General features: G+C 45.2%; 2 protein-coding genes and 1 long non-coding RNA gene across 5 annotated transcripts; 2 read left to right on the plus strand and 1 right to left on the minus strand.

Annotated features, from left to right (window-relative positions):
* Positions 1-18735: 18735 nt before the first annotated feature.
* LOC123159928 (uncharacterized) lies at positions 18736-56605 on the minus strand. 2 transcript variants are annotated; one of them, XR_006479922.1, is made up of 4 exons: positions 56336-56605; positions 54929-55145; positions 18967-19000; positions 18736-18881 (listed from the first exon to the last, which is right to left on the minus strand). It is a non-coding gene; the product is annotated as an uncharacterized lncRNA (long non-coding RNA). The 2 variants fall into 2 exon arrangements; XR_006479921.1 differs by lacking the exons at positions 18736-18881; positions 18967-19000 and adding an exon at positions 38191-38561.
* Positions 32179-40082, plus strand: LOC123159927 (uncharacterized). Its single transcript, XM_044577734.1, has 5 exons — positions 32179-32525; positions 32655-33240; positions 35359-35766; positions 39109-39302; positions 39587-40082. Exons 2-5 carry the CDS (start codon positions 32745-32747, stop codon positions 39830-39832), a joined length of 1344 nt encoding a protein of 447 aa, XP_044433669.1. The 5' UTR covers positions 32179-32525; positions 32655-32744; the 3' UTR covers positions 39833-40082.
* Positions 46072-51624, plus strand: LOC123159926 (protein ROLLING AND ERECT LEAF 2). 2 transcript variants are annotated; one of them, XM_044577732.1, is made up of 6 exons: positions 46072-46277; positions 48062-48124; positions 48213-49827; positions 49917-50134; positions 50218-50441; positions 50770-51624. In XM_044577732.1, exons 3-6 carry the CDS (start codon positions 48270-48272, stop codon positions 51371-51373), a joined length of 2604 nt encoding a protein of 867 aa, XP_044433667.1. In that variant the 5' UTR covers positions 46072-46277; positions 48062-48124; positions 48213-48269; the 3' UTR covers positions 51374-51624. The 2 variants fall into 2 exon arrangements, with proteins under 2 accessions (XP_044433667.1, XP_044433668.1); XM_044577733.1 differs by lacking the exon at positions 46072-46277 and adding an exon at positions 46320-46533.
* Positions 56606-72089: the final 15484 nt, after the last annotated feature.

Raw genomic sequence — 72089 nt, forward strand, 5'->3', positions numbered from 1 at the left:
CAGATCTCATTTTTGCAAGTGGCCGTGAAGGGATTGACAACCCCTTTATCGCGTTGGTTGCAAAGTTCTTATTTGTTTGTGTAGGTACGAGGGACTTGCGTGTGGCCTCCTACTGGATTGGTACCTTGGTTCTCAAAAACTGAGGGAAATACTTACGCTACTTTGCTGCATCATCCTTTCCTCTTCAAGGGAAAACCAACGCATGCTCAAGAGGTAGCAGCTGGCGCCCGCCTGGCCTTGGTCGTCACGGCTTGCATCACTGGAACCTCATGAGGTGCCTCTCGCCTTGATCTCTCCGCCCCTCGTGAGCCAGCCTAGTGAGGCCGCCCTTGAGGAGGTCTTCGTCGCCCGCCTCACGAGGCTTGGCCCCTCGCGAGGGTCTTGAAGGTTTGTTGCTGAAGATGGGCCATACTAGGCCGCTGGTGAGCCATGCCGCGGGCTGCAGGCAGGCAAGTCTGGGACCCCCATTCCCAGAACACCGACACTAACCTAGCTTTGGAGACATTATAACTTAGTCCTTTGGGTCCTAGGGGCTCCCCTTTATATAATAAGCGGAGTCCCTAGATTTACAAAAGATTTCAGGTCGTACTCTCAGCCCGTATCCTACTCTAACTCTTATTAATCTTGTTATCTAAGTTAGGGAAAATCCTCTCCTGGGCCTTCTGTCGGGTCTCGCTCTGGGATCCTAGCCCATCTTGATCGCCTTTGTCATGAACCAGTAGCGATGTGGCTCACAGAGCCTCAAGGCTCGGGGCCGGGTCAGTCTCATGCTGGGTCTCAGTTGTGGGGAACATCCCCAAAATTTGTACTCTCTATACTTGGCCCACCTTGACCTCTGTTGAGCGTCGTCGGAGTCGGTCTGATTCATGGCCTAGCGAAGGACATCGACTGACATAGAACCCTTGGTTGGGTCAGGAATCAATGTCTTTAACTCCTCCGGTGTCACCTTCTTCACCACCATGTCCGACTCTTTCTGCATGTCTACCATACTAGTGAAGTTGGAGCAGACTTCCATGGTGTTTTCGAACTTGGTGTGGGCACCAAGAGAGCAACCAAGGAAGAAAGTCCTCCATCCAATGCCCCAAGGAAAGGGGTTGGGGATGGGGTTGGAGTTGTTGCTGGAGTTCATGGCGGTAGATAGGAGGAAGAGTGAGAGATACAAAGATGACTGAGTGAGATGGTGGGTAAGTACTGACCATGAGGATGGATAAATAAAGGGGTTATGGATGATAGGTTTTAATGGCGATCAACCTTCAAACTTTGTGCTCTTCATAATGCGCTCTCTTCGTAATGCAGAACAACATGGACAACAAGGGCAAGGAGGTGGTGCCTCCCATGGAGAAGGGCAAGGAGGTCATTGTCAGTGTCAAAACCGACCGATCTCGGGTAGGGGTCCTGAACTGTGCGTCTGAGGGTCGAAGGTAATAGGAGGCGGGGGACATGATGTTTTACCCAGGTTCGGGCCCTCTTAATGAAGATAATACCCTACTTCCTGCTTGATTGACTTTGATGAGTATAAGGGTTTCAAGAGTTGATCTACCTCAAGATCGTAATGGCTAAACCCTAGATAGCTAGTCTGTATGATTGTCCTTTTCTCTACGGACTAAATCCTCTGGTTTATATAGACACGAAGAGGGCCAGGTTTGTACGAAGTCAGTTTACAGAGAAAGGAAACTATACAACTAGCCTCCAAGCTTGCTATCCACGCCAAGGAGAGCCCCATCCGGACACGGAGAGAGGCCTTCTATCTTGTACCTTCACGGTCCATTAGTCCGGCCCATCGAGGACCCCTTAATCCAGAACTCCCTCAGTAGCCCCCGAACTTGCCTTCAATGACGATGCAGTATCCGGTTTTATGTCTTCGGCTTTGCAAGGTGGGTTATCCACTGTGCTTCGAATTGACGATACTTCGGCTGCCCATTAAATACCGTGTCTTCACTGCCGTCGCCTCGGCTTCCACCTGTCAAATGAATGTGAACAGTCTTGGTGTTTTTACAAATAACCCCTTGGCTAGGCGGGAAAAGTGCCTAAATAAAGAGATTGGATCTCAGCAACCATTCCCCACCGTGCAAAAAACCTTAGAGCTTGCCATAGGAAATCGCCCAAACATGGCCGGCGCCCCTAGCTCTTCCTCACGCCCCAACGGCCCCCAAAAAGGCGATTGGAAAGTTGTTTGGTATCTCATGCCCATCTGAGGAAACTTCAGAGTTCAGACGTAGGGGTACCTTCCTCCCGCGGATCTAGTCTCCGTTCGGGCTGGATTAACTTCCATCGATGGCGAAGCCATGGCGGAAAATTTCCCCAATCCTTCTAAAGAGGAGCGGGTGTGCTTTGTTTCCTTCCTCTTGAGGGGCATATGATTTCCTATTCATCCTTTCCTCAGAGGTCTACTGGAGTATTATGGCCTTCAACTGCACAGCCTAACGCTGGGCTCCATCCTGCATATCGCGGGTTTCGTTGCTCTTTGCGAGCTGTTCCTGGGCTGCGAGGCCCATTTCGAGCTATGGCGGAAGTTTTTATGCCTCGTCCCCCACTCCCAAAAGGGATCTATATTCGAGGTGGGCGGCGTCGAAGTATGGTGCATAGCCGGGACTGGATACATGTCCGACACTCCGAAGAATAGCCCTCGGAGTGGTTTTATATTGAAGACGTTATTCTCCCGGACCCAATCCGGCGCGGTCTTCCTGAATTCTCCAGCGCTCAAGATGCACGCCAGCTGGTGTACCCGAAGCCTCAAAGAAGAAGACAGTGCGGAGATTTCGAGACTAGCAAGCAAGATCAGAGTACTTACCAACTATGGGATGTCTATTATTGAGGTAATGGCAATATCCATAACCCGATGCGTCCAGCCGCTCCAATCTAGAGGTCTCCCATGTGGAATTATAATGAGGAGGAGGATGCGTCCCGTTGCCTGCGAAAGGTCCAGATAATTTTGCTGCCTTGGCCGTCATCTTAGCTGATTTGTACAAATGGGAGAAGGAAGACTTCGCTCGTTCAACATGTCGGAAAGGCTTTTCCATGTACAACCCCATCCCCTGGGTGAGTTCTCAATTATTGGCTTTACTCAACATTTTTCAAAAGTCTATGCTTAGTCGAATTTAATCCGGCTGCTTTTTGATAGGAATGGAGAAAGGTCGTCGAGGGGATCTACAGCCCCGCTCCGCATCCAGAGGACCATATTCGGGACTTAGATCCTGGATATGAATAAGATCCGAACATATTTATAGAGCTTAAGGAGGGAGTTTTTTATCAGGCGACTTATGACGGAACGGAGGTAGCCATTACAGCCGATTACCCCGGCCTTCTCCCTTCCTCCCATGTAAGTGCCCGGGAGACGTCTCCTCCAAAAGAGTTTTCCCATTGCGCCTCACCCACCGCACTGTCTCGTGCTCCAAAGGGGCGACGTTCGTCTCACCGAGCTGTATCAAAGGTGTCTTCTAAGAGGGCGACACCTGCATGGGGCGAGTCTTTAAAAAGAAAGGCCGACGGTGATACTACCGAGCCCTCGCTATCACCGAAGAGGTATAGTTTTTAACACGCACCCGATGGACAGATCAAATCGTGACGTTTTTGGCTGGGCCATCACGCGGGAAGGGCATACGCCGGACTATGTCTGGGGACCTCGCCGGTGGTGCATCGACCAATCCGGCCCCGGACCCTGCCGTAAGGACTAGGGTCGATACGGGTAAAATGCCGGATTGTCATCTCCAAGAGGATTCGGATAATGTATCCGTCACCAATTCCGAAGTGGAGAGCGCGATGAATCATCGGCGGAGGAAAGAGGCCATGCACGACCCCAGTTTCACCGAAGATGCGTTCAATGTCCTCAGCTCAGCGGATGCATACATTCGAGCTGCTCGAGATGGACTTGCTAGAGCCACTCACCAACTTTCAAAAGATATGGGGGTAAAAACTTAATGTGGATTAAATAATCACATGCTAGTAGCCCCTGAGACTTGAAGCAGTTGACCCAACTGATTTAACGGTCGCTTAATGTTATCAGGTACTCACGGCAAAAAATAACACGCTGTCTCAGGAGCTTGAAGAATGTCGGACCAAGCTAGTTGTTGCTACCGCCAAACTGGAAGATTTGAAGAAATCCCAGAAGGCTTCGGATTGTAAGCACAACAGTGTCCGGAGAATACGATCCTGTGCTGACAAGGATTTTTGAATATTCATTGTTTTATTTACGGCAGTAGGATCGGCAGATCAGTTGGAGGAGAGGCTAAAGGCCGCTCAGGCGGACAAGCAACATGCCGAAGGACAAGAAGCTGCTGGTCAACATGTATTAACACGGATCATTAATGAGAAGAACAAACTACAGGATGCCAACATCAAGCAAGCTGAGGAGCTAAAGGACATAAGAGCCCAACTGTCGGACGCTTTGAAGGAGAACAGAAGCCTGAAAGGCAGCATATGTAGTATGTCCCTGAACCTTACTTTCATAAGATCCCTTGATGGAGAATTTTTACGAGATTTGTTCCTGTAGGTTTGTTAACTGGGCGGCCTGAAGGAGAAGTGTCTGGATTTCAAGGCAACTTGCTGCAAGAGTTATCCAAGGTGCTCGAGCGAGCTCGGAAAGCAATGAGGAATATGGCTAAGGCTTTATGGCCTTCCGATTCTCCTCCAAGACTAATTGGGGAGCTCGCAGAGCTATTCAAAGGATCTCGTCTTTCTTTTGAGTTGTGGAAGGCATCAGCATGTCAGGAGGGTGCCCGGGTGGCCTGGGCCATGGTGAAAATGCGGTATATCGGACTTGATCCGAATCACATGGCCCAGGTCAGACCTCGGGGACCGGACGGACAAGAAATTCCGGTTAGCTTGGTGTATGATCAAGTAAAGATAGCTGCCAAATTTTCACAGTAGGACTGTAAACTAGACAGCCTCATAGATGGCATAGATAAAGAGTAGGCGTGCGATTTTATGTGACAATACACTTAATCGGCAAACTTATTTCCGGCCGAATTGTAAAAGATTGTCATGGCAGACCTTCCGCTTCAGCCTCCGAAACCCAAGGGTGGAGCGTTTCCGGATATTGTACCAGTGGAAAACACCAAGTATGTTCAGAAACCAGGCGATCCGGTCATAATTCTTGAACAGACAAGCTGTATTTGGGGAGTTATGTTATATTACATTTTAATGTAAGAAACTTCTTCGAGGAAGAATAGTTCCATTAAGGGTTCCTCTCCCTAGGTCGGCATGCGTTTATGCATGACTAAGCTCTGATGCAAAAGAATCACGGGAGTCCGTGTATTTTTCGGTAGTTTATATTGCTATAAAGGCAGTTCGTCGTTCATCCGCCGACCAATTATTCCCTTAAGAAGGCCAGCTTTCGGCTTCACCCGTCTGAGGTACATATCCGGATGACCCGGTTGTAACAATCACAGAGGTTCTCCCTTTATGCCCTAGCCGAACAAGCAGGAACGTAGGGCATAAGCACAGGAGCCAGGCAACCCAGCTTGGCAAAAACTTAAGTTATAGAGGTGCATATAAAGGCGAAGACAGGACATGTATGAGTAAATGATACCCATATATATGGTGACCTTTATGCTTGAAATAATTGTTGGAAATATGCCCTAGAGGCAATAATAAAATAGTTATTATTATATTTCCTTGTTCATGATAATTGTCTATTGTTCATGCTATAATTGTATTAACTGGAAACCGTAATACATGTGTGAATACATAGACCACAACATGTCCCTAGTGAGCCTCTAGTTGACTAGCTCGTTGATCAATAGATGGTTATGGTTTCCTGACCATGGACATTGGATGTCATTGATAACGGGATCACATCATTAGGAGAATGATGTGATGGACAAGACCCAATCCTAAGCATAGCACAAGATTGTGTAGTTCGTTTGCTAAGAGCTTTTCTAATGTCAAGTATCATTTCCTTAGACCATGAGATTGTGCAACTCCCGGATACCGTAGGAATGCTTTGGGTGTACCAAACGTCACAACGTAAGTGGGTGGCTATAAAGGTGCACTACAGGTATCTCCGAAAGTGTCTGTTGGGTTGGCACGAATCGAGACTGGGATTTGTCACTCCGTATGACGGAGAGGTATCTCTGGGCCCACTCGGTAATGCATCATCATAATGAACTCAATGTGACTAAGTAGTTAGTCACGGGATCATGCATTATGGAACGAGTAAAGTGACTTGCCGGTAACGAGATTGAATGAGGTATTGGGATACCGGCGATCGAATCTCGGGCAAGTAACGTACCGATTGACAAAGGGAATTGTATACGGGATTGCTTGAATCCTTGACATCGTGGTTCATCCGATGAGATCATCGTGGAACATGTGAGAGCCAACATGGGTATCCAGATCCCGCTGTTGGTTATTGGCCAGAGAGCTGTCTCGGTCATGTCTGCATGATTCCCGAACCCGTAGGGTCTACACACTTAAGGTTCGGTGACGCTAGAGTTGTTATGGGAATTAGTGTGCAGTTACCGAATGTTGTTCGGAGTCCCGGATGAGATCCCAGACGTCACGAGGAGTTCCAGAATGGTCCGTAGGTAAAGATTTATATATGGGAAGTCCTATTTTGGCCACCAGAAAATGTTCGGGATTTTTCGGTATTGTACCGGGAAGGTTCTAGAAGGTTCCGGAGTGGGGACCACCTGCATGGGGGGACCCACATGAACGTGGGTAGTGGGGGAAAGTCCACACACCCCTGGTCAAGGTGCACAAAGATTCCCCCTTGGAAGGAATAAGATCTTATCCCGAAGGGATAAGATCAAGATCCCTAAAAAGGGGGGATAACAATGAGTGGGGAAGGAAATGATGGGATTTCTTTCCTCCCACCTTTGCCAACACCCCAATGGACTTGGAGGGCAAGAAACCAGCCCTCTCCACCCCCTATATATAGTGGGGAGGCGCATGGGAGCTTCACCCTTGCCCCTGGCGCAGCCCTCCCCCTCTCTAACTCCACCTCCTCCTCGGTAGTGCTTGGCGAAGCCCTGCCGGAGAACTGCAAGCTCCACCACCACGCCGTTGTGCTGCCGGAGCTCTCCCTTAACTTCTCCTCTCCCCTTGCTGGATCAAGAAGGAGGAGACGTCCCCGGGCTGTACGTGTGTTGAACGCGGAGGCGCCGTCCGTTCGGCGTTAGATCAGATCTTCCGTGATTTGAATCGCTGCGAGTACGACTCCCTCATCCGCTTTCTTGTAACGCTTCCACATCACGATCTTCAAGGGTATGAAGATGCACTCATCCTCTCCCTATCTTGTTGCTAGAATCTCCATAGATTGATCTTGGTGATGCGTAGAATTTTTTTGAATTTTTGCTACGTTCCCCAACAGTGGCATCATGAGCTAGGTCTATGCGTAGATTCTATGCACGAGTAGAACACAAGTTGTTGTGTGCGTTGATTTTGTTCAATATGCTTACCATTACTAGTCTTATCTTGATTTGGCGGCATCGTGGGATGAAGCGGCCCGGACCGACCTTACACGTACTCTTACGTGAGACAGGTTCTACCGACTGACATGCACTTGTTGCATAAGGTGGCTAGCGGGTGCAAGTCTCTCCCACTTTAGTCGGATCGGATTCGATGAAAAGGGTCCTTATGAAGGGTAAATAGCAATTGACATATCACGTTGTGGCTTTTGCGTAGGTAAGAAATGTTCTTGCTAGAAACCCATAGCAGCCACGTAAAACATGCAAACAACAATTAGAGGACGTCTAACTTGTTTTTGCAGGGTATGCTATGTGATGTGATATGTCCAAAAGAATGTGATGAATGATATGCGATGTATGAGATTGATCATGTTCTTGTAATAGGAATCACGACTTGCATGTCGATGAGTATGACAATCGGCAGGAGCCATAGGAGTTGTCTTAATTTATTGTATGACCTGCATGTCATTGAACAACGCCATGTAATTACTTTACTTTATTGCTAAACTGTTAGCCATAGTAGTAGAAGTAATAGTTGGCGAGACCACTTCATGGAGACACGATGATGGAGATCATGGTGTCATGCCGGTGACGATGATGATCATGGAGCCCCGAAGATGGAGATCAAAAGGAGCAAAGTGATATTGGCCATATCATGTCACTTTTTGATTGCATGTGATGTTTATCATGTTTTACATCTTATTTGTTTAGAACGACGGTAGCTTAAATGAGATGATCCCTCATTAAATTTTCAAGTAAGTGGTCCCCCTAACTGTGCACCGTTGCGAAAGTTCGTTGTTTCGAAGCACCACGTGATGATCGGGTGTGATAGATTCTAACGTTCACATACAACGGGTGTAAGCCAGATTTACACACGCAAAACACGCAGGTTGACTTGACGAGCCTAGCATGTACAGACATGGCCTCGGAACACAAGAGACCGAGAGGCCGAACATGAGTCGTATAGTAGATGCGATCAACATGAAGATGTTCACCGATGATGACTAGTCCGTCTCACGTGATGATCGGAGACGACCTAGTTGACTCGGATCATGTAATCACTTAGATGACTAGAGGGATGTCTATCTGAGTGGGAGTTCATAAGATGAACTTAATTATCCTGAACATAGTCAAAAGGTCTTCACAAATTATGTCGTTGCATACGCTTTAGTTCTACTGTTTAGATATGTTCCTAGAGAAAATTTAGTTGAAAGTTGATAGTAGCAATTATGCGGACTGGGTCCGAAAACTGAGGATTGTCCTCATTGCTGCGTAGAAGGCTTATGTCCTTAATGCACCGCTCGGTGTGCTGAACCTCGAACGTCGTCTATGGATGTTGTGAACATTTGACATACATGTTTTGATAACTACGTGATAGTTCAGTTAAACGGTTTAGAGTTGAGGCACCAAAGACGATTTCGAAACGTCGCGGAACATATGAGATGTTTCGAGGGCTGAAATTGGGATTTTAGGCTCGTGCCCACATCAAGAGGTATAAGACCTCCGACGATTTTCTTAGCCTGCAAACTAAGGGAGAAAAGCTCAATCATTGAGCTTGTGCTCAGATTGTCTGAGTACAACAATCACTTGAATCGAGTGGGAGTTGATCTTCCAGATGAGATAGTGATGTTTCTCCAAAGTCATTGCCACCAAGCTGCTAGAGCTTAGTGATGAACTATAACATATCAGGGATAGATATGATGATCCTTGAGATATTCGCGATGTTTGACACCACGAAAGTAGAAATCAAGAAGGAGCATCAATTGTTGATGGTTGGTGAAACCACTAGTTTCAAGAAGGGAAAGGGCAAGAAGGGATACTTTATGAAACGGCAAATCAGTTGCTGCTCTAGTGAAGAAACCCAAGGTTGAACCCAAACCCGAGACTAAGTGCTTCTGTAATAAGGGGAACAGCCACTGGAGCAGAATTACCCTAGATACTTGGTAGATGAGAAGGCTGACAAGGTCGATAGAAGTATATTGGATATACATTATGTTAATGTGTACTTTACTAGTACTCCTAGTAGCACCAAGGTATTAGATACCGGTTCGGTTGCTAAGTGTTAGTAACTCGAAATAAAAGCTACGGAATAAACGGAGACTAGCTAAAGGTGAGCTAACGATATGTGTTGGAAGTGTTTCCAAGGTTGATGTGATCAAGCATCGCACACTCCCTCTACCATCGAGATTGGTGTTAAACCTAAATAATTGTTATTTGGTGTTTGCGTTGAGCATAGACATGATTGGATTATGTCTATCGCAATACGGTTATTCATTTAAGGAGAATAATGGTTACTCTGTTTATTTGAATATTACCTTCAATGGTCTTGCACCTAAAATGAATGGTTTATTGAATCTCGATCATAGTGATACACATGTTCATGCCAAAAGATATAAGATAGTAATGATAGTACCACCTACTTGTGGCACTGCCATGTAAGTCATATTGGTATAAAACGCATGAAGAAGCTCCATGTTGATGGATCTTTGGACTCACTAGTTTTTGAAAAGTTTGAGACATGCGAACCATGTCTATTGGTGTATATGCATGAAGAAACTCCATGCAAATGGACCGTTTGGACTCACTTGATTTTGAATCACTTGAGACATGCAAATCATACCACATGGGCAAGATGACTGAAAGCCTCGTTTTCAGTAAAATGGAACAAGAAAGCAACTTGTTGGAAGTAATACATTTTGATGTGTGCAGTCCAATGAGTGCTGAGGCACGCAGTGGATATCGTTATGTTCTTACTTCACGGATGATTTGAGTAGATACTGAGTATATTTACTTGATGAAACACAAGTCTGAATTATTGAATGGTTCAAGTAATTTCAGAGTGAAGTTGAAGATCATCGTGACAAGAGGATAAAATGTCTATGATATGATCATAGAGATGAGTATCTGAGTTACGAGCTTTGGCACGCAATTAAGACATTGTGGAAATTGTTTCACAATTAATGCCGCCTGGAACACCATAGTGTGATGGTGTGTCCGAACATCATAGTTGCACCCTATTGGATATGGTGCGTACCATGATGTCTCTTATCGAATTACCACTATCGTTCATGGGTTAGGCATTAAAGACAACCGCATTCACTTTAAATAGGGCACCATGTAATTCCGTTGAGATGACACCGTGTGAACTATGGTTTAGAGAAACCTAAGCTGTCGTTTCTTGAAAGTTTGGGGTTGCGACGCTTATGTGAAAAAGTTTCATCCTGATAAGCTCGAACCCAAAGCGGATAAATACATCTTCATAGGACACCCAAAATAGTTGGGTATACCTCCTAATTAAACGGGTCCTTTCTCGAGGAAAAGTTTCTCTCGAAAGAATTGAGTGGGAGGATGGTGGAGACTTGATGAGGTTGTTGAACCATCACTTCAACTAGTGTGTAGCAGGGCACAAGAAGTTGTTCCTGTGGCACCTACACCAATTGAAGTAGAAGCTTATGAAAGTGATCATGAAACTTCGGATCAAGTCACTACCAAACCTCATAGGTCGACAAGGATGCGTATTGCTTCAGAGTGGTACGTAATCCTGTCTTGGAGGTCATGTTGCTAGAAAACAATGAACCTACGAGCTATGGAGAAGCGATGGTGGGCCCGGATTCCGATGAATGGCTCGAGGCCATAAATCCGAGAGAGGATCCATGTGTGAAAACAAAGTGTAGACTTTGGCAGAACTACTCGATGGTCATAAGGCTGTTGAGTACAGATGGATTTTAAAAGGAAGACAGACAATGATGATAAGTATCACCATTAAGAAAGCTCGACTTGTCGTTAAGATGTTTTCCAACAAGTTCAAGGAGTTGACTACAGTGAGGCTTTCTCACTCGTAGCGATGCTAAGAGTCTGTTGGAATTGGATTAGCAGTTACTGCATTATTTATGAAATCTTGCAGATAGGATGTCAAGACATTGTTTCCTTGACAATTTTCTTGAGGAAAGGTTGTATGTGATACAACCAGGAGGTTTTGATAATCCTGAAAGACGCTAACAAGTATGCAAAGCTCCAACAATCCTTCTAAGGACTGGAGTAAGCATATCGGAGTTGGAATTTATGCTTTGATGAGGTGATCAAAGATTTTGGGTTTATACAAAGTTTATGAGAAACTTGTATTTCCAAAGAAGTGAGTGGGAGCACTATAGAATTTCTGATGAGTATATGTTGTTGACATATTGTTGATCAGAAATGATGTAGAATTTCTGGAAAGCATATAGGGTTATTTGAAAAGTGTTTTTCAATAGAAAACTTGGATTAAGCTGCTTGAACATTGAGCATCAAGATCTATGAGGATAGATCAAAAAACGCTAAATGGTACTTTCAAATGAGCACATACCTTGACATGATCTTGAAGGTGTTCAAGATGGATCAGTCAAAGAAGGAGTTCTTGCCTGAGTTGTAAGGTATGAAGTTAAGACTTAAAGCTCGACCACGACAGAAGAAAGAGAAAGGACGAACGTCGGCCCCTATGCCTTAGCCATAGGCTCTATACAGTATGTCATGCTTGGTACCGCACCTGATATGAGCCTTGCCACATGTCTGGCAAGGGGGTACAAGAGTGATCCAGGAATGGATCATTGGACAACGGTCAAAAATTGTCCTTGGAGTAAAATAAGGACACGTTTCTCGATTATGGAGGTGATAAAGAGTTCGGCGTAAAGGGTTACGTTGATGCAAGCTTTAACACCTATCCGAATGACTCTGAGTAGCGAACCGGATACGTATAGTGGAGCAACCATTTGGAATAGCTCCAAGTGGAGCGTGGAAGAAGCATTTACAATATGACCTAGAGATTTGCGAAGTACATACGGATCTGAATGTTGCAGACCCGTCGACTAAAAACCTCTCTCACAAGCAAAACATGATCAAACCCCAGAACTCATTGAGTCTTCATCACATGATGATGTGAACTAGTTTAGTGACACTAGTAAACTCTTTGGATGTTGGTCACATGGCGATGTGACCTGTGAGTGTCAATCACATGGCGATGTGAACTAGATTATTGATTCTAGTGCAAGTGGGAGACTGTTGGAAATATGCCCTAGAGGCAATAATAAAATAGTTATTATTATATTTCCTTGTTCATGATAATTGTCTATTGTTCATGCTATCATTGTATTAACTGGAAATCGTAATACATGTGTGAATACATAGACCACAACATGTCCCTAGTGAGCCTCTAGTTGACTAGCTTGTTGATCAATAGATGGTTATGGTTTCCTGACCATGGACATTGGATGTCATTGATAACGGGATCACATCATCCGGAGAATGATGTGATGGACAAGACCCAATCCTAAGCATAGCACAAGATCTGTAGTTCGTTTGCTAAGAGCTTTTCTAATGTCAAGTATCATTTCCTTAGACCATGAGATTGTGCAACTCCCGGATACTGTAGGAATGCTTTGGGTGTACCAAACGTCACAACGTAACTGGGTGGCTATAAAGGTGCACTACAGGTATCTTCGAAAGTGTCTGTTGGGTTGGCACGAATCGAGACTGGAATTTGTCACTCCGTATGACGGAGAGGTATCTCTGGGCCCACTCGGTAATGCATCATCATAATGAGCTCAATGTGACTAAGTAGTTAGTCACGGGATCATGCATTATGGAATGAGTAAAGTGACTTGCCGGTAACGATATTGAATGATGTATTGGGATACCGGCGATCGAATCTCGGGCAAGTAACGTACCGATTGACAAAGGGAATTGTATACGGGATTGCTTGAATCCTTGACATCGTGGTTCATTCAATGAGATCATCGTGGAACATGTGGGAGCCAACATGGGTATCCAGATCCCGTTGTTGGTTATTGGCCAGAGAGCTGTCTCGGTCATGTCTGCATGATTCCTGAACCCGTAGGGTCTACACACTTAAGGTTCGGTGACGCTAGAGTTGTTATGGGAATTAGTGTGTAGTTACCGAATGTTGTTCAGAGTCCCGAATGAGATCCCAGACGTCACGAGGAGTTCCGGAATGGTCCATAGGTAAAGATTTATATATGGGAAGTCCTATTTTGGCCACCGGAAAATGTTCGGGATTTTTCGGTATTGTACCGGGAAGGTTCTAGAAGGTTCCGGAGTGGGGACCACTTGCATGGGGGGACCCACATGAACGTGGATAGTGGGGGCAAGTCCCCACACCCCTGGTCAAGGTGCACCAAGATCCCCCCTTGGAAGGAATAAGATCATATCCCGAAGGGATAAGACCAAGATCCCTAAAAAGGGGGGATAACAATCGGTGGGGAAGGAAATGATGGGATTTCTTTCCTCCCACCTTTGCCAACGCCCCAATGGACTTGGAGGGCAAGAAACCAGCCCTATCCACCCCTATATATAGTGGGGAGGCGCATGGGAGCTTCACCCTTGCCCCTGACGCAGCCCTCCCCCTCTCTAACTCCACCTCCTCCTCGGTAGTGCTTGGCGAAGCCCTACCGGAGAACTGCAAGCTCCACCACCACGCCGTTGTGCTGCCGGAGCTCTCCCTCAACTTCTCCTCTCCCCTTGCTGGATCAAGAAGGAGGAGACGTCCCCGGGCTGTACGTGTGTTGAACGCGGAGGCACCGTCCGTTCAGCGTTAGATCGGATCTTCCGCGATTTGAATCACCGCGAGTACGACTCCCTCATCCGCTTTCTTGTAACGCTTCCGCATCACGATCTTCAAGGGTATGAAGATGCACTCATCCTCTCCCTATCTTGTTGCTAGAATCTCCATAGACTGATCTTGGTGATGCGTATAAATTTTTTGAATTTCTGCTACGTTCCCCAACAATAATAATAGGCTTCTATTGAAGGAAGCCCCCAGTTATGGTAGGGTGTGTACATTTAAGGATGTGTACCTCTCAGGTGTGCGGCTTACCCAAACACACGCCACAAGTCGTGAAAAAAACGAAAGGAAAAGGGGGAAAATAAAAAGGAGAAAAAGGCAACGAACAATGTGTCCGGACTTAGGCGTAGAATCTTTAGAGTCTGGCTGCGTTCCATGGGTTCGGCTCCAAGCAATTACCGATGCATTGCGAAGGCGATAGGCTCCTCTAGTGAGAACTTCATCTATAATGAAGGGACCCTCCCATTCGGGCTTGAGCTTGTCCTTTTCTTCTTAGGTAGGCATAGAATGAGCTCACCGACATTATAAGTCTTGGCCCGCACTTCTTTGCTTTGGTATCTTCGAGCTTGCTGTTGATAGAATGCGGAAAGGGCTTTTGCGACATCGCGCTCCTCCTCCAGGCCATCTAAGTCGACCTGCCGATCCAGCTCGGCCTCTCTCTCTTCATACATGCGCGCCCGAGGTGAGTCATCAATAATATCGCAGGGCAAGACAGCCTCTGCGCCATACACCATGAAGAACGGTGTGTATCCGGTCGTGCGATTGGGTGTGGTCCGCAGCCCCCACAGTACGGAGTCGAGCTCCTCAACCCAGTGTTTATCCGACTCCTTTAAGGAGCGCACTAGTCTGGGTTTAATGCCGCTCATGATCAGGCCATTGGCCCGTTCGACTTGACCGTTAGTTTGAGGGTGATATACAGAGGCGTAATCTAGCTTGATGCCCAGATTAGCACACCAAGTTTTTACCTCGCCGGCTGTAAAGTTAGAGCCGTTGTTAGTGATGATGCTGTGTGGGACACCATAACGGTGTACGACATCGGATATGAAATCTATCACTGGTCCAGCTTCAGCCGTTTTAACTGGTTTGGCCTCTATCCACTTAGTAAATTTATCCACCATAACCAGCAGGTATTTTTTTCTTATGGCTTCCCCCTTTGAGGGGTCCGACCACGTCCAACCCCCAGACCACGAAAGGCCAAGTAATGGGGATTGTTCGTAGGGGGTAGGCGGCATATGGCTTTGATTGGCGAAAAGCTGGCATCCGACACAGCATTGGACGAGGTCCTGTGCATCTGCCCGAGCCATGGGCCAGAAAAAACCAGTACGGAAGGCCTTACTTACAAGGGCCCGAGCCGCAGCATGATGGCCACCAAGACCGGCATGGATTTCAGCCAAGAGCTGCCGCCCCTCCTCTTCAGAGATACATCTTTGAAGGACTCCAGTAGTACTTCTCTTGTAGAGTTCTCCTTCATGAACCTTGTAGGCTTTCGAGCGTCGAACGATGCAACGAGCCTCATTCTGGACCTTAGGGAGCTCCCGCCTATTAAGGTAGGCCAGGAAGGGTTCAATCCATGGAGCGATTACCACCATAATTACATGGGCGGAAGGCGTTGGTTCTATGCCCGAGCCCCCCTGATGTCTGAATTGTGTTCGACATCTGGGGGCGTGGTCGGCGCCGGACTGATATTTCCGCTCTCGTCCTGCCATACCATGGATGGCTTAAAGAGCCTTTCCACGAAGGTGTTAGGCGGGGCGGGGTTGTGTTTAGTGCCCATTCGAGCAAGGATGTTCGCTGCTTGGTTACTGTCTCGGGCCACATGATGAAACTTGAGCCCTTCGAACCGAGCTGATATGTTGAGCACGACATTGCGGTAAGCTGCCATCGTTGGATCTTTTGCATCGAATTCTCCGTTTATTTGAAATATTACGAGGTTTGAATCCCCACGCACCTCGAGGCATTGCATGCCCATAGAAACAGCCATCCGGAGACCATGCAATAGTGCCTCATATTCGGCTGTGTTATTGGAGTCCGTATACATGATTTGCAATACGTAATGGACTGTGTCCCCTGTAGGGGATGTTAGGATGACACCGGCCCCCAATCCGGCTAACATTTTAGAGTCGTCGAAGTACATCACCCAGTTGGAGTATGTGCCATACTCTTTAGGGAGTTCGGCTTCTGTTCATTCGGAGACGAAGTCGGCCAACACCTGAGATTTAATGGCTCGGCGTGGTTTATATGCTATTTCAAATGGTAGGAGCTCGATGGCCCATTTTGCAATATAGCCAATGGCGCCTCGATTGTTTATGATGTCATTGAGTGGTACCTCGAAGGCCACCGTGATCAAGCACTCTTGAAAGTAGTGCCGCAGCTTCCGAGATGCCATGAAAACCGCATATGCTATTTTTGATAGTGCAGGTATCGGAATTTGCATGGTGTGAGAACCGCTAATACATAGTATACGTGTTTTTGGAGTGGGAATTTATGTCCCTCTTCCTCTCGTTCGATGACGAGTACTGCGCTCACCACCTGGTGAGTTGCCGATATATACAATAGCATAGGTTTGCCGATGTTGGGTGCGGCAAGGATTGGGTTGTTTGCTAGCAGAGTTTTTATTTCTTCCAATCCGGCTGTTGCCGCGTCCGTCCACTCAAAGTGGTCGGTACGCCGAAGCAGGCAATATAGTGGCAACACCTTCTCTCCCAATCTGGAGATAAAGCGGCTCAGGGCTGCCATGTACCCAGCTAGTTTTTGGACCTATTTTAGGTCTGTTGGTATTGCCAACTATGACAAGGCTCAGATTTTGGCTGGGTTTACTTCGATTCCTCTATTGGAAACGATGAACCCGAGCAGCTTTCCGGCTGGAATGCCGAAAACGCATTTTTCCGGATTGAGCCGTATGTCATATGTTCGGAGGTTGTCGAATGTAAGACGTAAGTCATCCACCAGTGATTTGACATGTTTAGTTTTGATGACTACATCATCTACATATGCCTCCACCATCTTGCCAATTTGTTTTTCCAGGCATGTTTGAATCATGCGTTGGTATGTGGCACCAGCGTTTTTAAGTCCGAAAGGCATAGTGTTGAAGCAGAAGGGCCCATACGAGGTAACGAATGCCGTTACATCCTGATCGGATTCCTTCATCTTGATCTGATGGTATCCGGGGTATGCGTCGAGGAAACACAGTGAGTCGTGTCTTGCAGTTGCATCAATGATTTGGTCAAGTGGGGCAGTGGGAAGGGGTCCTTAGGGCAAGCTTTATTGAGGTCTTTAAAATCGACACAAAGGCGCCAGGATTTGTCCTTCTTTGGTACCATGACTAGGTTTGCCAGCCAATCCGGGTGTTTTATCTCTCGAATAAACCCGGCTTCCAATAGTTTGGCTAGCTCCTCTCCCATAGCTTGTCGCCTGGGTTCGGAAAATCGCCGTAACGCTTGCTTAACTGGCTTGAACCCCTTTATTATGCCGAGGATGTGCTCGGCCAGTCTGTGTGGGATTCCTGGCATGTCCGAAGGGTGCCAGGCAAAGATCTCCCAATTCATGCACAGGAATGCTCTTAGAGCAGCGTCAACCTTATGATCTAGTTGTGCTCCAATGGCTACTGTTTTATTAGGATCCGTCGGGTGGACTTGGAATTTGACTATTTCGTCTGCTGGTTTGGAAGAAGTGGATTTAGGCCTCTTATCGAGGATTACGTCGTCTCTGTCCACTGTGGAACGCATAGCGGTGAGTTCTTCGGCTGCAATGGCCTCGGATAGTGCCTCGAGGGCCAGGGATGCGGTTTTGTTTTCGGCACGGAGTTCTATGTCTGGATTACTGGCGATAGTGATAACTCCGTTGGGCCCGGGCATTTTGAGCTTCATATACCCATATTTAGGTATGGCTTGAAAGTGTGTGAATGCATCTCGTCCCATAGGTGATATCTGCTGTTGAAGGTGCACTGGTGCGTGTCGGTGCTATACAAACGGTTTTGAACCTTTTCCGCGACTGCGTTTAGAACTGTCACCTAGTGAGTGTGGGTGATAGGGGTGTCCTTCCCACACGACCCAAAAACCGTCGGGGATATGCCCTCCTGGCACACACGCTCGGCAAAATGAGGTCGTGTGCGACCGGCGATCACTCAATACAGAAATACGTACAATAGTGCTAAAAAATACAATTATATAGGCGAAATCATTTGCGGTCGTAAGTACATCCCACACAGTCACTCCAAGGAAAATGTGTGCGCAAGGTGGCGTAACGCAAATAGTTTTCAAGAGAATGTCATGTGTGATTGTTCATTGATCCAACATGGTTTATTCCTAGAAAAGGTGTGCGTTGCCTGAGGTCATCACCCACAGTGTTTTCTCAATAACCGTTTGCAATAGGAAAACCCAATTAGCAAGCTAATTGGCTAATTAGCAGGCTAATTGCCCTATTATTAATAATCCATTTACTAATCTAATTGACATTCATATTAAGCACATAATATATTCCATTTCTATATTAAGGAAGCAGGATTTCATAATTGAAATACATCGGAGTACAACATGATATAGCTTCAACACTCAGCTACCCCATTACACGACTGCACCAGCAGCAAGTTTCACATGCAACATCTAGAACCTTTCAAAATTAGAATCATAGACGGTACATAGACAGATGCATCTCATCTGGAAAACTGCTGAAGCGGAAGGCGAATATTGAGCCTTCACTCATGTTGAAGGTCTTTGCAACTTTAGGCCAGTGCCTGTGAATGATTGACCGCTCATCCTTCGACCTCTTCAGGAACACTTCAATATTGAACCGTGGGTGTTGTATGAAAACTTTCCTCGCCTCGTGATCACAAACTTGGTTTGAGGGGTAATCATCAGTGAACCCTGAAACAAGGATGTGAGTAAATATCTTCTCTATATTGGAAATGGAGCAAATGAATAAAAAGGCAAGAGGTATAATATTTAGTACCATCTTGTAAACCTCACTGCTTCCCATTGTTTCCCTGCAACGCATATAAGGTAGTTAGTCATCAGGTTAAGTAAGTGTTCGCATGCTATCAGTAAAATATGTTGATGATAAATAAGCACATTACAGATTCATCAGATTAATTCAAGCCACATGGAAAACCCATTTATCCAAACCAAGCATGATTAAGAACTAGGAAATATAGCACTTGTATATGTTTTTCATGTATTAAGTGCAACCAAATTCGATCTATTCCTCACATGGTATACAATAATAGAATGCAGCCACAACAATTGAACATCGCATTGCAGAATTGAACCAAGCAGTTAACTAAACACCACAACAAATGAACCAAATGTTAACTGAGCACCACATTGCACAATATAACATACTCCTAATACAAGATCAGACAGTTAACCAAGCCAAGCATGCTTAACAACTTGGAAATATAGCAACTGTATTTGTTTCTCATGTATTTAGTACAGCCAAATTTGATTTATTTCTCACATGGTATACAATAACAGAATGCAGCCACAACAATTGAACATCGCATTACAGAATTGAACCAAGTAGTTAACTAAACACCACAACAAATGAACCAAACGTTAACTGAGCACCACATTGCACAATATAACATACTCCTAATGGAAGATCAAACAGTTAACCAAACCAAGCATGCTTAACAACTTGGAAATATAGCAATTGTATTTGTTTCTCATGTATTTAGTCCAACCAAATTTGATTTATTTCTCACATGGTATACAATAACAGAATGCAGCCACAACAATTGAACATCGCATTGCAGAATTGAACCAAGCAGTTAACTAAAGACCACAACAAATGAACCAAACGTTAACTGAGCACTACATTGCACAATATAACATACTTGTAATAGAAGATCAGACAATTAACCAAACCAAGGATGCTTAACAACTTGGAAATATTGCACCCTAAAGAATTGAACATACATTTGTAGAATTGAACCAAGCAGTTAACTGAACACCACATTGCACGACATATAGAACATATACACTATAGCAGAAGATTGCATGGTAAAAGTAGATATCACAATTCACTAGAATTTGTTAAGGAAAGACAGTAGCTAGCAAACTGAACATGGGTCCTTATAGTGAGCTAATAAGATAAGCTACTCCTCATTGTCGGAGATATCGATGATGATTGGCTCCTTGGACATGGAAGAGGGCGAGGCCTCCGCATCGTGGGTGCCCTCATTGTAGTGGTGAGTTGCCTGAGCCGCTCCGCACCAACCTGCTGGCTCTCGAGATGAGGTAAGCACGTGCACGTTGAGAAAACACCTCGTAGTCTTCGTCGAAGGCACTGACGGTGGCCTCAAGAAAACGCCACAAACTGTCGTTTAAAGCAGCCACCCGCGTCGCGGCGTCAGCGCACGAGGCGTCAACGTTGGCCTCGATGGTGAGCTTCTCCTCCAAGATCTGGGGGTCGGCACGAATGGCAGCCATCGCGACCTCATCCACGCGTGCGGCCGCGATTTGCTTCTCCACTGCCAAATGCTCCTTGAGATCCTAGCTATATTGTGTGCACCATGGCTTAGGTCGGAGCTTATTTGGTGGAGGGGTTGATGATTTGGGTGGAAGGTGTCGCACTTGCGCTGACGGTCGGGGCATGTGGGATGTGGAAGGAGGAGGCGGATGGGGGTCGGGTGTGGATTACCTGCCTAGATAGGCGAGGCCAAGCAGCGTCAAGGAGGGTCGTCAGTGAGGAGGCGGCGCTGTAAGCAAGGAGTGAAGGTTTCAATTTGCAAAGGAAGGTGGAAAGGGGGGAAATGTGGCTTTTGGTAAGGGGGAGGGGGCGGGGAGGTAGATATATCCGTGGAAGCCAAAAATTTGGAATCGCTTCAGCCAAAAAACTGGCACGCAAAGTGTCATCAGACATGGTCCCTTATTCAGAACCGTGTACGATATGTGAACATCACAAACGATTCAGATAGCTTAACCCGTGTGTGATGAGTTTGAACGTCAAAAAATTTTGGTTCGAATTTCCATGGTTACAGTGGTCATCCACATCATTGCATAATTTGGGTACACAAAGGAGACTACAACACACCCACACTTCTAAACCGAGCAAGTTTAGCAATTAAACAGAGCTAGCTGACCTAAACATTACTCTAACTAATTAAAGACTGGCGCTCTTAATTAAACAAAACAAAGAGTACTACTACGGCTGGTGCTCATCGATCTCCGCTGCCACCTTCATGCCCAGCTCACGCCCGACGGTCTCCTGGGGAAGGGGCTCCATGGCATCAATCGCACCATACTCGGCAAGAATCTCGCCATCCGCGTCCGCCATATCTTTGGAATAGGCCGCCACAAGCAGGGCATGGGCGGCCATGATCTGGGCTTTGGCGGGCTCCGTCGTGGCAAGGTATGCCGCGCAGGAACGGATGGCTACTCGAACTCTCTCGGAGATTGCCAACTCTTCGGCCGTGGGTTGCCGACCGTTGTCAAAGAAGCTTCCTTCGATTTGTGCGGTGAGCGCCACAAGCTGGGCGTAGATGGCGTCGACATGGTGGTCGGCGGCCTCCATCAGTGCTAAGGCCACCGCTACGGAACGGACAGCTGCTGTGCCGCTCTCGCCAGTTACTATCCCCGAGGCAGATGCTTCTGCCGCCGCTTGAGAAGCAACAGTGGCCGTTTGGGCTGCCTTGGCCGCCCGGACGCAGATTGCGGTCGCCCTCACAAAGCTTGTTAGCACGCGCCTGGCGGCTGCGGCCGCGCTCTCGCCGGAGTGGGCCGCCAAAGTTGGCCTCACGATGCGGGTCCACGTCCCCATCTTTCATCAGCGACAATTGAACAGTGAAATGATATTTAGGGAGTGAGCTAGTGTGCTTGACACGCCGGCAGTGGACTGTAGCCGACGCACCTTCTCGCTTAAGCCATAGGCGTACTATACGCCGACGGTGCTCCAAGATATTTTGTGTTGTGTCTCACACGATTGGTGATAATAAACTATGCGTAATCTATTTGATTTTTTGTCTTGATTTGAATTACGTAGTGGGGTCACGGTTGCAAAGGATGGTGTTTGAATTGCTAGAACCTTTATCTGCAGTGAACATGCAACTATAGGTGTGTCATAAAAAAATGGAATTATTCAGGGTTCGTTTGGATGTTTTTATACATTAACTTGGTTTTGTAGGCATTTCAGGTGCATAATTCAAATTTGAACTACATGCACATGCTTCAGTGCATATAAATTGGTTGAAAAATCAAATCTTTGTCCTTTGGTGCATGCTTAGGTCCCATGCAAGAAATGGGAATGAATGTCAAACACCCTGCCGGCGTCACTCGGCCGGAAACATTGAGATACCTGGTTTTTAGATTCTACTAAATCCAAAACTCATCCAAAATTCATGAAACTTGGCATGCTCTCATGGAGCGGCATCAACATGCCATGGTAAATTTTTTGTCCCATTTGGGGCAGGTTTGGGTATATACTTCTCACAAACCACTGCTTCTCACAGCAAGCATGATGGTTTCGGTAGGGAACGCCCCACCTTTGGGGACGAAACGATATCCATTGCCTCTTATTGCTTTCAAAAAATTTCTCATGTCAACATAGAACAACAGGAGTGTTGTGTTATTTTTTGTGATTTTTCGGGGTTCGTTTGGACATTTTTATGCATTAAGTGAGTTTCCAATGCATTTATGTGCATCATTCAAATTTGAACTACATGCACATGCTCCAGTGCATATAAATTGGTTGAAAAATTAAATCTTTGTCCTTGGGTGCATGCTTAGGTCCCATGCAAGAAATGGGAATGAATTTCAAACACCCTGCCACCGTCACTTGGCCGCAAACATTGAGATACCTGGTATTTAAATTCTAGTAAATCGAAAACTCGTCTGAAATTCATCAAACTTGGCATGCTCTCATGGAGCGGCATCAACATGATGTGGTAATTTTTTTGTCCCATTTGGGGCAGGTTAGGGTATATGCTTCTCACAAACCAGAGCTTCTCACAACAAGCATGATGGTTTCGACAGGGAACGCCCCACCATTGGGGACGAAATGATCTCCATTGCCTCTTATTGCTTTCAATTTTTTCTCATGTCAACATAGAACAACATGAGTCTTGTGTTATTTTTTGTGATTTTTTGGAGTTTGTTTGGACATTTTTTATGCATTAAGTGAGTTTTCAATGCATTTATGTGCATAATTCAAATTTGGACTACATGCACATGTTCTAGTGCATATATATTGGTTGAAAGAAATCAAATATTTGTCCTTGGTTGCATGCTTAGGTCCAATGCAAGAAATGGGAATGAATGTCAAACACCCTGCCACCGTCACTCGGCCGCAAACATTGAGATACCTGGTATTTAAATTCTAGTAAATCCAAAACTCGTCTGAAATTCTTAAAACTTGGCATGCTATCATGGAGCAGCATCAACATGCCGTGGTAAATTGTTTGTCCCATTTGGGGCAAGTTTGGGTATAAGCTTCTCACAAACCAGAGCTTCTCACAACAAGCATGATGGTTTCGATTGGGAACGTCCCACCTTTGGGGACGAAATGATATCCATTGCCTCTTATTGCTTTCAATTTTTTTTCTCGTGTCAACATAGAACAACATGAGTGTTGCGTCAATTTTTGTGATTTTTCGGGGTTCGTTTGGACATTTTTATGCATTAAGTGAGTTTTCAATCCATTTATGTGCATCATTCAAATTTGAACTACATGCACATGCTCCAGTGCATATAAATTGGTTGAAAAAACAAATATGTGTCCTTGGGTGCATGCTTAGGTCCCATGCAAGAAAAGGGAATGAATTTCAAACACGAGGGCACCGTTGATTGTCGGCTAAACATTGAGATACCTGGTATTTAAATTCTAGTAAATCCAAAAGTCGTCTGAAATTCATGAAACTTGGCATGGTATCATGGAGCGGCATCAACATGTCGTGGTAAATTTTTATACCATTTGGGGCAGGTTTGGGTATAAGCTTCTCACAAACCAGAGCTTCTCACAACAAGCATGATGGTTTCGATAGGGAACGTCCCACCTTTGGGGACAAAACGATATCCATTGCCTCTTATTGCTTTCAAAAATTTTCTCATGTCAACATAGAACAATAGGAGTGTTGTGTTATTTTTTTGTGATTTTTCGGGGTTCGTTTGGACATTTTTATGCATCATGTGAGTTTTCAATGCATTTATGTGCATAATTCAAATTTGAACTACATGCACATGCTCTAGTGCATATAAATTGGTTGAAAAATCAAATCTTTGTCCTTGGGTGCATGCTTAGGTCCCATGCAAGAAATGGGAATGAATGTCAAACACCCTGCCACCGTCACTCGGCCGCAAACATTGAGATACCTGGTTTTTAAATTATAGTAAATCCAAAACTCGTCTGAAATTCATGAAACTTGGCATGCTATCATGGAGTGGCACCCGACATGTTGTGGTATTTTTCGTGTCCATTTTGAGAGAAGGCGCACTCGAATAACAGCCAACAAAGGCATTTTGAAAAAATAGCTGCCACTTTAATATCTCAAACGTTTGTATAATTCAAACCGTGTGCGTTATGTTAACCATTACCGTGACACCACATGTCTTGGTTTTAATGGCTCTTGATCGCAAACGTTTTAGATAGAACACCTGTATGCAAAGTGAGAGCAGGATTTGTGCATCTCTTGAACACAAACGGTTCTTTTGGATAACCGACGTGAACCACTTACAAACAATTTGGTAAGATTTGCAACTAAAATTTAGTAATTAAGCATAGATGGAGGCGAGGAGGCATGTTCAGCCAGGCGTGTAGCAGGGGCCGTAGTACTATTCGATTTGACAGCGGGCGACGCAGTTCCCGATATGGCTTTAATGCAGACGAGGGAGAGGGTAGCGGTTCCCGAAATGTTGAACGACCAATGATGCATCCTCCTTCGATTAGCATCGTGTGAATGCATGAGGGAATTAATGGGAGGAGGACCGGGAAAAGAGGCAGCACGATGTGAATGCAACGCAGTTTGCACTCATATAAAGGCGCCCCTCCATTCCAATGCATCTACCACATCGTACGCACCTAAGCACCTACACTAATAAGCGCAAAAGTGCTCACTCCAGACCTATGGCGGTGATGCACGCGAGCAGCCAGCGACTGTGCCAGATGGTCCATGATGCCGGCATGTGACATGGCACCGTGGATCGTCTCCACACGGTGTTGGCGACCGGCTGGTGGATGGCCACCGTCGATGCCAGCTACGACTCTCAATACGACCAGATGATCGTTCGCACCACCAACAGGTTCATCACCGTCAAGAAGCTCGCGGTCGACATCGCCGTACTCCTCCAGCCCGAGCGCCCGGGCTCCTCATTGCCTGCCACCCTAATCGGCCTCCATGGCCGGAACCTCTTGCAAGCACTGGTGGCCCTGCGACTGCCTGCCGACGCCACAAAGAATGTCCACCTGGAGGTCGCGCTCGCCGTGAGGCGCCTCACCCTGCAAGAAACCGTTGACCTACACATCCATGTGTATGATTGAATCGTGTACATAGGTATCTACAAGGCCAGTGAGGACGCTACGATGTTGGCCTTCTTCAACTGGCTGGAAGCCTTGGAGGCCATTGCTGAGAAGCACCTTGACCTCGCCACAAAAGCCACTGCTCCTTAGCCGCTGGTCGGTGGCCCGGCGCACTGAGTTGAGGAGGAGGAGGTCGTACGTTGATGGATGCATCTTTCTTCTTGCCTCCTGTAACCACCACTGCGATCACATCATCATGGCTTTAATTCTTATTGTGTTATTGCATTCTCATTCTAGTCAATACAGACATGTGCGATCCCTTTGCTTAATTATGTGCATCACTGTAACTTTACATTTTTTGTTTTTTGTACACATGTTGATTGGCTTGAAGAAGGTCTATCTCGTTACTTTTTGATAATTTTTGTTTTTTGAACACATGTTGATTGGCTTGAATGAAGGTCTATCCCGTTACTTTACGACATGTTTCCAAAACATTAACCTCTGTGTATTTGTTCTCGAATTACCGGGCCTTTTTGCCGCATATCACACACATCTTGTTAAGTTGAACTGTTTATGTTCTCTCCCCCAATCGAAAACATTTCAGTCGACTGAACCGTATGCCGTATATCACACACAACTTGATCTGGCTGACCGTTTCTGTTGCTTTCCCTAATAGCAAACAGTTCATCAGAGCGAACTGTATGGCGTATATCGTACATGCATTGATATGGCTACCCGTTTCTGTTGTTCTGTCTAATCACAATCAGTTCGTCTGGATCAACCGTATGCCCTGCTTCGCACACGGAACTAAAATCTGAACCTTGTTTGATGCATCCAGCATCGCAAACATTTTGCACCTTTTTTGACGGTTTTTTACACCACCATTTGCGATCATGGCATCGCACACAGTTTCGTCGAAGGGTCTCTGATTGTAGTGTCGCATTAGCAGCATCCTGCAGTAGTGGTGCCACCTGGAAGGTTAACTCTTCGGACCTATAGTTCTCGGGCGTGCCGAATACCACATCAAGTTTGATTTCTCCCAAACATCGTGCTTCTCGACTGGGGATAATACCTCTAAGGGTTGTACTGCTCTGCTGGATGCGGCTCCTGTCCATTTGCATTTTGTCGAGCGTGTCCTCATAGATGAGGTTCAATCCGCCGCCCCCATCCATGAGCACTTTAGTGAGCCAAAAGCCATCCACAATTGGGTTTAGAACTAAAGCGGCTGGTGCTCAGACTGATCGGGCCCGTGGTTCGCCAGTGGCGTTGAAAGTTATCGCCATGTCGTTCCAAGGGTTTATTGCAGCTACTTGGTTAACTTCGGCGAGGTCGTGGAGCTCCCTTTTACGCTGATTATTTGAAGAAAAGGTCTTGAAGACCGTAAGTACATTGAGATTGTTATTCTCCGAGGAGTACTTTGCTGGGGTAGTGTTGGTGAGGATGGCCTCACCGCTTTTAGCCACATGCCGGAGTATCCAACATGCCCGAAGGCTATGTGTTGGTTCCGAATTCGGCATCGTGTGTATCTGACAAGGCTTGTCGAGCCATTCATCAAGGACAGTTCTATGTCCTGTTAAGGGCTTAATTTTCTTGTCCGTGGAGCGATGATCAGGTGCCCCGCGAGGGTGCATCCTTTTTGCCTGGCCGGTGGGTGGCTTAAAGGCCGATGGTTCCCACCGAGCTGTCTGGGCTTTCCAGTCGTTTTCCATTGCGCAATACTTTTGTACTATGTGTGCCAAATCTGCAAAGTGCAGTATGCGGCATCGGTTGAGGGCATTGAGGATCCCCTCGTTCGTACAGTTGCGACAAAGTACTGATACCGCATCGTCGTCACAGCAATCTTTAATCTTGTTTTTAACGAGTAGGAATCTAGCCCAAAAGTGATGTATTGTTTCCTGAGGTTGCTGCCGTATATACATTAAGTCGCATATGTCAGGGGGGCCGGAATTGCTTGGAGAGTATTGATTGTGGTGGGCGGGTGGGTTTAAATATGAACCCTGACCCACTGAGGAATCCGGATTTTGCAAAATTTCTGAGGTCACTAGCCCAGGATCCGGAGTGTCCTGGGGTTTTTTAGGCTCAGCGCCTGATTCTATGTTCGGAGGACAGATGGTCTCTTCTCGAAGATGGGTGTCCGGCTCGCAGGGCTCGGTGATCCAAACATAGTTTGTTTTCAGCATAGGAGGAGCGGTATCCTCAACTTGCTCTTCCATGACGGTCACCAGGTGGGTGACAGGTGGGGACCTGATTTCCCTCTGATCGGGTTTAAGCCCAATCAGATCATAATCTGTTGTGACCCCTAGGGCGGTGATGCGATCTAGCAGTTCGTTTAAAGACGAGATATCTGCCGGATCCATCTTATCGACGCTTTTCGGGGTTGATGCAGAGATGGTTTTTGGCAATCTGGGGGACCGCTTTGGGCTTGACGGCCGGGCGGGCGCCCATGGTGAAACTGCCGATCTGGAGGATCTGCCCAGGAACTAGGGCCCTTCCAGAGTTGATCTTGTCGTTGACGACAAGGCGAGCCATCGATCCTTCTATCGACAACACGGAGGAACTCTCAATGAAAGCACCAATGTCGGTGTCAAAACCGACCGATCTCGGGTAGGGGGTCCCGAACTGTGCGTCTAAGGATCAAAGGTAACAGGAGGCGGGGGGACATGATGTTTTACCCAGGCTCGGGCCCTCTTAATGGAGGTAATACCCTACTTCCTGCTTGATTGACTTTGATGAGTATAAGGGTTACAAGAGTTGATCTACCTCGAGATCGCAATGGCTAAACTCTAGATGTCTAGCCTGTATGATTGTCCTTTTCTCTACGGACTAAACCCTCCATTTTATATAGACACCGGAGAGGCCCAAGGTTGTACAAAGTCGGTTTATAGAGAAAGGAAACTATACGACTAGCCGCCAAGCTTGCTATCCACGCCAAGGAGAGCCCCATCCAGACATAGAGAGTGGCCTTCTATCTTGTACCTTCACGGCCCATTAGTCCGGCCCATCGAGGACCCCTTAATTCAGGACTCCCTCAGTCGTGCCGCCCATGGAGGTTGTGCCGACCACGCCTGAGGAGGTGGACATGGATGAGGACGTTGCGCCGGAGGAGCCCCTAGCGGCAAGCACCGTAACTACGACCACTACAACAAGGAGGAAGGTCCAACCCACTTCTGCAAGGTGATCCTTGCCCCTCAATTTGAGTGCATCCCGATGCCTCTAGACTTCACCAAACACTTCCCGGCGGTGTCGCAAGAGTTCAAGCCGAGGACCAACACCAGCTGCTCGTGGAGGGTGACTATCCGGCTGATGGACGGCAGGGTAACCCTTGATCAGGGTTGGGCCCCCTTGGCCGCCGTCCATCAGATCAGGATCGGCTAAATGGCGACGTTCAAACTGCTCACTCCCGAGACGCTCAAGGTCATCGTCTTCAACGACGAAGGCATTGAAGTGGTGACCAAGTGCGGCAAGAATGACGACGCCTTTGCCGTCAACGTTTAGGACTGCCCTTCCTATGCTCTAGCTGGTTTAGTTTCTTAGTGTACCACTTTGAGTTTAAACCGATACGTTTAAGTGTGACACTTTATTTAAACTGCGGCCATGGTTTACAACTATCTTTTGTTGTGTATGTATGATTTTTCTTCACGCCGCTGTGTGCTGGTAATGTCACCACCTCGCCGAAGAGATTACCAGACAACATCTGTTGAACGATAACCAAACAATATACAAGTGTCAAAATTTTTGACTATTTTTCTCATCCAGGCTCCATTGAGCCAGGGTTAAGCTAGCCATGCCGGTCACAAGGCTACCAAACACTCCTTTGCGTTCTGGAACATTCTGCTCGCCTCCAAATAACCCACACCCAATTTCAAAAATAAATAAATAACCCACACCCAAGGGCGGGGAGTCTGCCCATCACTTCCCTGCGTCCAGATTCCGGAAGCACCCTTCCGTCGCCTCTTCCATCGTCCGATTGCTCCGTGGTGCCCGGCTCGGCGAGAAGCCTCTGCCTAGGTGCGTACGGCCGCTCAGCTCAACCGCCTCTATCCGCAGTCTTCGATTTCCTCTTTCGCCCCTCGCTTTGGTTGGATCGTCGGCTGCCTGCTGCGATTTTAGCCCGGATGGTTGCGTTTAGGTCGGGAATTTTGGTCGAATTGGGAATATAGGATTCCAACAAGATGACATGCCGCTCCAATCCCACGTTTTTCAAAGTTGTGGTAGTACTAATTTGTAAGTCTAGTTTTCTACAGCTTCGGTATAGATCACAATGGAAGTATTGGGGTAGCAATACCAGTGGGAGTTCTGCCCCCTTTTGGTTGTGCGGATAGTCAATGGAGCCTCCAATTCTTTCCTCTGTTTCTGACTGAACCTCGGAAATTAGGAGTAGTATACAGGATGACAGCAATCGGGTTCAAGATTGACCCCATGGTGTTAACAGGATGCATTGAGTTTATCTCCATCGCTAATTTTCTATCTTCCCTTCCCGCTGATAACACACCACTCAAACGAAGTAGCCAGCCCGGCCAGCCCATCTCTATTTTTCAGTTGCCAAACGAAACCAAGCCGCCGGCCCGTATGTCTATTTTGTGGTTGCCACCCCATATCAAGAGGATGGTTGCTCGGTCGAGAAAAGGATGAACGGCCTATGGCACCTCCGACCGCTGGCTTCTCTCCAGCCGTGTTCGAATCTGCGTAGACGGGCATGCACCGGCAAGATGCCTTGGCACTGAACATGCACGGTGTATTCCTGGCAGCGCCAATGGTGGGACAGAGCAGGATGGGCATGACTTTAATTTCCGTCTCGTCCGCAGCGACGCACATGGCGCTGGCTATGGTGACACGGACGAGTAGACGAAGCCAAGACAGACGTGCATCCGACGCGGCGGCAGAGCTGCAGGCCGCGTGGGCATAGCGGTGGTTGTGATGCTGACGTGCAGCCGGCGCGGCTGCATTGCACGAGCTGTAGAGAGGGCAGCGACAGTGGTTGTGCATGTGTAGTGAGCTATGGCCGACGGCGGCGCGACAACACAAAGAAGCAACGGTCCACTGGGCAAGGTCCGGTCCACCGAGTCATAGTTGCACCAGACCACGTGAACCTTGAGTTAGCAGGAATGCCATTGAGATCGAGTGAGCTTGTTGAACTGGAAGAAGAAGGAACAATTAAGGAATCACTGTCATAATCCATGCACGTAAACTATGGGCATGGCAATCAGCTGGATCCATGCATTGCTGAACATGTGCATACACAAACTGCACATATCGAGAATCATACTAGCAAACTTGTAAGACACCTGAGAGGTACTCGATCAAGTTCCCTGATCATTACGTGCATTAAAACGTATGGCTGACATGCACTTTTGAGCCTTCTTCTTTTGGGGGGTAACTTTTTCTTGGGGTAACAAATTTGAGCTAAGACTTCAAGTTGCTTTGTGTTTCTTGGTAGTGCCACGCCTAATTATGAGCATGGTCATTTTCTTTTGAATATATTCACAGACTAATTACTCACACCAGTAATCATCTCTGTAAAATTGAAGTCTATGAGGAGCAAATATATCTATCTCACAACATTACTTGAAGCCAACATATGTCTTTATTTTGATTCAGGCGGATTTGGAGTTAGCAGTGCACTAGGTAAACACTCGAGTACGACACAAACAATGAAATTTATTTTATACCCGTTGCAAGGCACGAGTTGCTTATAGGTGGAACTAATTAACATGTTTATTTGCTAGAGGTAGGCTCTAAAGCTAGAAGGACGCTAAGCTTGGAGATATCGACGCCAAGGCTTGCACTCACTGTATGGAAACTTTTAAAGAGCAATTGCATACAATGCGGGATGGTGCATGCGTCAAGTAAAGATGAGATAAAGATGACACCCACCATCAACATAATTCAAAAGTCCACAAAATTATAAGTCGGTGCAGGGAGGCGTTCACGAAGGGGCGTTCCAGAGCATAATGACCTAGCTCATTGCCTTCGGATTGGATACTTTCATCGTGAATAAGTTGAAAACGTGATTATCATTGGAGACGATAGTGAAGAGGAGAAGTGGGAATGCAAAAGGGTCGCCGCTAGGCACATGACAAGATTTGCTTCTCCCGTTGCAACGCACAGGCACATTTCCTAGAATAATTAAAAGAAAGGATCTAGGCCTTAATGTGTTGGAGCTATTAAATTAGAAAAGGAAGGATTTGATTCCCGACTAAAACCGGTGAAGACTTCATGGTAATTAATGAAAGAATCATACTTAAATGCCATTAAACAAGGATTGTATTTAAATGAAATCAGTGGGACATTACGCCCCGCAAAGAAAATATGAACATGACTAAATTGCGTCGTATTTTTTTATGTTCATTTTATAGAAGGACGATGCTGCGTTGCAACATGTTCCTTTATAATGAATCCGATGCTGTGGGATATTATGCTTATGCAAAACATCAATTTTTTTTGTTGGAACGCACAGGCATATGTGCTAGTGAATGGAAAATCAAAGAAACAGGTTGAGGGTCCCACCTGCAGGGTCAGAAACTCTGCCGTAGTCCTCGTCCATCCACTATTATAATCGCGCAGACGAGACGACGACAGGCGTCGTACCATTCAGCCCAGTCTCCGATGCACTCCCCGCTTTGACCATCCTAATCACGCCGTAAAGCGGTAAAATCCCCCACCTGATTCAAAACGGCGCCGCCTAAACCCCTCCTAACCCCCCGTGGTTAAACTCCGTGGCCGAGAGAGGCCAAAAAGTGTTCGGCGACGCGCCGTGTCAGTTCAAGCCCCAAACTCGCCGCCTCCGCTAAACCTCCCCTCCCCTCCCCTCACGAGGCGAGAGAGTGACGACGCTCACGAGGAGGGGCAGCAGCAGAGTCAGAACCAGCAGGCGGCGCAGCCCCTGCAGCAGACGGCGGTCGAATCGCGGGGGAGAGGTCGCCGGCGTGAGGGAGGTCCGCCCCGGCGACGCCGCGCAGCCGTTTTCTCTCCGCGGTCCCGTCGATCTCGTTTTTCAGCCCCCGCTGCTCTCCACCGGCCGATCCCGCGAGCCCAGGCTGCAGATCGTTCCATTCCGCGAGGTATTTCCGGGCGACGACGCTGATCCGCTAGGGTTCTTCTAGCGAGGCGCTCCTGTCCTGTCCCTTTCGTTTTATTCTCCGGTCCTGTCGGTCCTTTAACGCTCTTGGCGATTCTCGTGCTGCTTGCAGGGGAGGCGAAAGGGAGCGCGGCCTTTGGACCGGGGGAAAGGCGAAGGGGAGGGAGAATCTTCGGGTTTCGGCTTTAGGAGCTCCCGGCTCATGGATTTCTTCAAGCTCAAGAAGTTCGGCAAGGCCCGGAAGGGCTCCAGGCGTGAGGGAGAGGCCTTGGAGTGCGACGAGGACGCCAACGGAGGGAATGTGGCTTCGGAGGGCGACATCTTCGAGGAGAACCCTGAGGCGGCCGCAGGGGCTGGTGTGGCCAATGGGGGAGGGGCTGGTGTGGCCAACGGAGGAGAGGAGGTTGGGGAGGAAGAGGAGGATGAGGACGATGATTTCATCACCAACGAGGTGAAGCGGAGGCTCAAGGAGATGAGGAAGAACACCTTCATGGTGCTCATCCCGGAGGAGGAGAATGCTGAGGTGGAGGAGGATGAGGACGGGGAGGAGGAAGAGGAAGGGAGTAGCTCTAGGGAGTGGATGGAGTCCGACGTCGGTGAAGGGTTCCCGCTATGTGGCTTCGACTCGCTCTATGAAAAGTACTCTCAGAGAATGGTGGCGTTTGATAAGACGATTACACAGGTCTTTAAGGATTCAGGTGAAAAATTTAGCACATTGTAATTTCTTGTATGGGTGCTTAGATTTGTTGCGTGTTGACTTGAATGCCACATTGCCACGCAATGTGTTTTACTTTGTTGCTGCTATCTGACTGGCCATATTAGTTTCGAAGCAACACTTCAGTCTTCATTTGCTACATAATGACACCATTTTATCTACCTAGAAGTGCACATCATCGGTTTTGTTTTTTGGTTTATGATAGATTCTAAAAATCTACATGGTGAAAAATATAGCACATTGTAGTCTTTTGTATGGTTGCTTATAGTTTTTGCATGTTGAGTTGAATGCCACAGAATGTGTTTTACTTTTCTGCTATCTGGTCTGCCATATTAGTCTCAAAGCAACGTTTCAGTTATCGCTCTATTTTTGCCACACAACTGCGTTATTTAGCCCATACGGAAGTGCGCACCATTGTTTTTTTGGGGGGGGGGGGGGGGGATATGATAGATGCTATAAATCTACATGTGACTGAGCATTATATGAGCTGTGATGATCAGCCACGAATAGATTCTTGTGCTAGCTGACGGTTATCATTTGGTATGTTGTCATCTTCGACAGATCTATTGTTTGAGCAATTTCATGATTTTCACTTTTTGGTGCTGAGTGTGTGCCTCCATAAAACTTTTGTCGTCTTTCTCCACTCCAAGAATTTGTCGCGTACTCATAAGTAACTCTTTCAAACGTCGCTAAAGCGCATACCGTTTCTTTTCTGCATGTGTTGCTGCTTATCAGATTGTTAGTTGGGACTTGAGGATGACACCTCCCCTTTCTTGCGTAATACGCTTCTCTTATGTGTGTATAAAATCCTATGAAATTAGCTGATTTGTTTACTACTCTCTAGAGGGCAGATAATCTATAAACCACACCTTTCAACTTTCAAATGGTTGATAACAAACTTCTCAGGGTCACTCAACATCTCAAAAAGGTGAACCACACCTTTCAACTTTCAAATGGTTGATAACAAACTTCTCAGGGTCACTCAGCATCTCAACAAGGTTGCCTAAGTCAGCATCCAAATTGGCATCTGCTATCTGCACTCTATGTGAAAGAGCAGATAGAATTGACATCTTCTATCCTTAGAATCCCACACAATGTGTTCTATTTTGTTGGGACGTGGCGTTTTGGCTCATAGGTGCATATACACCTACTATGAAATATATGTAAAATAGACATTTCAAAATGCAAAAAAAATTCGAGGAAAAACCCCGTGTGTACATCTAGACATTACATGTGCGTGCACAAAGTTTCGGTGAAAAAATACATTTTTTGTGGCATGAACCAAAAAAAAATGCCTCGTGAATAGCTGTAATCAAGCATAAAAAATTGTCTTTCTTACACAAGCCACAAAAAATGTCCTTTTTCACCGAAACTTTGTGCAGGCACATATAATGTCCGGATTTACACGCGGGGATTTTTCCTCGTAATTTTTTAACTTTTCAAAATGTGTATTTGGACAATGGGTGCATATACACCTATGAGCCAAAGCCAATTTCCGATTTTGTTGCTGCTATCTGGGTGGCCTCATTAGTCTTAAACTACCATGTCAGTTATCGACTTCATTTTTTACATAACTACATTAATTAGCCCATCCAGAAGTGCGCCCCATCTATTTTTTGTTGGTTTATGAAAGATTCTGAAAATCTACATGGTGACTGAGCATCTTACGAGCTTTGATGGTCAACCATATGTAGATTCTTATGCTAGCCGGCGGTTATCATTTGGTATGACAGTAGTTGTCATCTCCAACAGTTCTATTGTTTGAGCAATTTCATGGTTTTCACCTTTTGGTGCCGAGTGTAGGTTGCCTCCATTAAACTTTTGTTGTCTTTCTCCTTGTACTTAAAAAAGCATGTTGTGTACTCATAACTCTTTGGAATGTCACTAAAGCGTGTACTATTTCTTATCTGCATGTGTTGCTGCTTATGTGATTGTTATTTGGGACTTGAGGGTTGCACCTCCTCTTTCTTGTGTAATATGCTTCTCTTATGTACGTGTGAAATCTTATCAAATAAGACAATTTGTTTGCTATTCTGTAAGTGCAGATAATCCACAAACCGTTCCTTTCAACTTTCTAATGGTTGATAAACAAATTTCCCAGGGTCATTCAACATCTCAAAAAAGTCGCCTAGATCAGCATCAAAATTGGCATCAACCTTGCGCAGTCTATCATTCAAAAGGAGGGATGAGCTTCAGGAGGACTGTGAGAATCTTCAGCAGCAGCAGAGCGAGGATGACCCTTACCAAATACTCGAGACTGCTTATGTTGCACAGGTTTCTTTAAGCTGGGAGGCTATTCATTGTACTTACATGCACCTGAGTCTGATACTGGCAGCACAGCCGGAGAACCCCACCACCTATAGCTGTGCTGCTCAAGCATTTCAGCAGTTCCAGGTTCTGTTGCAGAGATTTGTTGAGAATGAACCATTTGAGCAAGGTTCACGTTTTGAGATATATGCACGTTCTCGGAGCTCCTTGTCGAAATTGCTTCAGGTTCCCACTTTTCAAGGTATGACACTTGGATTATAGTTATTACATTTTTAACGCAAATGTATCCTATCATTTGACAATGAAATTCACTACTGATGCTAGTGCAATCAACTCTTGAGTCCTTGTGGCAACTTATTTGGTTTGTTATTTAATCTATTTGCATTGCCACATTGCAACTTGTTGTAATAGCTGTCATTTTTTGCTTGGTCAAGAATCAGTGTCTTATTCTGAGTTCTGATGGATCACACAGTGACAACCAACAAACCACACTTAGCCTTCTGAGTTCTGATATATGTAGTGGGGAGTGACAGGCTCTAACAGTCGTAAATACACATCATGATCGACTGTGTGCATTACATAATTGTTTGCCATTGGAATACATCACAAGACATAAGTACATTGCACTAGAAGTACTACTGCCTATGTTTACTTGACACAAGGCCTAAACCGTCCATGAGGCAGGGACCGTGTGACGAAACTAGAGGACTGGGATCTGGATCGGGGGTGGGTATGATTGAGGATTCCTTATTGCAGGGGTGGATGTCGCCATAGATACGTCCAAAACCATCGGGATTTGGACTTACAGGGTTTGTGCTGCACACGGAACTTCCAATATGGGACAACACTAATATCCTTCGAGCCTTCCTTTTCTCAGCCGTCCTCCAAGATCTAACGCTGCAGGGGCGATCAAAACTAGCTTCCACTTAAATGCCAAAGTTGACAATCTATAATTTTTAATATCTGCCCACAATCTCGATTCGATGGCTCTAGTTGCGCCACGTTACCCTCTCCCCTCGTTGCACTTTGTTAGCTCAGTTTGTTTTGTCTCTTTCAAATCTACTTGTAAGGTCCCCTGCCTACCAGCTTTGCAGACTCATCCAATCTCCATACTGGGTCCAGCTTGTTTCATGCTGACTTTGTGCGTGTTTTGGAGCCACCGAATGGTCCATGTGAATCTCATAAGGCCATCGACGGAACTCCTGTGAGCTCTGGACTGAGAAAAGAGTGAGGTCGTCCATTTCACTTCCACCGAGGAGTTTGATAGCTACCCTGAGGGCGTGGGAATGAATAGCATTGAAGTTACTATATATAGTATGTTGTGACATCCTGACAATTTTACTTGTTTGCTGTATTGGTTTTTATTTTGTCATGTACCTGAAAGATGAACTCTGTTTTTACAGATACATATATCAAATTGTTTTTTTCTTTGTCCAACTTATCCTGACAATTTTACTTGTTTGCTGTATTGGTTTTTATTTTGTCATGTACCTGAAAGATGAACTCTGTTTTTACAGATACATATATCAAATTGTTTTTTTCTTTGTCCAACTTATTACTCCCTCTGTAAGTACTCCCTACATTAGTAAGTACTCCCTCCGTCCCATAATGTAGGACGTTTTTTGACACTAGGGAGTACATTCTATCTGATTATGTAGACTGGTATTGCCCTTTCGTACATGAACGTGGTACTAAGATGTAACAGAAAGATGTATTTTGAAAATACCGGCAGTGAATTCACAATGGTTTGTGGATACATTGGGTATATGAGTAAGTAAACTAAGACGGAGAACAGCTAAGATGTCCAATATGATCTAACACTGTTCTGATGTGCATTTGTTGGTATAGTCGGTACTAGAGTAACAGCTTGGATGTTTCAGTGAATAGGTCATATCTTAAATGTCACTTACGGTGAAAGCATGCCTAATAGTTTCGGTTTCAAATGCCACTTATTTTCAAATAAGAAGGTGCATATGGCATTGTTTTTAAGGCATCCCGCTTTGGACGCTTAGGCAGCACCTTAGAATTTTAACCACCTTAGGCGGTTAGGCATCAAGGCTGTGAGTGCTTGCCTTGGGACACCTTACCACCATAAGAACATTGGTATATGGAATTGTTTCCTAGCACTTCCTCTAGCCCAAATCGATGCAGTTTCGGGTTTTGTTCAGTCAAATTTTGGCTCCCAATATCTGTTCAACTGTTTAGTTTGGATACATGAATAACATACACCGTCATTTGGTATTGTTTGCGACAGGCGTAAATTTGGTCTTGAGAAGTAACTCTAAAATTTTGCTTGTTATAAATATAATACAGTGGAATTACTGGTCAAAGATCACTTTGGGAGCCATGTTGATATCCAGGAAGTTGTATCTGAAAAAATGGCGTGATAAAGCTCATGCTTGTACGAGACAATATGGATAGTGAGATAATTCTCATATTGTTGTGAGGCTGCATGATTCCTACTGTTGATAATTGCTATGTGTATGCTGTTCTATACATGGAAATATGTCCCCCATAAGTACAAGTTAATTTGCAACAACTTCAGTTATTCTTACTTCCCCTACAGGCTTAATCATGGTGGAAATTGTTAAGCTTTACTATGTTGTAGGGGAATGGTTGGTAGATCTCAGACATCTTGTTTATACTTATACACACATGGATTGTATTTGTCATATCAGATGAGATCATACTGGGTCCCTTTGCAGGTTATTTTGAGTGTGGTTCTCTTTGGCTAGTACTAGGTGAATAGGACAGTAAGTAGATTATCATTGAATGGCGTACACATAATGCACATGCTACAAGCCAATTAAATCTTCTGTACACTGTGGCACCATTAATGGTTGATAATGTACGGTTGGTGAATCTGGGTTTTTTTCTGTTTCGCATTCATCTGTGGCCAGTCAGTTTTGTAACATCATTCAATAACTTGGACGATGGCAACACTTGAACCCTAAGAGCCACATGTTGCCTACTTTTAAGATCCATACATATGCTCAGCATATGACTAAGTGGCCAAGAGAAGTTTAGGAGCTGTACCTGCAAATTTAAGATTTGTCAGTTGGCATGCCCATGAACTTCCTCATTGATTGCATATAAATTCCAAGAATTTTGTCAGTCTGGACTGGTTGCAGGACTTGGTTAAAAGTTCTATTAACTAGATGCTGCAGCTAATGTGTTAGTTGAAACAAAGTATTTTACTTCCATATAATGCTTTTGCTAAATGAGCGATGGATTCTTACTGATGTGATGTGCTTATGTGCAAAGTGTGTAAAATCCCATAGCAAAATCCTTTGATCTGATTTTAATTTGATCATCCAGTAAGGCAAGTCCTGAGTGCAATACTCTTAATGTTTCTATTTTTGCTGCATCGTAGTTTTGTTTCCTTGATATGGAGAAGTAAGCTTTTGTCTGTTATGTTGTACTTATATTTTAGAGCTATTTTTTCTATCTTTGCATCCTGCCTGTCACAGAGTACCCTTCTACCACTGCTTGTATAACATACTTTTGGCATCTTTTTGTATACTTGCTGTTATACGCATTTTGATATGTCATATCGCTTTTCGTTCCTTTTTTGCCTATTCAGTTGCAGACGGGAAAGATAATGCTGAAGACCAAACGGAACCAATCTTGGCACCTGACCTCATGAAATTATTAGAGGAGTGTATCTTAACTTTTCGTGTTTTCCTGAAGAAGGACAAGAAAAAGAGCAGTGTCCTCATGGGTGTTCATGGCCATACTGGAAGTTCCATTCAGCAAGTCCAGTCCTCTCTGGATAAGGTTAGACTTAATACTCTCGTCAAAAAACAGTTCTGTTTATCACCGGGTATTTTTTCAGTTCCTTGTCGCTACGTTCCATTGCATTGGTTAAATATGATCTCTTTGTTCAATGATAATACTATTAAAATCCACCTATTAGTAGAATGCATATTTCCTAACGCACCTGTGACGTTCATCGAATATGGAACGAACTTTTGAAGCATACTTTTATGGATATGGTGTGCGGTTGCAGCGTTCACGTGATACTATTTGCATTGCTAATGCATATATCTCCAAACCCGCAGAAGGAGATGAAGGTGAAAGAGCTGTTCAAGAAGAAAAAGGGTTGGAAGAGCAAGACCTGGCCGACCACAATGGAGGAAGTCCAGCTGCTGTTTGCCCTGACAGACATCAAAGTGGTGTCGAGGGTCCTGAGAATGGCAAAACTGAGCAAGGAGCAGCTACTGTGGTGCGAGGAGAAGATGAGCAAGCTGGACCTCTCCGACAACAAGCTGCGGCGGGATGGATGCCCTATCCTCTTCCCCTGCTGACGCATTCTCTTTGGCAGTGTTCGTTCGTTTGGCCCCTCTGCAGAGCAAGCGAGCATAGCTGCTTCCTGAGCTGATATATGTACATCTTAGGCTGGAATGTTTATACTAAAGTCAAGTGTAGTACCCTACCTAAAAGGAGATTGGTGTTCCAATCCAGTTCTGTTGCTCTGCATTAGTTTGGGGTTTTTATGCAGCATGGCAACAGCGTATGGTAACCAGCTGGTAAATTCAGAAATAAACATCTGGTAAATTCTGAACACCGTTGCAAACTGTGAATGGAAAAAAAAAATCAGCTGGATATGCAGGTATTGGCACATGAAGAAGGCTTGTCTCATGTTGGGGCTTGGGACCAGAGCTGTGCTGGACCCCCGCAAGCCAGTTTCTCAGCTGAATGGTGGGCCTCCTTTGCAAGTGAAGCTTAAAATGTGGCGCATCATCACAGCCAGAACCAGCATCAGCCAAAGCTCATGAACGCATCAAATGGCTACCACCAAATTCCTGCTGCCTCGGCCTTCAATGGTGGGGGTCATCAATGCGGTTGTGTGTGTGCCTGCACTGCATGCATGCAGTGTAAGCAAACTGATCCTTCACTGTGCCCTGCGATTCATGTGCCATAAAACTTCACTGTGCAGATTCACATCTCTCTCTCTCTCCCTCCCTCCATGGACCACTTTGACATTGACACTGTCACACTAGCATTACTCTTTACCTGCCGATCCCATTTGGAAACTTTGTTGAGACTTTCCTCGAGAGCCGAATCTGACGGCGATGGCATCTTCCAACTGTAACCTTGATGGAATTCCTCGGTGTAATGCAGGGCTTGCCATGTACTCCCACCGTACCAACTGGATGCAACAGGTCATGTGATGAAGGCAGGAGTAGCTATTCTTCAGTGCTGAGTGCTGACTGACAGAAAGAGCAGAGACACTTTACTAGTTCGATCCTTTCTTATACTACTAGTTGCTCTACAGTTTTCACCGGGAACAGAGCGGACACGGTTTCTATTTTTACCCAGAGGGATTTAATAAAACGGCCGTTTTGGTAGGTAACATGGATGAGAAAAAAAAGATTGAACCAAATGCAGGACATGGACCGGAGAAGTACAGATGAACTCATTTGGATCTTAGCTCTTGTAGCCATGCCGTGAGCAGCCGTACTTGAAGCCTTGGACTTCCTGGCATCACTGGCAGTGAGTGACTTGTGCGTGCACCAGTCAGTCCAGCTTGCAGTCCAACTAGGCCAGTACTACACATACAGTGTGCAACAGTACACGCAGTATAACATGAGCAGCAGATCTACTCGCCGGAGGCACAGTGTCATCATAAACCCGTGCAGGTGCAAGCCCTGGTTTTACTGATGGGAGGAGTAGAAAATAGTTTACTGTCAGCTTTTCTCTTCTGCAGGGTTTTCTTGATCATTTACACCAGCCCCAGCCCATCTTACAAAAATTGCATGCCCAGTACAACTGCACTGGTAAATCGCATTTTCAACGCAAAAAGGCGCTGTTAGAGAAAAAAGCGAGCCCGATCCAATGGATGACAAATTGACCGGCGGGCCGAGGCTACAGCATGGACGCATGTGTGTTGATTGGACACTGCACTGCTGGGTGGAGTTTAGTAGTACTCGTAGGAGTACTGGTTGCTCTCGCAGCCGCAGATAATTCCAGTCTTTCTTTTCCTCTTTTTTTATATTTCACTGTGATGGATGGTCCACATGGTATTGATGGAAAGAGCAAGTTAAGATTCTTGCTGTGTCCTCAGGGCTGGGCATTTGATTAAGGGTAAGTTCTGCCCCTGTGCCGTGGATCTAGCGGCAGTAAATCGATTAATTAACTAGTAGGGAGGACACATTTGGCCATGTTTCTGGCAATCATGTCTTCTTGTTCTCATGATCCACGAGACTTTGGGGAAAGCGTGCGGTGGCTTGTTGTGCTTGTCATTTCTCAGGTTCTACTCTAAGCTGACTACAATGCTGACCGGCTGGAGTGACCTAGCCAAGTCCTGGTGTGAGATGAAGAACTGTTATATTCCCTTGTTCGTTCTCTTTTCTTTTCAAGCAAGAGATGGGCACAACCAGATTAAAAATAAAAAGTTCTTACCATGCCAGGCAAAGACCTTATTTGTCTGGGTTTTCTTTTTTGAAGAGTTATTTGTCTGGTTTAGCATGCACATTTTGTGGCATTTCCATGTATAGCGTCTCTTCAATTAATAGCCACCTAAAATTTCAACTTCAGAGTTATTAGACGGGCAATTCTGAAAGACTATATTTGTTTTGATTTCTGCATTCCCAATTTGCGCTTGGATGATCTATGTATCACTATCCGAGGACGCATAGCCATTCATCTGCATGCACAGTTCCGTAATGATCATGGGAGATAATAATAACTGATCGAAAAGGCTGCCTTTCAGTGAGAAAACCCGGGTGAAAAGGGGGGCCATCTTTCAGCCAGCAGCATTTCTATCTTGCCAAGTTTCCTTTTGGGAAAAGGATTATAGTAAAAGACAAATAAGGATCACAGTTCGTTTGTCGACCTATGGGCAGAGGCATGGGTTTTGGTCGAACGGGCAGGCACCAATCTAAAAGCATACTAGGGCAAGATAAAGGTTCAGAAGGAGCAAGGACATGCGGAGGAATCTTTCACCTCTTTTGCTTTTCTTCGTTGCTCTTCCGAGACAGGCATGCAGATGCATGCTAACAAACCGTGTTTTATCTTTTTTGAAAATTCCCATGCACGCTCTTCTCCATCCCCGTCCATACGATGGAAGAGACTTTCCGAGCCGCTTTGGGGGTGAAAAAAGAGAGGAAATATTCTTCTTTTGCAGAAGAAATATCATGTGTCGTGTCATGGCGCAAACGTCCCGGCTGAGAAAACAAGCTTCGTTTTTAACCATGAGCGCACGTACGGAGCCTTCTTGTCGTCGTCGTCGCCGTCGCCGGGTTCGGCCTCCACCTGACACTGATAGGCTGATGCCGTGTACGTGGAGAGGACGGCGCGGCGTCCATACCGTGGTATTTTTTCTTACTTTCTGTGCTAGTGTTCACAAATATACGTAAGATGTTTCAACTTTCTATGAATCAGATGTATATAGACATGTTATAATGTGCTTGTTTACTCATTTTGATCTGTATCCAAGCCTTGGCAAGGGCTCAATTTTTTTTTTTTGCGAGGGCAAGGGCTCAACTTGATCGTGGACAAAAAGGTGGATCAAGCTTTTGGGAGTCTAGTTAAATGAAAGATTGGATCGGGAGACACAACCTTGTTTTGGAAAGACCGGTGGTTACATGGCGCAACAATCACTGATATTACCCCCTTGGTTGTGGCGATGGTTCCGACTGGTGCGTGATGCTATGGGCATGCATGCTTGGATGAACGAGGTAGTGGGTAACCCAGTTCATTGGACTTTGGGAGATCATTTCGGAGGTTCAATTGGATGAATAGTTGGAGGATCGCCCCATCTGGGCTTGGAACGCGTCAGGAGTTTACACAACATCATCAGCCTACACGATGCTATGCGAGGGAGGAGTGAGATTTTGCTCTTTCGGAGTCATATGGAAATGTTGGGCTCCACTTGCGTGCAAGATCTTCATGTAGCTGGCAGTGCAATACCGACTGTGGACGTCGGCTAGAAGGACGAGACATGGTTTGCAAGACCAAACATCAAAATGCTACTTATGTGACCAGGAGGAGGACACGGTTGACCACATATTGCAGCAGTGTGTGTTCTCGCGGCAAGTGTGGCACCGTTGCATTGCTAGGATGGGTTTGAGGATTGAGCTTTGCCCTGCAAATGACTCACGGTTGGTGCAATGATGGACGGAAGCTAGGAAACGAATACACACGCAAACTCAGAAAGGATTTGACACATTCGTGATGCTAATCTGCTGAACACTATGAAAACAGAGGAACACGAGGGTGTTCGAATCGGGCCAGATCAAGAATGAGTGGGATACGGTGGACATGATCTTCGACGATTTGAGGACTTGGGCCACGACAGGAGCGTTTGGAGGACAACTAGTATCAGAGTAGTCGAGTAGCGTGAGGGAGTGGGGTGGAGGCTTGGTTATGGTCGACTTGTGACACCTAACTAGCGAAATTGTAATCTCTTGTACATATTATTCTCTTTTCTATAAAGCTAAGGGCCTGTTCTGATCTCCTCCAACTTCACAAATCCAGCTTCCCTAGCCAGCTTCACGCTTCATCTGGCGATTCCCGAACGTTCTGCGTCGTGTGCAGCTTCTCCCATCGCTGCAGTCCAGCTGGGAGGTTGTGGGCCTATTGGGCGCTATTGGGCCGGTTGGAGGCAGCCCAGTATGGGCTAGGCATCGAGGGAAGCCGCCCCTGTACCGATTCGATGGAGAGCGAGAGGAGCGTTATGTTTCGTGCGAGCGTACCGGTTCGCTGGCTTGGACTTGGCGGTGGCACTTCGGTTGTAATACTGGCCAGCTCCAGCTTTTCCCATCGGTGGAGCTGGGCCGACGCTGCTCCAGGATTTTGCACTGCCATCGGGCAAAACTTCGAGAAGCCAGCTTCTCGTAGCAAAACTGTTCAGGACAAATTCATATGTGAAGTTTGTGAAGTGTGGAGCTGAAGGACTTCAGAACAGACCCTAAGGTACGCCATTGGCGTACCCTTAATTTTTTTGATTTGTATGTAGTTCATATCGAAATATTCAAAGCGTCTTATGTTTGGGAATGAAGGGAGTAGTTGGACGGATGCACCGTGGAAGATAAGAGAAGCGAAGCTTGTAGTAGATGGGAGAAGGACGAACACATGGACGGTGAGATTATTATTCCTTTTATATGCTATTAAGATATACTAGTGCAAGCCACACCACTTAGTGCATGGGCATAAACGAACCTTCGTCTGAAATTGAGTAAGCCACAAAAGAAAGATAGGGCATCTATTCTGTTCTCTTGGGTGAGTCTTGCTTTTCCTCCATAATTTTTATTTTTTTCCAAGGCCAAAATTGCGTGTGGGGTTCACACCTTACGCATGCATATGCATGCATGGCTGCCAGGAGCCACGTGCAGTGCTACTACATTAGTTACTCCGTTTTTCTAATCTGTATCTAAAATTTGGTCAAAGTCAGACTTTGCTAACTTTAATTAAATTTATGAAGAAAAATATCAAGATTCGCAATATGATATCACTATTATTAGATGCATCATGAAATTAATTTTTATATCATTTAGCTTTAGTATTATAGATGTTGATATTTTTTTTATAAAGTTAGTCAAACTTTACATAATTTGACTTTGACCTAATATTATATGAAGACTAAAAAGAAACGCTGGGAGTTTGTGGGTATTCTTTTAATTTATTTTTTTATGATGATCAGGCCGGTTTCTTTGGTTTACACTTGGAAGTGTTTGTTAGAGCCTCCGAGGGCGTTTGTGGGTTTTTTTTCTATTTTTCTTTTATGATTTGGGTTTTGTTTTGGTGGTACAGCTACAATTGAATCGCCGCCTAGTAGCTAGCGAACGTGAGAAGCGTGAGGCGTGCAGAGCGGCATGCATGCATGAACCGACCTGATCACCATAATACTTAAGCGAGAAGCTTCGTTTGTTTGGCATGGAACTCTTTGATCCGCAGGAATTTATTTTAATTAATTTGCATGAAGGATCCAATTTTGAGGGGGCTTTCGTGCTGGAAATGCCGTGCATGTCGCAGCTGGCCTCTTTGTTTTTACCAAGAACCTTTTCATTGCGATTAAAAACCCGGACCCATAACACCAAATCTCCTACTACTAATGCAATGAATTGAAGCCTGGAGATCGCAGGGCATCCGGATACCCACTCCCTCACAAGGATCCAAAAACCATCGTCATGGTCATACTTCAGTTTCTAGTTGCGTAGCGCCACAAGTGCTGTCGCATTGCATACCTCCAAACGCCATGAATTTTCGCACTCGTCACAAGTTCTTAGTAAAAAAAAGCACCCCCAGCCCCCGCCCTCGTCTCTCTGTAATAACAAGAATGTAAAAATTCTCGTGTGAGAAAAGACAGTTCTCCGAGCCGGAAGTTTCCTCAAGTGCACAAACAAACCTACTACTGAGAGCCCAATTTTTTCCATAAAATGGCAGAGAGTAAATGGGCAGTAGGGCTAAAAAAAGAGGAAAATGAATGAGTAGGGCATTATTGGGAAATAACAGCAAGCGTAGGGTCATACCCCCCAATTCATCCGTCCGCCCCCGCTTTTCTCTCTCCTCCTCCTTCGGTGACCTCCCCTCCTTTGCAGTCTTTTGACCGTTGTTGCCCCTCCCCTCCCCTCCCTTCTCTCTCTCTTCCCCCTCTGCCACTGCCACTGCCACTGCCACCCACACTCCTCTCCGCCCTCTCTCTCTCTCTCTCTCCCCACAAATCTTTCTTCGACCCCTTGTTCTTGTACACACCCACCCAAGGGGTTTGAGGTGGTCGTAGAGAAGAAGGTCCTCCTTCAATCCCAGGTATAGACCTCCCTCACCTCACCTGATCCTATTTTTAATCTCTTCTTGTGTAGGTTCGCATTGCCTTGCCCCTCCTTTTGTCCCCACCTCCCCTTTTGTTTTGTTTAATGTTGGCCATTGATGCGGTTGGGTGAGAGGTTTCCTGGGCCAAAGTAGAGAGAGAAAGTGCTGCGTGTGTGCTTGAGAGAGAGAGAGATGTTCTTCATCCATAGAGAGAGAATTTCGTGATTCCCCTCTTTGAGCGCTCCAAGAACATGTACGTATCTATCTAGTAGTATGCCCCTGGTTTCTTCTTCTCTCTCTCTCTCTCTCTCTCTTTCTCTCTCCCAGCAGTCTCCTCTGCATCGCTCTCTGTTTTTCCCTGTCTTTGCTTCACCCACACTTCAGAATGATGTGTTCCTGTACTGTGCACCTGATCTTTTTCCATACGATTTTTATTTTGCCTGCTGTTTAATGTGGCTAGCCGAGAATTCAGCAGCCGTTTCTTGTTGATTATTGCTGCCACAGCTGTGGTGCTCTCTTCTTTTTTTACTGCGACAGTTGTGATGCTCTCTTCTTTTTTACCCGAGATTTCATCGTCTCCACCTTCCCCCTCGCGCATCATCAGATACCGTGTTCTAGTTTCTTTCGGTTCTGTAGCGGATAACGGAGGTAGTCTAATGCACTTCCTTGTTCCCGGTATCTGCTCCATGATTTTTATCTATATTTTTGCATTTCCCCTTCAATTCTCCTTGCTTCATCTGGTTCTGAAAATTTCAGAGCGAGGATTGCCTTTCCTGCAAGCGTTGTGTTTTTTTGGTTCGGCTCCGTAATTTCTCCATCTGTTCCGTGCCTTGGTTAAGCAAGATGCAACGCAACGAGCACTGATGCGCCTCTGGTTTGTCCTGTCCAGCAAATATCTTAATTTTTCCATTCCCTTCCGTGGTTCCACTCGCAGGTTGGCAAGAGCAATTGAACTAGTACTCTTTTCCCTTGTGGGCAGTTTACCAAGAGACAAGTGTTATTATTACCCATCATCATCTTCAGAGCTTTCTTGTAATCTTCTTCTTGTTACAGCATTTTTCTTTACCTTTTGCCCAACCGCTTAAGCACCGGAAAATCAGTCCACCATGGAGATGTGGGAATTTAGTCCATCCGGGCCAACACTTCTGTTTGCCTACTGACCCCTCATTTCACCTTCAAGATATCTTTGCATTGTGTTTTTCTGGCTGCTTGTGATTCGTGGACGGTACAAGATCGTTGTTTGTGCTAATTTCACTGCGGAAAAACAAATGCTGTTTTGAATTCCAATGTTTCATTAGTTTTACCCAGCACCGTCCTGGCTCTGTTATCTTCAATGCACTGAACTGAATTCAGTATAGATATCGAGTCAGCTTACCGTAGCCATGATTATGCAAGTAGGCAGTAGGACCGATCATGTCTTGCTGGGCCAAGGTTACATTCCTAACTTTCTTGCTTTCTTAGCCCTCGTTTAGGAGGAAGGAATGTCGCTGCTAGCTAACCGAAAAATGTGTAGGGTATGTTTTGTCAGTGGGGTATTTCGTTTCCAAAGGGACATCTTTCTATGGTGTTGTAGCTCTCACTGTCTTTTGAGAAGAGCATTTTTTGGGTCTTGTGAGAAGTAGTTGCATTTCATGTTAGATCCCAGTAGTCAATCCCAACACTCCTGATAGCCTGTTGCTGGTGAATAACCTATGCCTGAGTTCCCTTTTGACACACAATTTGATTGCTTCTGAAATGTCTGGAATTTGCTCCTGAAATGTCTGAAATTTGCCTGATTGTAGGTTGTTCATTGGCTTCAGATGCAATGCACAGGTTGACAACAACTGAGCACTCTACAGTATCAGGTAATTTCTGCACTTACACATGATGCCTGGTTTACTGAAGCTGAAACTTACCTGCCGCTTTCCTTTTTTTGTTTTTTCACATGTAAAGGCTCAGAAGTTCTTCCCGGGGCATGACATATTCCTGACAACACAAGACTCTGGAGACATGGGATGTGCTGCTTCCAGATTGGAAGATGAGGAGGCTGTTAAGATGTGCCGGGACAGGAGGGACTTCATCAAGCAGGCACTGGAGCAGCGAAACCGTTTTGCGTCCTCTCACATCGCCTACATCGAGTCCATGAAATGTGTTTCGATGGCCCTACAGAGGTTCGTCGCTGGAGATGATCGGCACGAGCTCATTTTTGACCCATTCATCTCTCCTGTCAAGCAACAGAAGCCAGAGATGCTCGGCCTTCCTTATGGTTCGTATGAGAAGAGGACTGTTCATGTCGCCAAGTACTTGATGTCAGGACCAAACCCATCAGTGTCAGTTGAAGAGGCTCCACGGCCCGTGGAAACAATCCGTGTTGAGTCACATTACCCTGTGGATAGCTATGGTGGCACAGATAGATCCTTCCCGGCGACTTCCTCACCGATGAGGCCATCTTCTCACTATACACCTTATGACAGGCCAAGCTATGTACCTCCATTACCCCAGGAACCAGTGAGGAATGCTTATTACATGCCACCTTATGAGAGGCCAAACTACGCACCTCCATCATCCCAGGAGCCAGTGAGGAATTCTTCTTATTACATGCCACCTTATGACAGGCCAAACTACGTACCTTCATCACCCCAGGATCCAGTGAAGAATTCTTCTTATTACATGCCACCTTATGCTCCACCACCCCAGGAGCCAGTGAGGAATTCTTATTACATGCCACCTTATGAGAGGCCAAACTACGTACCTCCATCACCCCAGGAGCCAGTGAGGAATTCCTCTTATTACACGCCACCTTATGACAGGCAAAGCTATCCACCTGCTCCACCCCAGGATCCAAGGAGGACATCTTATTACGCATCTCATGACAGGCCAAACTACCCACCCTCATCACCCCAGGAACCAGAATCATCACCGTGGGACTCCTTCTGGAATCCATTCTCGCCGCTGGACAGCTATCCGTACCCGCGCCCTCGGAGTAGCTATGACAATGTGGTCACTGACGATGAATTGGCACGGTTACAGCAGGTAAGAGAGGAGGAAGGAATCCCAGAACTCGAAGAGGAAGATGATGAATGTCAAAAACATGAACAAATGCACAACAAAGAGGGGGAGGGGGAGGGGGAGGGGGAGGAGGATGATGAAGAAGAAGAATCTGATGAGGATGATGATGAAGAAGAAGAATCTGATGAATGTGAGCATTCAGATGACCAAAGATGTATGGCTTCTAACGAGGCTCGCCCAGGAAAATCTGAAGTCAATGTCAAGCAAGAACAAAAGGGACATCAATCCAAAGGTGTTCAATGCGCAGGCTCATCCGAGCCCCGAAATGCAGTAGACCATGAGATCAAGGCACATAAGAAAGAACTAAGGAGGAACAAAGTAGCAAATGCAGAAGAAACCCCAGGTTTCACTGTGTATCTGAACCGAAGGCCAACGAGTTTGGTCGAGGCTATGAAAGATATTGACAGTCAGTTCTTGGGGATCTGTGGCGCTGCTCAGGAAGTCTCACGGATGTTGGAGGCAAGTCGAGCTCAATACCCAACCTCAAATGATCTCTCTGGTACCACTTTTATAAACCAATACCGAAGTTATTATTTAAAATGTTTCAGATTTCAGTCGCTGAACTTCCTCATGATTTTTTTAATGCAGTAAAGATGCTAAACCCAGTCGCACTTTTGCGATCTGCATCAATTCGATCATCATCTTCCCGCTTCCTTCTTGCTTCCTCTGGCTCAATAGATGATCTTTTTGACAATGATACAAACAGCTGTTACTCTGAAGAATCTTGCAGCACAATGTCTGGAAGTCATCACTCCACTCTGGATAGACTGTATACATGGGAGAAGAAATTATACAAAGAAGTGAAGGTACGATCTTTGTCACCGTCACGAACCTATACCAACAGATCAGTAGAACCGACTAGCGGAAGTCATGCCTTTGTCACTTGTAGGTGGGTGAGCGATTAAGACTTGAGTATGAGAAGAGGATGGCACATTTGCGGAGCCAGGATGTGAAAGGGGAGGAGCCTTCTTCTGTCGATAAGACTCGTTCAGCGTTGAGAAGCTTACAAACTCGGATGAAGGTGTCAATACAAACTGTTCAGTCAATATCAAGAAGAATTGAAGTTCTAAGAGACGAGGAGTTGCACCCTCAACTTATGGAGCTTATCCAAGGGTATGCTTTTGCTCACCATTGTGAAGTTAGTACAATTTTTATAAGCCAACATTTCATAAATAATATGTTAATTGGTCAAACAATGGGCATAGTCCAATCAAGCAAGAGTAGATGATGGCCAGCCAGGCAGCCACGACTTAAAAATGTCATGGTTCCTATACTTGGAATTTACTGATGATATGATATCGCTACAATTTTCAGCAAAGGGTGAATAGCTGTTGGGTTATTGATCATAGTAGGCATGCTGATGTAGGAATGCACGTGAATTTAAGGGATCTTGCCTGATCGTAGCCTTTGATAGTAACAGAGCTATTCTTGCATTGTGCAGACTGTCGCGGATGTGGCGAGCCATGGCTGAACGCCACGAGGCTCAGAAGCGGACCATCGACGACGCCAAGCTTCTCTTCCTCCAACACCGCGCATCGGCGGCGACCACCATGGCTCTCGGTCCTCCAGAGGCGACGACACCGCCTCCTGCCGCCATCGCCCTCGAGTGCGAGGTGCGAGCCTGGCGTGGAGCCCTGGACGCCTGGCTGTTGGCGCAGCGCGCGTACGCGCGCGCCCTGGCCGCCTGGGCACGACGCTGCCTTGGCATTGGCGCGGGCGCCGCTGCGCCGGGCACCGTGCCCCCGGCGTTCCTGGTGTGCATGGAGTGGGGGCTCGCCGTCGAAGCGGCGTCGGAGGCGCGGGTGATGGACGGGCTGGACTTCTTCGTGGCCGGCGTCGGGTCGGTGTGCTCGGGAGCTGCCGCGGGCATGGAGGGCATGGCGGGGCGCGTGCTCTGCGCCGGCTTGGGCGCCGTCACAGGCGCCATGGCCGAGTTCGCCGCGGCATCGGCTGACGGGTACGACGCCGCGGTGTCGGCGGCGGTGGCCGCGCGCGCGCCGGAGGGCGGGGAGGAGGAAAACGCGGGAGGACCGCCGCAACAGTAGGAAATTCCGCAAAACCGTGGATAAATTGTTTTTTTTTTGGAGTTGGAACCGTGGTGTTACATGTAGCTAGGAAGTTGAAGCATGCAGTCACATGTGTAATTTTGTAGCTAAAAATGCAATTGCATGGCTGATTATTGGGAGGGATGGTTCCCCCAGTTTATACTAGCAGCAGTAGCAGTGTTACCTTATCCCTGGTGTTTTTCGTCGTACTGAAGTCTGAATGGTTTTTGGTATTCTGATGATTTCTTTTCTACTGTATAAGCGCCACGTTAAGCAGTTTAGAGCATTTTAGATTAGTTTAGAGCATCCGCGGAGGTTGCGTGAACGGTTAGGAGAGGCAAAAATTGAAGAGGTGAGGCTAGACCTAAGTCAACTCAACTCAGATTTAACCAAGTCTCAACCAAGTCTCAGTCAAGTGACAAAAAATATAAAAAGATATTTCTTTTTGCATGGATCTTCACGCAAGATCTCGAAATATAGTATCGACTGAGATTTAACAATTTTGATATTAAAATCGCATGATTGTAAGTTCAACCCCCGTGGCAGAGGTGATGAACATGGCTAGCCCCCTAGTATCTTAGGTTTCTCATGTGTTGTGGCGACCCTGCAGGAATCCACTATAGCCAATCTAGGGAAGGACATCCCGCCCTCTCCTACGCCGGAGTAGTGCCCTAGAATTAGAAATTCTTCGCACATGGTGAATGTGCGTCACCTGGGCCACATCTCTATCGACAACGTCGAATTCAAGGGTAGCGGGATGGCAGAAGCCTCGACAAAGAACATAGGACCTAACCCAACAACAAAGATGATGCTCTTCTCCAAAGGATGGAGATCACAGAAGAGTAAGGAGAGGTGGTGGATCTCTCGGGACTGGTTGGGACGCCCACATGGGAGATGCTTTGGGCGATGATTCTTAGGGTTTGTGTTTGAACTCCCTTCAGCCATACGATGCTCTTCATCGCCATGCAAGTTGCCTGGGGTTGCTCAAAGGAGGTCAAATTTAGGCCCTTCGATGACTACACATTCATAACTTAGTTTCTATGCTTTGGAAGTGGAATATTGCAATGCATGAGGACCGTGGTTGTTCAGTCATCAGCCGACAGGGTTTAGTTCAATTCAAATGAAACATATGCATTTATCCTATGAGGGGGCTTAGGCAAGGGGGGTCCCCTACCGACTTCCATGTTCTTGATTTTGTGCTAAGGGTTTATTTAGTTTTCTAGCACATGAGTAGGAGATCGGCGGTGTCCAAGGGCTTAGGGTGTGCCGTAGTGCACCATCAATTTCATGCTTGTTATTTTCTTATGACTACCTAATCTTGATGAGAGCGGATGCGTTGAATGCCATGACACTCCCGAATGCTCTAGATATGTATCATGGAAGCTTTGGGCAGTTGGTCCGCAATGCAAAGACCATTTTTTTTCCAGCCCTAATACGACCATGGAGGTATGTGATGAGGTATGTGCATAGCTTAACATTGTTTTAGAGGCATTGACTGATAAGTATTTGGGATTACCACCATTTGATCGTAGTGGTTGCTTCCAACATCTTTTTGATAGACTTTGTGCACTTACCAATGGTTGGCTATCAAAGATGTTATCTCTTTGTGTAGGGGGGGGGAGATGTTATCTATTAGTTGGAAAGAGATACTTCTGAAGGTAGTTGCATAGGCAATCCCAGTCTATGATATGTCTGTTTTTAATATCTCAAAGTATATATGTAAGGTCGTCTGTGATGCTATTGCTAGATTCTGGTGGCATGGCACTTCAAGGTAAACGAAAATTGCATTGGAAGGTGCGATGGAAAATGTGTGTTCCAAAAAATGAAGGTGGCATGGGGTTTGAAGACTTACATTGTTTCAAAAAAGCAATGAAAACAGTGTTGGAGATTATTGTCTGAACCATAATCACCATGTTCTCAGGTCCTTCAAGCCAAGTTTATCTAGATTAGGACTTATGTAAGGCTATGTTGAAGAACGAATCATCATATACATGGCAGAGCATTCTATTTGGTTTGAAAACTCTTAAACACGGAGCTATATGGCGACCTAGAGATGGTGCAATGATTAATTTTTTGAAGGACGATGAATCCCGATGAGCCATGATCACACCATAATTACTCATGGGGACAGTGTTTGTTATAGATAGTTCATGACTTAATTGATCCAATTTTAGGGAACTAGGATGTGCAAATGATCGAGGATAATTTTGGCCACTTGACGTTGTGAGAATTCTTCAAATCCCTCTACCTTCACATGATCAATCAAACTTTATTGCATGTCAATTTACCAAGTCAGGATGCTTCACCATGAGATCGGCGTACCATGTGGCTTGGAGGAAAGAGAATATAGATTGAGGGTCTGACTTAATGTGGGAGAAGGAAGGATGGGTCCACATCTGGTTTGGAAGTTTTTCTGGGGAAGATCTGTATCCTCGAAAGTTCATATTTTCAATTGAAGGGTTTTGCACGGCATAGTTCCCTGGTGTTGCACGTTGGCGGATCAACATATAAAACTCTAGTTGTATATATAGTCTGTTGTACTGATTGGGAGGATCTCTAGCACATGGTTTTTACTTGTGACAGAGCTATGGAGGTGTGGGAGGAACTTGGTCTTAGGGACTATACCGAATCAGTTGTTGTTCAAGAGCTATCTAGGGCAACGATCCTTGAAGAGTTGGTATGTGCTGAGCTCCCAGCAGGAACGGGCATTCCAATTGTAATGGAATTCATACTATCATGGTGGCATGATGGTGCATCTAGTGGGAGTTTTGGAAAATCGCCCATGAGGTGAAAACGCCCCCCTATACAATATGTTTTAAGCATCAAGGGGATTGTGGCGAATGTATTAGCAACATAGGTAAAGGAACCAACAAGACAAATGAAGTGATTGGACCGACTTCAGGAACTATAAAACTGAATGTTGATGCTAGCTTCCATCCAGAGTCTGGTGCAGTGGGAGCTTTGCTCTCGGACTCAAATGAGAAGTTCATTGCCGCATCTTGTTCATATTAGGAGTTCTCCATGGATGCCTTGATGGAGGCTTTTATGTTGTTTGAGGAGCTATGCTTGGTAGATGAGTTGAGGATTTTACTCGGTGGTGGTAGAATATGACTCAATGGAGATCGTGCATGCCATCCTAGATCCTTTAGAGTGCCGAGCTTCAGGGTTAATAGTGATTGATGATTGCCCTACATTGTTGAGTTCTTTTGGCAGGGCAATGATTGCACATTGTGCCTGAGAGAGCAATGTTGTTGCACGTTCACTAGCTCGAGCAAGTTATAAAGAGAAAATTTCAGAGGAATGACGTGAACATCCTCCGGACTTTCTAATCCCATCTCTTGTAACAAACATGGATATTGTTTAATTAAGGTTGACATAGTTAAAAAGCGCATGATTTTAGCAATCTAGAAAACTCATTTTGGAATTTACTTTTAAGATCTAAGCCCAGGAAAATTCTTAGCTATGCTTTGGCTTGGCTAATACAATTGTGATAGATTGAGTGTAATTTTCAGAGAAAGAATCTTGTTAAAGGTGTGATTTGAAGCAAGAACTTACTTGGTTATAATGGCGGACTCAGAGATTGAGGTTAGCCAGGGAGAGGACGACGACAATGCTTGACAGCTTCGCAGTCGCTAGTGATGAGTAGGCGAGGTACCTTGCTCCATTAAATAACCCGACAATAACCCTTGTTTGCCCCAATCTTGGGCTGACCACTGCTTGACTGGTTAAACTTTGTACCATTATGTCTTTGGAATGGAACCTGACCAAATGGCTACAATGCAATACGAAGAAAAACTTGGTTAAATTTTCCAAATTTATTGAAGTGTGTCAATGTATTTTACAATATATGGTTAGAAACTAGACAACCTAATTCTACACAAAAATGAATTTATAGGAGCGGCTCCAAACGAGGCCGCATATATCTTGTTGAAGCTTTAACACCCTCTGGAGTTGCTTATACCATATTTGATACTTGAGATCGGGAGTTCGATGAAAAAAGTTCATAAGAATGCTTCTAATGGAAGACTACAGAATTCTATGATTCTTCTATTTTGATACCAAAATGAAGTAAGCTAAGTCAAATAATCATTTGTGTTGAACCAGCAGGAGAGCTACATGTCAATTCATTATGAGAGGAAAATGATACATCACCATAGAAGGCGCGAACCATACAACACCAAAGAGGCACAACCAAAAAGGAAGAATCTAAACAACCTAAGGATCAAGATTCATAAGCAAGAGATGACCAAACCCAACCTAAGGTAGAGAAAAAGTATGCCATACGACACGAAAAGCAATAAACGTCTGATGCAAGATCCTAAACACCAGTCAACTACAATACGACCTAAACACAACAACCACGATGGCCTACGATGACCTACGACAACAACGACTGACGCACACAAGCACCACAAGGACTAAACAACAACCAACCATAAGACAACACTTCTTGCAAAATCCAAGGCCATTCTAATGCTACCATATCGGTCTTTACTAAAGCCGTAGAAGAGGGGCCGAGAAGGTGGACATGAACCAACTAGAGGGGAGCAAGAGCACAAGAAAGCACCATGATGAAAACCATTGCGACTGATGACCTGAATCTGGAATTGCCGCACCATGTGCGAAAGATATCGAACCGAAATGACGTCCACACCATCACAAACAAGAAGCCTTCGAGCACAAGTGACCAATTACCAAATCCCAAATTCACCACCAGCGGGAGACAAGCTGACAAATAATGACCAAATCGGCGGCGGAATCAACGGGGTGGAAAACCAAACGACGAAATCCCACTCACTACTGGTCGGACACAATCCACTAGGAGGAAAAACCGCCAGATCTGGAAGAACCTTCGCCAAATCTGGTAGAACCCCCACCAGATTTGACAGAACCTCCACCAAATCTAGCAAGTAACGACCGAGACAATGGGGTAGGGGAAGGGGCGAGGAAACAGATGCACACCTGAATCGACCTGATACAACAACCGTTGCATCTCGACATGACCCCTGGAAAGCCATCGAAGCAACACCAAGCAACCACACTCAGCTAGAACATACGTGCCCAAACGACTGGAAGAAGCAACCCATGGAAGATGTCCCTCTGCTGCCGTCCTTGGTGGCCGCGTGGGCTTTAGCACCGACAACGCGGTGGTGAGAAGGGAGTGGTGGTGGCGAAGGCCTGGCGGCTAGGGTTTGGTTTGCTACTCCTCGCCCCATGGGGAGCGACACAGGGTTCGGGGACGAAGGTGTCAAATAATTATAGCCAACAAATAGTCTTTGATAGTGGGACCTAAGAAGTAAATTTGTATGGGATTGAACGAAATGAGCACATGGTGTGAAAATAAGGGGGAGAGGACAACGTGACACTACTAGAGGCATCAGATTGATCGTGATCACCATCGGCAATTAAAAAGTACAGATTGTCAGCTTGGGCATTTAAGTGGAAGCTGGTTTCGCCCGAAATACTTTTTAGGGCAATTTTTCCAGAATAGATGCTTGTGGAGTGTTAGACCGCTGAGAAAAAAAGGGCTCCAGGGATGTGAATGGTGTCCCATATTCAACAACACGTTTTTAGGAAAATATTGGATGCCACGTCACACATGCACACAAACTGAGTATGAGCATCTACAACCGCAAACAACAAATTCGGGCCCTCAAACGCCCGTGGCCCCTGCTACTTCTTGAACTTGCGTTGTTTTTTCCATTGAAGAGAAAAGGATGATGCAACACAGTAGAGATAAGTATTTCCCACAGTTAAGAACCAAGGTATTAATCCAGTAGGAGAAGAATGCGCAAATCACCAATACCTGCACAAACAATCAAACACTTGCACCCAACGCGATAAAGGGGTTGTCAATCCCTTCCTGATCACTTGCAAAAGTGAGATCTGATAGAGATAGATAAATAGAACTAAACAAACGATAAAACATTTTTTTTGGGTTTTTTGGTTTATAGATCTGAAAATAAAAGATTGCAAAATAGTAGATCGGAAACTAATATGATGGAAAATAGACCCGGGGGCCATAGGTTTCACTAGAGGCTTCTCTCATGAAGGCAAATAATATGGTGGGTGAACAAATTACTGTCGAGCAACTGATAAAAAAGCACAAAGTTATGATGATATCCAAGGAAATGATTATGCAACATAGGCATCCCGTCCGTGTCAAGTAGACCAAAACGATTCTGGATCTACTACTATTACTCCACACACCGACTGACTCCTGCCTGCATCTAGAGTATTAAGTTCGTAAGAACATAGTAATGATGGAAATATGCCCTAGAGGCAATAATAAAGTTATTATTTTTTCCTCATATCATGATAAATGTTTATTATTCATGCTAGAATTGTATTAACCGGAAACATGATACATGTGTGAATACATAGACAAACATAGTGTCACTAGTATGCCTCTACTTGACTAGCTCATTGATCAAAGATGGTTATGTTTCCTAACCATAAACATGTGTTGTCATTTGATTAATGGGATCACATCATTAGGAGAATGATGTGATTGACTTGACCCATTCCGTTAGCTTAGCACTTGATCGTTTAGTATGTTGCTATTGCTTTCTTCATGACTTATACAAAGTTACTACAACTATGAGATTGTGCAACTCCCGTTTACCGGAGGAACACTTTGTGTGCTACCAAACGTCAGCGTAACTGGTTGTTTATAAAGGTGCTCTACAGGTGTCTCCAAAGGTACATGTTGAGTTGGCATAATTCGAGATTAGGTTTTGACACTCCGATTGTCGGAGAGGTATCTCTAGGCCCTCTCGGTAATACTCATCACTTAAGCCTTGCAAGCATTGTAACTAATGAGTTAGTTACGAAATGATGTATTACGGAACGAGTAAAGAGACTTGCCGGTAACGAGATTGAACTAGGTATTGGATACCGACGATCGAATCTCGGGCAAGTAACATACCGATGACAAAGGGAACAACGTATGTTGTTATGAGGTTTGACCGATAAAGATCTTCGTAGAATATGTAGGAACCAATATGAACATCCAGGTTCCACTATTGGTTATTGACCGAGAATAGTTCTAGGTCATGTCTACATAGTTCTCGAACCCGTAGGGTCTGCACGCTTAACGTTACGATGATAGTTTTATTATGAGTTTATAAGTTTTGATGTACCGAAGTTTGTTCGGAGTCCCAGATGTGATCATGGACATGACGAGGAGTCTCGAAATGGTCGAGACATAAAGATTGATATATTGGACGACCATATTCGGACACCGGAAGTGTTCCGGGTGATTTCGGAGAAAATCGGAGTGCCGGAGGGTTACCGGAACCCCCCCGGGAGAGTTAATGGGCCACATGGGCCTTAGTGGAAAGAGAGAGGGGCGGCCAGGGTGGGCCGCGTGCCCCCTCTCCCTCTGGTCCGAATTGGACTAGGAGGGGGGCGGCACCCCCCTCTTTCCTTCCCCCTCTCCCCCTTCCTTTCCCCCTCCTAGTAGGAGTAAGAAAGGGGGAGTCCTACTCCTACTAGGAGGAGGACTCCTCCTCCTTGGCGCGCCCACAAGGGCCGGCCGGCCTCCCCCCTTGCTCCTTTATATACGGGGGCGGGGGGGGGGGGGCACCCTAGAGACACACAAGTTGATCTAGGATTGTTCCTTAGCCGTGTGCGGTGCCCCCCTCCACCATATTCCACCTCGGTTATATCGTCGCGGAGTTTAGGCGAAGCCCTGCGCCGGTAGAACATCATCATCGTCACCACGCCGTGGTGCTGACGGAACTCATCCCCGACGCTTTGCTGGATTGGAGCCCGGGGAACGTCATCGAGCTGGACGTGTGCTGAACACGGAGGTGCCGTACGTTCGATGCTTGGATCGGTCGGATCGTGAAGACGTACGAATACATCAATCGCGTTGTCATAATGCTTCCGCTTAACAGTCTACGAGGGTACGTAGACAACACTCTCCCCTCTCGTTGCTATGCCATCACCATGATCTTGCGTGTGCGTAGGAATTTTTTTGAAATTACTACGTTCCCAACAGTGGCATCCGGGCCTAGGTTTTATGCGTTGATGTTATATGCACGAGTAGAACACAAGTGAGTTGTGGGCGATACAAGTCATACTGCTTACCAACATGTCATACTTTGGTTCGGCGGTATTGTTGGATGAAGCGGCCCGGACCGACATTACGCGTACGCTTACGCGAGACTGGTTCTACCGACGTGCTTTGCACACAGGTGGCTGGCGGGTGTCAGTTTCTCCAACTTTAGTTGAACCAAGTGTGGCTACGCCCGGTCCTTGCGAAGGTTAAAACAACACTAACTTGACGAAATATCGTTGTGGTTTTGATGCGTAGGTAAGAACTGTTCTTGCTAAGCCCGTAGCAGCCACGTAAAACTTGCAACAACAAAGTAGAGGAAGTCTAACTTGTTTTTGCAGGGCATGTTGTGATGTGATATGGTCAAGACGTGATGCTATATTTATTGTATGAGATGATCATGTTTTGTAACCGAAGTTATCGGCAACTGGCAGGAGCCATATGGTTGTCGCTTTATTGTATGAAATGCAAACGCCCTGTAATTGCTTTACTTTATCACTAAGCGGTAGCGATAGTCGTAGAAGCAATAGATGGCGTAAACGACAACGATGCTACGATGGAGATCAAGGTGTCGCGCCGGTGACGATGGTGATCACGACGGTGCTTCGAAGATGGAGATCACAAGCACAAGATGATGATGGCCATATCATATCACTTATATTGATTGCATGTGATGTTTATCCTTTATGCATCTTATCTTGCTTTGATTGACGGTAGCATTTTAAGATGATCTCTCACTAAAAATTATCAAGAAGTGTTCTCCCTGAATATGCACCATTGCCAAAGTTCATCGTGCCCAGACACCACGTGATGATCGGGTGTGATAAGCTCTACGCCCATCTACAACGGGTGCAAGCCAGTTTTGCACACGCAGAATATTCAGGTTATACTTGACGAGCCTAGCATATGCAGATATGGCCTCGGAACACAGAGACCGAAAGGTCGAGCATGAATCATATAGTAGATATGATCAACATAGTGATGTTCACCATTGAAAACTACTCCATCTCACGTGATGATCGGTTATGGTTTAGTTGATTTGGATCACGTAATCACTTAGATGACTAGAGAGATATCTATCTAAGTGGGAGTTCTTAAGTAATATGATTAATTGAACTTAAATTTATCATGAACTTAGTACCTGATAGTATTTTGCTTGTCTATGTTTGTTGTAGATAGATGGCTCATGCTGTTGTTCCGTTGAATTTTAATGCGTTCCTTGAGAAAGCAAAGTTGAAAGATGATGGTAGCAATTACACGGACTGGGTCCATAACTTGAGGATTATCCTCATTGCTGCACAGAAGAATTACGTCCTGGAAGCACCGCTGGGTGCCAGGCCTGCTGCAGGAGCAACGCCAGATGTTGTGAACGTCTGGCAGAGCAAAGCTGATGACTACTCTATAGTTCAGTGTGCCATGCTTTACGGCTTAGAACCGGGTCTTCAACGATGTTTTGAACGTCATGGAGCATATGAGATGTTCCAGGAGTTGAAGTTAATATTTCAAGCAAATGCCCGGATTGAGAGATATGAAGTCTCCAATAAGTTCTACAGCTGCAAGATGGAGGAGAATAGTTCTGTCAGTGAGCATATACTCAAAATGTCTGGGTATAATAATCACTTGATTCAACTGGGAGTTAATCTTCCAGATGATAGCGTCATTGACAGAATTCTCCAATCACTGCCACCAAGCTACAAGAGCTTCGTGATGAACTATAATATGCAAGGGATGAACAAGACAATTCCCGAGCTCTTCGCAATGCTAAAGGCTGCGGAGGTAGAAATCAAGAAGGAGCATCAAGTGTTTATGGTCAACAAGACCACTAGTTTCAAGAAAAAGGGTAAAGGGAAGAAGAAGGGGAACTTCAAGAAGAACAGCAAGCAAGTTGCTGCTCAAGAGAAGAAACCCAAGTCTGGACCTAAGCCTGAAACTGAGTGCTTCTACTGCAAGCAAACTGGTCACTGGAAGCGGAACTGCCCCAAGTATTTGGCGGATAAGAAGGATGGCAAAGTGAACAAAGGTATATGTGATATACATGTTATTGATGTGTACCTAACTAGAGCTCGTAGTAGCACCTGGGTATTTGATACTGGTGCTGTTGCTAATATTTGCAACTTGAAACAGGGACTACGGAATAAGTGAGCACTGGCCAAGGACGAGGTGATGATGCGCGTGGGAAACAGTTCCAAAGTCGATGTGATCGCGGTCGGCACGCTACCTCTACATCTACCTTCAGGATTAGTTTTGGACCTGAATAATTGTTATTTGGTGCCAGCGTTGAGCATGAACATTATATCTGGATCTTGTTTGATGCGAAACGGTTATTCATTTAAATCAGAGAATAATGGTTGTTCTATTTATATGAGTAATATCTTTTATGGTCATGCACCCTTGAAGAGTGGTCTATTTTTATTGAATCTCGATAGTAGTGATACACATATTCATAATGTCGAAGCCAAAAGATGCAGAGTTGATAATGATAGTGCAACTTATTTGTGGCACTGCCGTTTAGGTCATATCGGTGTAAAGCGCATGAAGAAACTCCATACTGATGGAATTTTGGAATCACTTGGTACTTGCGAACCGTGCCTCATGGGCAAGATGACTAAAACACCGTTCTCCGGTACTGTGGAGAGAGCAACAGATTTGTTGGAAATCATACATACAGATGTATGTGGACCGATGAATATTGAAGCTCGTGGCGGATATCATTATTTTCTCACCTTCACAGATGATTTGAGCAGATATGGGTATATCTACTTAATGAAACACAAGTTTGAAACATTTGAAAAGTTCAAAGAATTTCAGAGTGAAGTGGAAAATCATCATAACAAGAAAATTAAGTTTCTACGATCTGATCATGGAGGAGAATATTTGAGTTACGAGTTTGGTTTACATTTGAAACAATGCGGAATAGTTTCGCAACTCACGCCACCCGGAACACCACAATGAAATGGTGTGTCCGAACGTCGTAATCGTACTTTACTAGATATGGTGCGATCTATGATGTCTCTTACTGATTTACCGCTATCGTTTTGGGGTTATGCTTTAGAGACGGCTGCATTCACATTGAATAGGGCACCATCAAAATCCGTTGAGACGACGCCTTATGAACTATGGTTTGGCAAGAAACCAAAGTTGTCGTTTCTTAAAGTTTGGGGTTGCGATGCTTATGTGAAGAAACTTCAACCAGATAAGCTCGAACCCAAATCGGAGAAATGTGTCTTCATAGGATACCCAAAAGAGACTGTTGGGTACACCTTCTATCACAGATCCGAAGGCAAGACATTCATTGCTAAGAATGGATCCTTTCTAGAAAAAGAGTTTCTCTCGAAAGAAGTGAGTGGGAGGAAAGTAGAACTTGATGAGATAACTATGTCTGCTCCCTTATTGGAAAGTAGTTCATCACAGAAATCAGTTCCTGTGACATCTACACCAATTAGTGAGGAAGATAATGATATTGATCATGAAACTTCAGATCAAGTTTCTACTGAACCTCGTAGGTCTACCAGAATAAAATCTGCACCAGAGTGGTACGGTAATCCTATTCTGGAAGTCATGTTACTTGACCATGATGAACCTACGAACTATGAGGAAGCGATGATGAGCCCAGATTCCGCAAAATGGCTAGAAGCCATGAAATCTGAGATGGGATCCATGTATGAGAACAAAGTATGGACTTTGGTTGACTTGCCCGATGATCGGCAAGCCATTGAGAATAAATGGATCTTTAAGAAGAAGACTGACGCTGACGGTAATGTAACTGTCTATAAAGCTCGACTTGTTGCGAAAGGTTTTCGACAAGTTCAAGGGGTTGACTACGATGAGACTTTCTCACCCGTAGCGATGCTTAAGTCTGTCCGAATCATGTTAGCGATTGCCGCATTTTATGATTATGAAATTTGGCAGATGGATGTCAAAACTGCATTTCTGAATGGATTTCTGGAAGAAGAGTTGTATATGATGCAACCGGAAGGTTTTGTCGATCCTAAGGGAGCTAACAAAGTGTGCAAGCTCCAGCGATCAATCTATGGTCTGGTGCAAGCCTCTCGGAGTTGGAATAAACGCTTTGATAGTGTGATCAAAGCATATGGTTTTATACAGACTTTTGGAGAAGCCTGTATTTACAAGAAAGTGAGTGGGAGCTCTGTAGCATTTCTAATATTATATGTGGATGACATATTGTTGATTGGAAATGATATAGAATTTCTGAATAGCATAAAAGGATACTTGAATAAAAGTTTTTCAATGAAAGACCTCGGTGAAGCTGCTTACATATTGGGCATTAAGATCTATAGAGATAGATCAAGACGCTTGATTGGACTTTCACAATGCACGTACCTTGATAAAGTGTTGAAAAGGTTCAATATGGATCAGGCGAAGAAAGGGTTCTTGCCTGTATTACAAGGTATAAAGTTGAGTCAGACTCAATGCCCGACCACTGCAGAAGATAGAGAGAAAATGAAAGGAGTTCCCTATGCTTCAGCCATAGGCTCTATCATGTATGCAATGCTGTGTACCAGACCTGATGTGTGCCTTGCTATTAGTTTGGCAGGGAGGTACCAAAGTAATCCAGGAGTGGGTCACTGGACAGCGGTCAAGAACATCCTGAAATACCTGAAAAGGACTAAGGATATGTTTCTCGTATATGGAGGTGACAAAGAGCTAGTCGTAAATGGTTACGTCGATGCAAGCTTTGACACTGATCCGGACGATTCTAAATCGCAAACCGGATACGTATTTTTATTAAACGGTGGAGCTGTAAGTTGGTGCAGTTCTAAACAAAGCGTCGTGGCGGGATCTACATGTGAAGCGGAGTACATAGCTGCTTCGGAAGCAGCAAATGAAGGAGTCTGGATGAAGGAGTTCATTTCCGATCTAGGTGTTATACCTAGTGCATCGGGACCAATGAAGATCTTCTGTGACAATACTGGTGCAATTGCCTTGGCAAAGGAATCCAGATTTCACAAGAGGACCAAGCACATCAAGAGATGCTTCAATTCCATTCGGGACCAAGTCCAAGTGGGAGACATAGAGATTTGCAAGATACATACGGATCTGAATGTTGCAGACCCGTTGACTAAGCCTCTCTCACGAGCAAAACATGATCAGCACCAAGACTCCATGGGTGTTAGAATCATTACTATGTAATCTAGATTATTGACTCTAGTGCAAGTGGGAGACTGAAGGAAATATGCCCTAGAGGCAATAATAAAGTTATTATTTATTTCCTCATATCATGATAAATGTTTATTATTCATGCTAGAATTGTATTAACCGGAAACATGATACATGTGTGAATACATAGACAAACATAGTGTCACTAGTATGCCTCTACTTGACTAGCTCATTGATCAAAGATGGTTATGTTTCCTAACCATAGACATGTGTTGTCATTTGATTAATGGGATCACATCATTAGGAGAATGATGTGATTGACTTGACCCATTCCGTTAGCTTAGCACTTGATCGTTTAGTATGTTGCTATTGCTTTCTTCATGACTTATACAAAGTTCCTACAACTATGAGATTGTGCAACTCCCGTTTACCGGAGGAACACTTTGTGTGCTACCAAACGTCACAACGTAACTGGGTGATTATAAAGGTGCTCTACAGGTGTCTCCAAAGGTACATGTTGAGTTGGCATAATTCGAGATTAGGTTTTGTCACTCCGATTGTCGGAGAGGTATCTCTGGGCCCTCTCGGTAATACTCATCACTTAAGCCTTGCAAGCATTGTAACTAATGAGTTAGTTACGAAATGATGTATTACGAAACGAGTAAAGAGACTTGCCGGTAACGAGATTTAACTAGGTATTGGATACCGACGATCGAATCTCGGGCAAGTAACATACCGATGACAAAGGGAACAACGTATGTTGTTATGCGGTTTGACCGATAAAGATCTTCATAGAATATGTAGGAACCAATATGAACATCCAGGTTCCACTATTGGTTATTGACCGAGAATAGTTCTAGGTCATGTCTACATAGTTCTCGAACCCGTATGGTCCGCACGCTTAACGTTACGATGACAGTTTTATTATGAGTTTATAAGTTTTGATGTACCGAAGTTTGTTCGGAGTCCCGGATGTGATCACGGACATGATGAGGAGTCTCGAAATGGTCGAGACATAAAGATTGATATATTGGACGACTATATTCGGACACCGGAAGTGTTCCGGGTGATTTCGGAGAAAACCGGAGTGCCGGAGGGTTACTGGAACCCTCCCGGGAGAGTTAATGGGCCACATGGGCCTTAGTGGAAAGAGAGAGGGGCGGACAGGGTGGGCCACGCGCCCCCTCTCCCTCTGGTCCGAATTGGACTAGGAGGGGGGGGGGGGCGGCGCCCCCCTCTTTCCTTCCCCCTCTCCCCCTTCCTTTCCCCCTCCTAGTAGGAGTAGGAAAGGGGGAGTCCTACTCCTACTAGGAGGAGGACTCCTCCTCCTTGGCGCGCCCACAAGGGCCGGTCGGCCTCCCCCCTTGCTCCTTTATATACGGGGGCGGGGGGGGGGGGGGCACCCTAGAGACACACAAGTTGATCTACGGATTGTTCCTTAGCCGTGTGCGGTGCCCCCCTCCACCATATTCCACCTCGGTTATATCGTCGCGGAGTTTAGGCGAAGCCCTGCGCCGGTATAACATCATCATCGTCACCACGCCGTCATGCTGATGGAACTCATCCCCGACGCTTTGCTGGATTGGAGCCCGGGGAACTTCATCGAGCTGGACGTGTGCTGAACACGGAGGTGCCGTATGTTCGGTGCTTGGATCGGTCGGATCGTGAAGACATACGACTACATCAACCGCGTTGTCATAACACTTCCGCTTAACGGTCTACGAGGGTACGTAGACAACACTCTCCCCTCTCGTTGCTATGCCATCACCATGATCTTGCGTGTGTGTAGGAATTTTTTTGAAATTACTATGTTCCCAACAAGTAACACATTAAGTAAGATGACATGAAGTAGAGGAATTAACTCAAGCAATATGATGAAAACCCCATCTTTTTACCCTCAATGGCAACAATGCAATACGTGTCTTGCTACCCCTACTTTGTCACTAGGTGAAATCACGCAAGATTGAACCCAAAGCTAAGCACCTCTCCCATTGCAAGAAATACCAATCTAGTTGGCCAAACCAAACCAATAATTCAAAGAGAAATACAAAGATACCAAATCATGCATACAAAAATTCAGAGGAGATTCAAATAATATTCATAGATAAGCTGATCATAAATCCACAATTCATCGGATCTCGACAAACACACTGCAAAAGAGTATTACATTGGATAGATCTCCAAGAACACCGAGGAGAACATGGTATTGAGAATCAAAGAGAGAGAAGAAGCCATCTAGATATTAGCTATGGACTCGTAGGTCTGAAGTGGACTACTCACGCTTCATCGAAAGGACAATAGAGTTGATGTAGATGCCCTCCGTGATCGAACCCCCCTTCGGCAGGATGCCGGAAAAGGCCCCAATATGGGATCTCACGGGAATAGAAGGTTGCGGCGGTGTATAAGTGTTTCCATGGATGCTTTTGAGGGTTTGGTAATATATGTGAATACATAGGAGGAAGATCTAGGTCAAGGGGTCACCGAGGGGCCCACAAGGTAGGGGGGCACGCCGTCCACCCTTGCCGCCGCCTCGTGGCTCTTCTGACTTGCACTCCAAGTCTCCTAGGTGTCTTCTGGTCCAAGAAAAATCATCGTGAAGTTTTATTCCGTTTGGACTCCGTTTAGTATTCCTTTCTGCGAAACTCAAAAGCAAGGAAAAAATAGAAACTGTCACTGGGATCTAGGTTAATATGTTAGTCCCAAAAATAATATTAAATAGCATATTAATGCATGTAAAACATCCAAAACAGATAATATAATAGCATGGAACAATAAAAAATTATAGATACGTTGGAGACATATCAAGCATCCCCAAGCTTAATTCCTGCTCGTTCTCGAGTAGGTAAATGATAAAAAAATAGAATTTTTGATGTGAATGCTACCTAACATATTTATCCATGTAATTTTCTTCATTGTGGCATGAATGTTCAGATCCATAAGATTCAAGTTTAATATTGACATGAAAACAATAATACTTCAAGCATACTAATAAAGCAATCATGTCTTCTCAAAATACCATGGCTAAAGGAAGCTATCCCTACCAAATCATATAGTCTGGCTATGCTCCATCTTCATCACACAAAGTATTCAAATCATGCACAACCCCGGTTTTAGCCAAGCAATTGTTTCATACTTTAGTATTCTCAAACCTTTTCAACTTTCACGCAATACATGAGCGTGAGCCATCAACATAGCGCTATAGATGGAATAGAATATGGTGGTTGTGGAGAAGAAAAAAGAAGGAGATGGTCTCACATCAACTAGGTGTATCAACTGGCTATGGAGATGCCCATCAATAGATATCAATGTGAGTGATTATGGATTACCATGCAACGGATGCACTAGAGCTATAAGTTTATGAAATCTCAAAAAGAAACTAAGTGGGTGTGCATCCAACTTGCTTGCTCATGAAGACCTAGGGCATTTGAGGAAGCCCATCGTTGGAATATACAAGCCAAGTTCTATAACTAAAAATTCCCACTAGTATATGAAAGTGACAAAATAGGAGACTCTCTATCATGAAGATCACGGCGCTACTTTGAAGCACAAGTGTGGAAAAGGATAGTAACATTGCCGCTTCTCTCTTTCTCTCATTTTTTGAATGGCTTCTTTGGCCTAGTTTTCTAATTTGGCTTTTTTGTCATCTTTTATTTCGAGTTCCTCACATGGGAAAATGCTCTAATAATCAAGATCATCACACTTTTATTTACTTACAACTCAAAAATTACAACTCGATAGTAGAACAAAATATGACTCTATATGAATGCCTCCGGTGGTGTACCGGGATGTGCAATGACTCAAGAGTGACATGTATGAAAGAATTATGAACGGTGGCTTTGCCACAAATTGTAGCGACCAGACCTCAAACAATCCGATCTCTGTGCATCAGTGTCAACCCTGGATCGGTAATGTTGACACGCACAGTACCCGAGGATTTATAACATAGTAGCAATCACACACTTATTACATCGAATGTCTCAAGAGAGAACTTATTACAATAATATGGCTTAAGGCCATATAAAAACGATAACAGCGGAAGGCTTGGAAGATAAAGTGAGTCCATCAACTCTAACGACATCACTAAGTGAAAGACAACGACCTATGACACCTTACTCATCGTCTGAAAAGTCTGCAACATGAAACGTTGCAGCCCGAAACGGGTCAGCACATGGAATATGCTGGCAATGTAACACATAGAGTAATGAACAGAATAAATGCTATCACTACATGCATATATGGCTGGTGGAAAGCTCTATGGTTACAGTTTTGTATAAAGCCAATATTTCCCTACAACAAAGGAATAAATTATATTTAACTATCTTGGTGGTTGTTAAACATTGGGAAGGTTCCTCCAACTCAATCCCAATTAAACATCATCATTAAACCCAATCAAATTATATTTAGATTGATGAGATCAACATGATAATCCAAGAACTAGATACTCAAGACGTCCATAACCGGGGACACGACTAACCATGATCAGTTTATACACTCTGCAGAGGTTTGCGCACTTTTCCCCACAAGACTCGAATACATCCATGGTCGGAGAATCGAGACACAGTCTTTCTGAAACAATAACTCTTTACTCTGGGTGGACAGTTACACCTACTTTCCCCTACATCTATTAGCCCACCACTGAAAAAGGTCCTGCAACATACTCAACTATGCTAGAGCCCATAATAGCTTGTGGCTGCACACAGAAGTTTCTAGCATGAATAGTCTTATGATCCCTTTGAGCCTGGGTGGCGGACCATAGGATGATCACACGGGTACTCCGGGATATCCTTGGACAACACTGGATTCTCTAGGTGCCCTGACAACCACTAGGTACTCCAGGGTGCCTCAAGCAATCCACCCAGATGTGTATTAAAGTAGCCACCTTAAGTTAACCATTAATTAACAACACTCACATCTATCATGAATCACTTGAACCAAACCACGTCTACGAGCATAGCATAGCAATATAAGCAACGTAAAAGTAACTCCCAAAGGTTTGATAATAAACACATAAATATGTACCTCATCTACTTCCCAAAACCCACATATTAATCAGATCCTAACCATGCAATTGTTTGAGGATTGATCTAATGCAATAAAACTGGGTAGTAAAGAGGTATGATCAAAGTGTTACTTGCCTTGCTGATGGTCCGTGAAACCTAGAGACTCGTAGTAGCACGCTTCACACTCTGGGTACTCTATCGCAAAAAAACAATCATACAATAAGCACTCAACTATAAGCATGGGTAAAACTCAAATAAGAGATCCAACAAGAAAGTTCAACTTAAGAACTCCGGTTTGCAAAAAGAGTCAAAACAAACGAAGCAACGAAACTCAAACTGCAAAAGAAACAAGATCCATTTACTAATCTAGACTTAAGTCAAATTTTACAGTACGAAAATCTTGTTTAAGTTGACTAAACAGAAAGAGGGCTTCGATACGAAGATCTATGTGCTTGAATCGCCTGATTCCGATAAACGAGCGAAAAGATAAACTAAAACGAAAATCAGGGCAGAAATCACGATCGAAAATAATCGCGGAAAATCCATGGAAAAAGAAAACTGACGAACAGACTAACGAGCGAACGTTCGCTGTCTGCGGCTAACGGGTGAAAACCATTCGTTAAAATGAACGTACGAACGGGTGTTAGCTAAATTACTAAACCGGGAAAAAAATAAACCGATCTAAAAAATAACCGAGGGTTTCTAAAAAACCGGGCGGTTTTCCGGCGAAAACCGGTGGCGGCGGGTGGACTGGTGGGCTGCGAGGTCAGGGGAACGGGTTATAAAGGCCGGCCGGGCGAGTCCTAGTCGGGCACGTCTCGGCTAGGTCGGTTGACTTTTTTTTAAAAATAATTCCACGCAGAAAAACAAAGAAAAGGAATACTAAACGGACTCCAAAAATCCTGAAATAAATTTTCCCCGTCCTCTAAAAATATAGCAGACAGGGTGAACATTTATTTGTGCCTCTAATGCTATTTTAAAAAACGCATTTCCTAATTCAATTAAAATAGCAATAAAACTCCGAATAAAATTCTTATTTGATTTTAATATTTAACCTCTAGTATTTCTTTATTTTGGGGAATTTTATCCCCTCTCTTTTATTTTCATATATGAAATATTCGGAGAGAAAATAATTAAAATCAAACGATCCTCTTTTCAAAATTTGAGAAAACTCAAATATGGAAATAACAAAATCCCCAACTCTCTCCGTGGGTCCTTGAGTTGCGTAGAATTTCTAGGATCAAGCCAAAATGCAATAAAATATGATATGCAATGATGATCTAATGTATAACATTCCAAACTGAAAATTTGGGATGTTACAGACCTACCCCCCTTAAGATGAATCTCGACCTCGAGATTCGGGTTGGCTAGAAAATAGGTGCGGGTGGTCCTTCCGTAGGTCCTCCTCTCTTTCCCAGGTGGCTTCATCATCGGTATGGTGGCTCCACTGAACTTTGCAGAACTTGATAACCTTGCTGCGTGTGACTCGGCTGGCAAACTTGAGAATCTTCACTGGTTTCTCCTCGTAGGTCAAATCGCTATCCAAGTGAATCGCTTCCAGCGGCACTGTATCTCTCAAAGGGATATCGACCATCTCTGCGTGGCACTTCTTCAACTGGGAAACGTGGAACACATCGTGAACTCCTGACAATCCTTCGGGCAATTCCAACTTGTAGGCAACTTCTCCCATACGTTCCAAAACTTTGTATGGTCCCACAAAACGTGGTGCTAACTTTCCCTTAACTCCAAAACGCTTAACTCCTCGAAGTGGTGACACATGAAGGTATACTCGGTCTCCGACTTCGTAATTTGTCTCCTTGCATTTAGAATCCGCATAGCTCTTCTGCCTGGAATGGGCTACCTTGAGTCTATTGCGAATCAACTTAACCTTTTCTTCAGACTCTTTAATCAAATCTGGTCCAAACAACTGACGGTCTCCAACTTCATCCCATAACAACGGTGTCCTGCACCTCCTTCCGTACAAATCTTCAAAAGGGGCCATCTTCAAACTGGCTTGATAGCTGTTGTTGTAAGAGAACTCCACATATGGCAAATTGTCGTCCCAACTAGATCCATAATCTAGGGCACAAGCTCTCAACATGTCTTCCAGAATCTAATTGACTCTCTCAGTCTGTCCATCTGTCTGTGGATGAAAGGCTATACTGAACTATAGCGTGGTACCCAAAGTCTCATGCAACCGATTCTAGAACTTTGAGGTAAACTGGGTTCCTCTATCTGATACAATGGTCCTCGGAACTCCATGCAGGCATACGATCCTGGTCATATATATCTTTGCCAACTTCGCACTGGTGTAAGGGGTCTTCACTAGGATGAAATGATCTACCTTCGTCAAACAATCGACTACAACCCATATCGAGTCATAGCCTGAACGAGTCCTGGGTAATCCCGTGATAAAATCCATGCCTATCTTATCCCAGTTCCTTTCGGGTATCGACAATGGCTGTAGCAATCCTGCTGGCTTCTGATTCTTTGCCTTCACTCTCTAACATACATCATAAACTGCTACATACTCCAC

Source organism: Triticum aestivum, chromosome 7B, assembly GCF_018294505.1.
Source record: "Triticum aestivum cultivar Chinese Spring chromosome 7B, IWGSC CS RefSeq v2.1, whole genome shotgun sequence".
In the NCBI taxonomy this organism is placed as follows: domain Eukaryota; kingdom Viridiplantae; phylum Streptophyta; class Magnoliopsida; order Poales; family Poaceae; genus Triticum; species Triticum aestivum.

Bases quoted from the DNA above. Each gene is read 5' to 3' on its own strand.
- LOC123159927 (XM_044577734.1), top strand. From the start codon at position 32,745: ATGGATTTCTTCAAGCTCAAGAAGTTCGGCAAGGCCCGGAAGGGCTCC. The intron at 33,241-35,358 runs GTGAAAAATTTA...CAAATTTCCCAG, and splicing joins ACAGGTCTTTAAGGATTCAG to GGTCATTCAACATCTCAAAA. The intron at 39,303-39,586 runs GTTAGACTTAAT...CCAAACCCGCAG, and splicing joins TCCAGTCCTCTCTGGATAAG to AAGGAGATGAAGGTGAAAGA.
- LOC123159926 (XM_044577732.1), top strand. From the start codon at position 48,270: ATGGGATGTGCTGCTTCCAGATTGGAAGATGAGGAGGCTGTTAAGATG. The intron at 49,828-49,916 runs GTACCACTTTTA...TTTTTAATGCAG, and splicing joins AACCTCAAATGATCTCTCTG to TAAAGATGCTAAACCCAGTC. The intron at 50,135-50,217 runs GTACGATCTTTG...TGTCACTTGTAG, and splicing joins AATTATACAAAGAAGTGAAG to GTGGGTGAGCGATTAAGACT.